The sequence below is a fragment of the Nicotiana sylvestris genome, chromosome 7, assembly GCF_000393655.2.
Source record: "Nicotiana sylvestris chromosome 7, ASM39365v2, whole genome shotgun sequence".
NCBI classification, from domain to species: domain Eukaryota; kingdom Viridiplantae; phylum Streptophyta; class Magnoliopsida; order Solanales; family Solanaceae; genus Nicotiana; species Nicotiana sylvestris.
The window spans coordinates 53,645,089-53,717,177 of NC_091063.1; the positions used below are offsets into that span (position 1 = coordinate 53,645,089).

The following is a 72,089-nucleotide window of genomic DNA, read 5'->3' on the forward strand; positions in this document are numbered from 1 at the left end:
TTGAAACTGAATCGATAATATAATAAACTGAAAGTAATTGGGAGTCAAAGATAATCTAAAGATATGCTTACCTACTTATACTAACTCAACTCTCTCAGTATAGTAAGTAAAATAGTTGTCCGACCTTATAAGACTCGGTATGTGTAACTGCTCTGCCGTAGTAGGCTTGCTCATAGGCGCTCGATGTTGATACCCAATTTTGCCTTCATATTTTTTTAAACAGTATATATACTTTTAAAACATTATTTTTGCATTATTATTTAATTTACAAAATTTATGCAACCATTTTCTATAATATTTCATAATTTTGAAGCTTTAAAATTGATTTTCTTGTATTTAAATTACTTGAATAATTTTTATTTACTCCTTCAAATTATTTTGTGGTGACGTAGTTATCTAAAATTGTTGTTTGCATCTATAATATATGTTTCTAATAATTTTACATCATTTTATACAATTACGTTAGCATTTTCAAGTTATTTGCATAATTTTGCAGTAATAGCCTATACTCATATGGAAATAATCTCTATTTATGATTATTTGTGAGAAAATAGCATTTTATATTTTCATAATACCAAAATTATTATTTTTAAGCATTTCAGTTTATAAATAATATTTTTTACTTATTTATCAAACATTTTTATAAATTATTTTTGTTTATTTAAATAATAGCCTAGCTTTAAACTAATTTTGGACCAAATTGGCCCAATATTGTTAGCCCAACCCCTGACCCAAGACGAAATGACCCCCTTAGTTATATCCCGCTTGGTAACCCGTTTTTTTGACCCGCCCCGTCCGTTTTAAATACTAGCCATTGATCTCTTAAGATCAATGGCCCTCATTCACCCCCTATTTTAATTAACCTAACCCGCCCCAAACCCTATCATTTCCTCTGAGACGCCACCTTTGAATCCTCTATTCTCCTTTCCTCAGAAACCCTAGCCGCCCTCTTGAATTTCTCCAAATCCTTCTGAACCATGGATTCTTTCCATGATTTCCTTGCCTTTTTTGTGTTATCTCGTTATTTTCTACAAGACCATGGTATCACCTAGTACTTGCCTAAACATGGCAAGTACTATCTCTTAGAATCTGGCCATTCAACTTCAATCTCTTGAATCTGGACGATATTTCATCCATATGCATCATGACCAGGCTATATGGGTCCGAATAGCCAAGATTTCTGGCCAATCTCTGATTTCTGTCAACTAGGGTTTACCTAATTTTTTCCCTAACCCAATTTTTATTGATTATGCATGTTATTACTTCCTTATTTATGTTTGATTTTACAGTGTTTCCTTGTTTACTTGATCAATTTCTATCACTGTATAAACCCCTCCCCATACCCCTTTGAGGACAGACCTTAATCGCTAGATTTTCACTAAAAAACATTGGAGTTATCACTTTACTATTCTCTTGTTCTACACCTTGGTTCTTGGTCGGCCGAAAGCCAAGGCTACTAAGATTCAATTATTCAATCTTTTCTTGGTGCGAGCATTGCCCGGAGTTCCTTTGAAGACCTTGGGAACTTTGACGCATTAAGATTTTGGGTTCTTGTGGAATTTTGTTCTTTATTGTTGTCCGTTTAACTGGTAAGTCACCTGACTTTTGCAATTTCGTTTTTATGTGTCTATGATTTGCTTATATTCTCACTTCTGAAATTCATGACTTAATGTGTTTCTGGGCTACTTTTGTATACAACTCTGTTAGTTCTTCACTCATTTTAAGTCTCTTTAGCATTTAATTTTACCTAATGTTACCAGTTCTGAAACATGCTTATACCTAATTTGAACAATTAAATTCTTTTATGTCCGTTTAGCCAATGTGTACTAGGCTACTTCTATGTGTGACCTTGTCAGCTTTACACTTGTTTGAACCTCTTTAGTATTTAATTTTACCTAAAAACTATCAATTCTGTTATTTGAATGTGCTTCATCTGAATAATTTGAACCTTCTTTAGTTAATTAGTCTACTGGTCAATACCTGAACGCCTACGTTTGCTATTTGACATGCGTTTACTTTCCCACTCTGATTTGAATCTCTACTATGATAGTCTTGCATATGTAATGTGTTCTAACCTGTGTTAAGACCTTTTTTATCAGCTATGATCTGCTTCCCTGATAGTGTGTCTCACAACATATCCCTGTTTTGCTTAGTCCTATATCCTTAGTAATTGTTTGAAACCTTTAGAATAGCCACCTTCGTTTGTGTTTCCATACCTTGTTTGACACTTTTCTTCTTTATGATACAAGTTAACAAGGTTGTCTTGTGACATTGTGATGAATCCTTAGCATAATGGGGACCTTTAGGCTTCAAACCTCTAAGTCAGTACCTTACTTAAACTTGTTTAGTACTATGCACCTGTGTATGATAAGTGTTGAACCTGCTTATGATTATGTGACTGCCTATGTGTTATTTTGCTAAGTGTTGCTTCTGAATCTTGCTGAACCTGCTTCTAAGTCTTGTGACCTGTTTGATTAGTTGCTCTGTGTTCTCAACTTTGCTATGTCTACTTTAAGCTATAAGTGTATTTCTTCAAATTCTGTCCCTTAACCATTGTCCACTCTTTCTCATTTGTTACCTATGATACTCTAAACCTATCATTCTTGGCCGGTTGAAAGCCAAGTCCACCACGATTCTTACTACTGACCTCTCTAGTGTGAGCACTGCTCGGGGTCCATTTGAGACCCTTGTGAACTCTGACATACTAGGATTTAGGGTCTTTTAGCCACTCTCTCTGCAACTAAGATCTGAACTATCTCTGACACTCAATTATTTCTTCCTACTATCTACTGAATATGTAAACTAGTTAGTTTAAGTGATTCAATGTCTGGGTAATATGGTCAATCTATGTTTGTGTGATTTGGCTTGAGTTCTTCAATGGGTTCTAGGTTGTCTGATGAATATGGTTCCTTGTTGAAAATCTGGGTATGCCTCGTGAGAATTGTTGAATGCTCAAGCATTGCTGGGTGTTTCCTTTTTGGGCCTGCCATGGGCCTATTGTCATTATTTGTACAATATTTGTAATCATATTCATTACTAGGCCTGTAATAACTTTTGTAATAAACAATTGGGGTGTTAGTGAAATTGGAGAAACATGTATACTTAATATTTGCATGCAAGGGTAGAAAACATGCCTGTAGGATTCAATGATTTACTTGCTATTTATGCCATTCAATCTCTATGTGCACTGTAGAAATCATGTTATTAGGAGAAACACACACTCACACTACTCATCTACTAGCAAAACATGAGTTCAAATGCTTCAATCATTCCTACTGCTACGTGTCACTAGAAAACTTGCCTATAGGAAACAAATACCACTGAACTTTCTTTCAATTTGCACAACTGCAGCACATCCACTAGAAATCATACCTATAAGATTTTAGTTATCCCATTTCCTATTGTATCATAATTCTCACTTCGAAAACATGTCTATAGGGGGCTAAGCATAATCAAATTGGTTCCAATCGCCCATTGTTAGAGATCCTTCTTATAGGGTATTACTACTCGCCTTAAAATTGTTGATGTTGAAATTCTCATATGGTGTTCACTGTTTATTCGTGCCACTATTAGAGGGAATGAGTAATTCTGGGCTTCTCCCAATAGATTTCACTGACCCTTAGTGCGTAAATCACTTAGACATAACATCTATATGTTTAATAACTGGGAACATGTAATCTCAATAATCAGCATGTAACAACTGTATAATCTTGTCTATGAGCAGCCCCTTGCATATGAAACTGCATGTATGTTTTAATTCAAAGTCACATAGAAATCATGTCGATAGGGCTTAAGCTTCTTAATTCTAAAACTGCCTAACATGAAAACCTGTTTCGCGTGCATTTGTTGCTTAAGTGTGGAGGCTAACTTGAGCCCTTAGCTGCCCATATTTGAAGTCCAATGTGTTTTTGTATGTCACCTAGTTTTAACATTTTTTGAGCAGCCTAGGTAAGGTCTAGAACTACCCAAATAGAGGTCCAATGCCTCCTGGATCTTAAGTATGCGAGGGGTAGTGCATGCATAGAGCATGACTTAGAATTGAACTAGAGCACTTCTAGGTAAAATCCTTTAACATAGTAATCGGGTAACATGAGATAATAGTTTGTGCCCGCTGAATAATATAAGCAACTCCCTACCTCAAGGGAGTTGCAAAGTATTATTTATGTTGGACGAGGTGATCCTTTAGGCTAAAAAACTTAGGACCCCCCTCCTTTATATGTTGTTATTAAATCTAAATAGTTGTATCCCTATATTCATACTAAGATATGTACTAATCGTGTTATAATATTTGACCTTATATTACCTTTGCTTATTTGATCACTTAGTCTAATTGTAATCCACATAATCTTAAGTTCGACGGGGACCTACAGTTGTGGACCTCGAAGAGTGCCTAACACCTCAAATTTGAGCCCTTATCCGATCTTTGGTAGCGTTGACTAGTCAACAGAGTTACCTGCATAATAGGTGCCCTAACGCACCTTAAAAATTGTTAGGTGGCGACTCTTCTCTTTTAGCACTATATCTCCCATTCAAAGGAGTTGTCACGACGTCGAAACCCACTTTCGTGAGAACACGGGGCGTGGCAGCAAGTCGACTCTGCTGGGGATATACTTAGGCTCTTACCATAATGAACTTGGCTTATGTGGATTATTTTCTTTGTTATAAAACGCACATTCCTTTTCATCTTTATTTGTTAAATTTTACTATTACATGCACACCCCTTTACCTACTCACCTTTATTCGTTTAAATCTGTTATAACGTGCACATCCTTTCCCTTCTCCACCTTTATTTGCTTAAATTTGGTATAACATGGATATCCTTTTCCTATTCACCCTTATTTGCTATAACTGCTCTTTATTTGCTTAAAGAATGCTATATCATGCCTCTCCCATCCCTACTCCCTTGTTTGCTTTATTACATACTCGCATATATTCCACGAACTAACTAGTCAACCTCTGCCTCTCAGATAGCTTTCTTTTCCAACACTTCTATGTGGAGATGGATGTAATAATTATATGATTGATAGTTTAAGTTTACTATTTGCAGTTTTCCAAAGTCTCAAATTTAGGGCTTCTTCTTTTGTCTTTTTTTTTTATATTTTTTTATGTTTTACCTTAATACTTTATTTACCGCTTTTACATATTTATCATGCAAATACTTGACAATGTGTTATTATCACTACATAAAGCATGCTCCACATAATACTCCACTCGTGCCAATTATCAACATAGCTGCACTTGATAAGTTTTCATGCTCTTCCAAAATTACCCTTTTTAAATCGAAAAGGCTTATTTGCGGTAGACTAGTTCATCAGCGGTGCAGTCGAAGGTCCTGTGTCTTTTCCTCTCAAGTTGTCCACTTGAGAGTACCAGTCTAGGCCATTATAGAAACCTTGCTCCGATATTAAATGTACATGCATCATGTTAAGCCTAGTACAGGTTAGAACATTGTTAACGTGATAGCCCGCTAAGATAAGCCTAGTCCAAAGTCCGACAGTATTTCCACAATCCCAATGGACACCATCATGTTATGTGCATTACTTGGAGAAAATATGCCAATATATTGATCGTTATTATGTGAATAGTCGAATCTAGAGGGGAAAGGGCTAACCTTGTTTGTTTGTAGAAAATGAAGCCCAAAGTCCCCAGGTTCGACATGGTCCAAAATATCCCACCTCTGCTACTTGATTAGTTGAAAAATCTTGCGCCTAGAAACAAGAATCATATGAGAAGGGTCCTTGGTAATTTTCCGTCCTTGCTAGACATCTGGCCAAATAGAGCATTGATTGAGACCACTACCATGTTCTGGGATGAGAAAAGGGCCATCTTCCGCTTTGACGACATGGAAATTACTCCTCTCCTAGAATAAATAAGAGGCTTCGCTAAGATGTCATGGGATAGTCCAGGGTTATAGTGCCAGAGAAACGCACCTCTCACGACTTTCTAAAAATTCTAGGTTTCAAGAAAAATGATGAGTTGTTTTGTTTGAAGAAGTCATACATCCCATTTGAATTCTTTTATAAGCATTACGGGCATAGTAAGTCATATCGTCTTCATCATGAGGAACTCGCCAATACTTCTTTGGGTTGGACGCTGAGTTTATGTATTCATCGCCTGCTTCTTGGGGTTGTTGATATTTTCAATGAAAGGGGGAAGGATCCATACTTGTCTAGCCATAGTCGCCAGAACTTTGATGGAATGAATTGAGGGACAGACTTATACTATCATCCTCATGATTTTAGCTGAATATACCGTGTCTAGGTCGGTGTAAGCAAGGATTCAGGCACTTCGAAGGATGTAATTTGTTATTGCAAGTTTGGTTATTGGAACATTTTCAAAGGGGATAGTATCGCTAAGAGCTTCTGTGTCGACCATTAAACGATACATAGCCTACCATCACCTAAAGAAAATGACATTTATCCCAGACAAGTTTGCACAACCTGGGAATGCTGTGATTTGGGTGTGTTTTTTCAGTAATCTGATAGAAGAGCATGTACATTGGATGTTTGAATAATTTCCTAGTAGTGAGTTCATCATCAAGTCAAGAGAGACTACCCATTTGGTACTGATCGGATTGAGGGAATCTATCTTTATGCTCCTATAAGGGTAATGAGACAAGCGGGAAGAAAACAGGTTATACCTCGGGTTTCTAACATGGTCCAATACAAAACAGATTTTAAAGGGGACTTTATTCTATTCAAGTTCGAGGCACATCATTTGGGAATCAGAAAGTCATTATGGAAAAGGATACTATTGAGCCAGACATGCATCATGCCGGCCATATGTACTTCTACCCATCGTGGTTAGTGGATGATATAGAAGGAGATGTCAAGCCAGGAATTAACCTGAAAAACAGGATCATAGATGACGTTGTTGAAGCACAAGTCAAATATAGGAGGTTATGCAAGAGGGTCTTCGAGTCTGAAGCTAGGCATCTGGAACAACACAAAGTGGATATGAAAGCAATCAATGAATGGAGAGAAATTGCCACTAAATCAATAGAGAGAATGGAATATTTGGAGCAAGGGTTGATAGAGCTTGAGGGAAAGATGAGGAAGAGGCTTTCAGATTGTCAGAACACGGATGACAATGAAGGAGGGCATCTAGCAAAAGCTTACCTATTATTGGATATGCGTGACCTGGGGAACCTGATTGATGGAGTCAAGAGAGCCAAACATGGGGAAGGTCTTTCTGGGACCAAGTAGATTAGGAAATGGTGTTCTTTACCGCTTTCTATATTAGTTTTAGATTTCAATTGTAATAAGGCAAATGTCATTAGTAACTTTCTTATTATTGCCATTTTAGTAAGGATTTGATTCATTTTCGCATTAATGAAATGACGCAAATATTGGCATCAATTTTCTCCAAGTCGATGTGTCGCTTAGGCCTGCCTCAGGCACAAAATTAGAACGCGAATTTATTACATAATTTTGCAAATATGTTTGATATTGCAAGCATTCTATCAATATCCCTTACTGACTTGGTTACTTTTTATTTTTCTTTCTTTTGATTATTCCCTTTCCCCAAGGTTGGTTCGTGCATACTGGGATCATCCGCATATCACACTAGATCTAGAGGTCCTCCACCTGCTCTTCCACAAAGTGATCCTAAAATCAGAAGCAAAGGGAAATGAAAGATGGACGATTTAAGCGGTATCAGAAAAGACAATGCAGAAAACGTTGAAACTTCGGATGGTCGAAGTACTCCAACATAGAACGAATTAGTCCTATGCATGGAATCGAAAATACTGGAGCTACAAGGAGAACTTGAGCATGTACAGAACTAGGCAAACCTTTCCCTCACCTTAAACATCCCTGATATCAACCAACAAAACCCAAACGCCCAAAACCCGGCACCTCCCCAAAACGCACAGAACCAAAATCCACCGCCGAACCCTCCCGCACCACATCAGTATACCACACCTCCTCAAAACCATAACCCTCCACAAGTACCTACTCCTCCACAAGACCATCACTATCCAACTCAATACCCACAAACTACCACTTACCACACTCCTCAGAATGCACCGTAACCTACTCCTGATCCCCAAAACTCAACCAATGACCACCATTATGCCCATATTCTTAGAGTCCACCAAAACAATCCCATATATGTGGAAACTTTACCCCACACCCCACAACAAACCCTATATATACCAAAATCCACCGAGAAGGACCTGCTCATCAAGAACATGGCGGAAGAACTCAAGTAGCTCACTGGCAGAGTTTAGAGTGTCGAAGGTGGAAAAGGTATTGAAGGTTTGAATTATGAGGATTTGTGCATTCAACCAGATGCAGAACTACCAGAGGGTTACAAACCTCCAAGTTCGAAATATTCGATGGAACTGGTGATCCGAAAGTGCATCTAAGAACATACTATGACAAACTTGTAGGAGTTGGCAAAGATAAACGAATTTGTATGAAGCTATTCATGAGGAGCCTCACAGGAGATGCTTTGTCTTGGTACATCAGTCAAAACCCAAAGAAGTAGGTTAATTGGGTGAGCACGATGTCAGACTTCATGGGTCGATTCAAGTTCAACACAGAAAACACACAAGACATTTTCTACATTCAAAATCTCAAGAAAAAACCAACGAAAATCTTCCGCGAGTATGATACTCGATGGAGCTCTGAAGCTGCAAAAGTAAGGCCAGCACTTGAAGAAGAACAAAAGAATAAATTCTTTGTCAGAGCTCAAGACCCACAATACTATGAAAGGCTAATAGTTATTGAATACCATAAATTCTCTGACATCATCAAGCTGGGAGAAAGAATAAAAGAAGGGATCAAGAGCGGAATGGTGACAAATTTCGAAGTACTCCAGGCCACAAATAAAGATTTGCAGTCATGAAGTATCTCCAAGAAGAAAGAAGTGGGTGCAGTAATGGTACCCCAAGGTCCAAAGTCTCCCCTTGCGTACCAAACACCTCCACCCATATACCAGCCTTCACCCCTCAAATACCAACAACCTGCTACCACCTACCACACTTATAACACCCAACCACATATTACTACTCACTACCACCAGCCCGCCCAAAATTACCAAAACCAAGACCAAATTTCGACAGCAGACCACCCAGACAATACACTCCAATTGCTGAACCCATAGACCAACTATATGAGATACTGAAGGCTTCCAGTTACTTCACTCCCATTCCCTTTGTTGCTATGGAAAACTCTTCTCATTGGATTAACCCAAACAAGACATGTGTCTATCACTCAGGCATGAAGGATCATACCATTGATGAGTGTCTCACACTGAAGGTGTTAGAAACTATGCGTCCACCACACTGTATAGAGAACCGGGTTCTCTACGAGTTTCCACAGAAGATACTAATGAACCGAACTGGATAGCGATCTGGTCCTATATCAGTTCTCATAGTGCTACCTATTGAACCAGTATGTAAATGATACACTAGATAAGTTCCCACTATATAAAGAACCAGATTCTCTATAAGTTCCCACTGTAAGTAAGAGACTGTAAAACCAACCAGTTTAGGGAATCGGGTTCTCTAATTGTTCCTACAGTAGCTCGATAGTAAGTAAAGAACATAAATGATTTTTACATAGAAAAATCCCAACTCAAGGGGACAAAAACCACGACCTACACTTGTAGGCTTTCAACTTACTAACTTGTAAACACCTATTATAAGCCACTTTGTAATACCTCTATTACAAAAGCTTCAACTCAACTAACTTGTGGCACTCTCACCACAAGACACTTTGTGACTCTCTAGTCACAAATACTTTGACTAACTTGTGATACTCTCACCACAAGCCACTTTGTCACTCACTAGTGACAAAGACTTTAAACACTCTAACTTGTAATAACCCTATTACAAGCCACATTGTAATAACTCTATTACAAAGGCTTTACAACTCAACTAACTCTAGCCAAGACACAAACTTGGAGGGTTTGTGATTTTGGGATTCCTAAAAACAACTTCTAAGAAAGCAAGATAGGAGTTACAATGAAGAACAATTAACAAAGACTCAACAAACCTAAGGACTTAAGATATCTTCAATCTTGGATCTGGTCCTTGAGGTTGCAGCAGCTTTGTTCTTGAAAGAGGTTGTTCTGGGAATTGAGTGGATATTTTCTTTTTTGATTTTGCAAGTCTTAAAGAAGTCTTATGCCTTGCACCAGGTTTATACAACAAAAGACATCACAATGGTGATGTCAAATCTTGATTAGTACATACCTTTTCCCAATGGGAAGTGACTGCTGCATTGTCTGCTGAACTATTGCGTGTACAGTTGCAGGCAGTCACTTTCTGCGGTTGCTTTCCAGCTGTATAGTTGACTGATACTTTTGTCAGGTGAACACCAAGGTATTAGGTCCCTAATCTAGTTCCTGTGAATTTAAAAATACACTTCCCAGATTATCTTGAGTCGATTAACTTGAATGATTGTACCAGACATGCTTCAGGTCCTTTATCTGGTTCTCTAATAAAGTAAGTTATTTTATCTTCCTTGATTGTATTTATACTTGTGTGACATCACTTACAATGATGTAAGCAAGGTAGGTAAAAAGCCTTCCAAAGAAAGTTGACTGCTGTACTGTTCCTGTACAATAACGTGTGCATGAAGCAACTTTCATACTGGAGATTTGACTTCATACAGTCTTCTCGGGAACTGGTAGGGACCTGTTCCCTAAGTTGTTCCTTATACTCTTCCTCACATGAGTCATTGCTATCAGCTTTGAGTACCAGGTTCTTTTCTTTCATTTATTCTCTTTTTTCACTGTCTATCTTCCTCTTTATCTCGTAGGTCTTTAGATTTCCAACCAGCTCTTCTATGGTCAGCTCCTGCAAGTCCTTTGATTCAGTAATAACATTCACCTTGCTTTCCCAAAGGTTGGATCCTAACCTGGAACTTTGTGATCTCAAGGTCTTGTAAAATTTGTATTCCTTATCTGGTTCTGAATGGTAAGTTTGTTAGATCATTAAAACATAAAGTAAAGTACTTGTGCCCAAGGTACTTATAACCTATCAATTTCCCCCTTTTTTGATGACGATAAACTTAGAATTGATATTCCGTCTGAGAGCCAGATCTCCATATGGTTCCCCCTACGAATCAACCATATTCTCTATGAAAATCGAACCTAAGGTGCCGATCACAGCTGGTTCTTCAAGACTATTTGGCAAATCATCAAAACTCAAAGTTACATAACTTATCAATTTCCCCCTTTTGATGATGACAAACCCAAAATTAATATTCCTCTTGAGAACTAGATTCCTCACATGTTTCCTGCGGATCAGACCTATAATCAACATTTTATCAGCAACGTTCCCTCTGCGAAGCAGATCTATCTCTTGAGACTTCAGAACCAGATTCCTCATATGTTTCCCTGCATTATCAGCAACGTTCCCCTTGGGAAGCAGATCTATCTTTCATGCACAACACAACATATCAATTCGATTGTGTTCCTCCCATGTTGACACCTATATAACTTCCCCCTTTTGGAATCATCAAAAAGAATAACAGAAGAAGTATTACCAAAAAGAAGTTCAGCAACATTAACTCAGGCCACTTGGGCAACACAACATAAACAATAATAAGAACAACAAGTGAATGTCAATGCACAACATAGAGTGACTGCCCATAGTGAAGTAATGATAATAAAAGCACAGTTGCTTCAACAATACATAATATGACAATTTAAACAACTGAAGTACCAATGTCATCAAATATAAGGATTAAAAGAGGATAAGAATTCAAGGGAATTTGGAAGGAGTGAAAGACATGGATTACTCGACAAGAGGAAAAGTAAGGGGCTAAGGCTTTGATGAGCTTGTCCATTCGTTCATTTACTCTCCTTTGATCAATGATCATCTGCTCCCTTAGTTCCTCCACCTGTTTTCTCATTCTTCCATTCTCACCCTTCAACTTAGCATTCTATTCTGCCAGGGGTCCTCAAGGACCAGGTTCCCAACCTAATGAGTAGGTTGAACCATCAATCAGATCACCAAGACTCTCCCCAAGATTCGTCTCATCAATAACAAACGCAGTCCCATGCACATATAGCATCATAGTATCACATAAAACATAGAAGTTTGTTACTTCTTCTTCAGAAACATTTGGACTTGGAGGAACAATGAGGTGATTCTAGTTTTGGAACTCATCACTCTGCCTGACAGCACTCTTTCAGACTTCAAAGTCTTCTCCTTCCAAACCTAATGGCTCAACCTTTTGGTTCTGTAAGGAACCAGGTTCCTTACTTACACTACCCTTTCTATCCCTGAGCAGCCATGTCTCCCTTTTCATCTTCTCAATCTGTTTACCCTTATTATTTGCTGCATCTTTCTCTGCCAACCCCCCATTTTTTTCTTTTTTTTTTAAATTCTTTCTCACAAGAAAAGATTTCATTTCATTCTCTCTTCCACAATCACATCAATAGCTCACACCACTTCACCATCAATTAGCCTACTTTTAATCAATCATTTTTACTGATCGAAAGTTCATTTATAAACAGAACTCAAGGAGAAAAAGATCATCATTAAAATTAACTTCATGAGAAGGACTTGAGAGATCAGGTCCCTTATTTAGTCATCACATTCACCAATTTCTCCATTCTTCAACATTTCTACGAATCCAACCGCAACTTCAACCTCACATTCTAGAATATTAAATCTACCCTGTTCCCTTTCAGTTACACTTTCATCAAAATCTACCAAAGACCTTTTGGGGTTTTGATTATGATGGAGTTAGGTTTTTGGAAAGTGAGAGAGTTGGGTTCACTTTTGGCATATTTAGAAAAAAGGATTATTTTGAGACAAGGTTGAATATGGTTTTGAAGAAAAGAATAGGTTTTATTTGGATGTAAGATAGAGAAGTGCCTTTTTGGGGGTAATGGGTCAGTGCAGAAAAGGTTTAACATTTTGGATTTCAAAAGGTAGGAGGAGAGGAAGGAGAAAGGCAGAAATAAATTAATGACATGACACTTCAGCAGCTTAAAAAGGCATATAAGTATTGGAGAGACTACTAACCTGAGTTACAGGAACCAGGTTCCTTGACGGTTTTTTGAAAATTTTAAGCAAAGACTCCTAGATGTCCCTTTTACTTGTTTTGTCCTGAGACTGCCATATGTGTATACCTGTAACAGTATAGATTTGAGTTAGATGTCGCCGAAAAACACTTTTTAGCATTGTACATTTCCTTCTTAACATAGCCAATCATCGAGGGACCAGGTCCTTAGTTGAGCTTGATCAACCCCAACTCCAGACGATTTCTTTCAAAAAGTTCCCTACTCAGCGCCTTGGTGAAGATGTCTGCTACATGATCCTTCATCTTCCAGAATTTCATACAAATCAAAACCATTTCAACATTGACCCTGAGAAAGGCAGCTGCAACATATTCTACTTCAGCTGTTGAGAGAGCTACTGAGTTTTATTTCCTTGTACCCCATGAGATAAAACATGATCTGAGGAAATGAGCCATTCCAGATGTGCTTTTCCTGTTCACCAGATAGCCTGCATAATTCGCGTTAGCATAACCAATCAAGTTAGAGTTATAAACCGAGGGATAGTAGAGAACTAGGTCCTACATCCCTTTGAGATATCTAGGATTCTCTTGGCAGCTTTCAGATGAGATTTCTTTGGATTGGATTGAAACCCAGCGCACAGACCCACACTAAAAATAATATCTGATCTGCTACAGAAGTGACCCTATGATACCTCTATACATGGTCTGAATTATAGAGGAACCAGGTTCATCCAGTCTAGACAAGTAGCTATGGCGATGGGAGTGTCAATGATTTTGATGTCTCCATGTCAAATCTCTTCAACAGCTTCTTGTTTCACTTGTACATCTAAGAAGAAATTTAGTTCCCCCATCGTACTCATTTCTAACTCACTTCCCATGAGTTATGCACATTCTTCACATTGGGAGTCAATTGTTGCTTCAAAGATGATTCCATCAACATAGATCTGCACAATGAGTAGGCTCCTTCCTGATTTCTTTCACACTAAGCAAGGGGAGCTTGGCTTCCATAAAAGTTCTGTCAGTAGCTCGTGGAACCAGGTTCCACATACTGTTCCTCTCAAGTTGATGAAGCTTTTCTTGTATAGTTGTAATCCTGTCAGCATCTTCCACTGCTTCCTTGATATTCCTAGGCTTTATTTGAGAGAGAAAGGCTGAGAAGGCAAGTGAGTTTCTTGTCTTTGATCTGGTTTGAGTTTCTTAGTAGCTGGAGTTCCATGTACAACATCCACAACTCTGTTTTCTGCTTTAGATATTGTGATTGAGGGACCAGATTACTCTATGTCGGCTGGCATCTCTTCTTCAGTTCTGAGGAACAAGGTCTATGTAAATCTGAAGTAATCATCCATACTGATGAGAATATGTACCTCTTTCCTCCTTTACTTGGCATCCTCATAGGTCCACATAGATACATATGGAGGATATCAAGTGGCCTTGAGATACTAACTTCCTTTTGGGGCTTGAAAAAGGATCTGACTTGCATTCCTTTTACACATGCATCACACACCATGTGATCCTTGAAGCTTGATTTGAGCAAACCATGAACCAGGTCCTTCTTGACTAATTTGTTCAACAACGTGAAATTTGCATGACCCAGCCTTCTGTGCCATAGTTCAACATTATCATTAACAACACTCAGACAGCCAAGATCCTCTTGTCACAGATTTGGGAAATACCCAGCAAAATCTCTTAGAGAACTAGGTACTCTACTGTTCAATGGAATCATACTGTTCCCGATCCTTCCATCTCCCAGAATGTATCCCTTCTTGCCATTTTCAAAGGATGCACTCCCTCCTTGCAGGGCCTTCAGTGAAAGGAAATCATTTGTTCTTCCAGCCATAAGCTTCGAGCAGTCGCTATCCATATACCAATGTTGACTGCTCCCTTTTACTGTTCCCTGCACACTTAAGTCAATGATTTGACTTAGGAACCCAAGCCAACTTGGTCCCTTATAATGATAGAACGGGAAGATCAAAATTCTTTTTGCCCATGCCGGCAGCACATATTTTCTTTTTAGGGAACCGGGTTCCTCATTAGTACGCCTCTTTTCAAAAAAAACTTTGTTTTTCTGCAAAATGAGTTTTAACTTTACAAGAGTCTTTGCAATGACTAGTTTGACCATAGTGAGTGCACAACCTATTATCAGCCACAATTACATACTTCCTATGAGGATTATAGGAGGTTTTAGCCTTTAGGAACCCAATGCCTTGCCTGTTTCCACCATTAATCCTGTATATAGACATTATCACATCAGAGGACCGGGTCTATTTTAGTAACTTATCAAGATCATTTTTAACCCTTTTTAAATCCTCCTGAAGTTGTCTATTCTTTTCAAGCTCTGCAACAAGACTTGTTTTAATTTTCTTAAACTCACTCTCAAGCTCAAGTTGAGCCTTTCTAACCACTTCCTCTCCCTTAGTGTTGTCCATCCATTTTTTTGTTTGTTTTTTTCAATAAGTTGTGTTCTCTAGTTACTTATTCCATTTGTTCCCTTAAATCTTCAAAGGAAACTACCATATCACCGTTCTTGCTCCATAGCTGCAATTTTCTCTACTAGAGTATTCTTCTCTTTGCTAAGGTTCTTTATGGTTTTCTTCAAGTCAACAACCACTACCATCAACTCACCTCTAGATTGTTCAGCATCTCCTGGCTCTATGATTAGGGTATAATTATCATTAACAAAACTATAATATGTATCAATTAGAACGTTTGCTAATGACCTCAATTTCTTTGAAGAGTAGGACTTCAGATTTCGCTGAACATTCCTAAAATTTACCACATCATTATCATCCTCTTCATCCTCATCGGACTCAGCCATCAATGCAAACAATGAATCATCTTCATTTTGTATTGCCATCATGGAGTTGCTTCCTGCATCTGGTTCCTCTTCTGATTCACTAGAGGAGTCTCCCCATGCAGCAAGAGCTTGCTTCACAATATTGTTAGTTGCACTTTTTTGGCTGAATCGTTTGTCAGGAACAAAGTTCCTTTTTGCTACTTTGTTAGAGTTGTGTTTATGATGCTCTTGTTTCAGAAATGGGTAGTCTTTGATGAAGTGTACAGGTTTTTCACACTTATAACAACAATCATTTCCTTTGAAATTCCTGTTGGAACTTCCTTTCTTTGGGATCCCATCATTTTTGCGACCCATCTTCTGAAATCTTTGTGGTCTATTGGTTGATTGACTTTCCTCAAAGTTTGGTGGAGCATACATGTAGATCCTTTCTAGGTGTTAACCTTTTAGAAAGAACCTGCTCTAATACCACTTGTTAGAAACTATACGTCCACCAGACTGTATAGAGAACCAGGTTCTCTACGAGTTTCCATTTAAGATACTAATGAACCGAACTGTATATCGATCTGGTCCTATATCAGTTCCCACAGTGCTACCTACTGAACCAGTATATAAATGAGACACTGGATAAGTTCCCATTGTACAGAGAACCTAATTATCTATAAGTTCCCACTATAAGCAAGAGACTATAAAACCAACTAGTTTAGGGAATCAGGTTCTCTAATTGTTCCTACAGTAGCTCGGTAGTAAGTAAAAACCATAGAGGATTTTTACGTGGAAAAATCCAACTCAAGGGGACAAAAACCATGACTTACATTTGTAGGCTTTCAACTTCACTAACTTGTAAACACCTATTACAAGCCACTTTGTAATACCTCTAACAAAGAATTCAACTCAACTAACTTGTGGCACTCTCACCACAAGCCACTTTGTGACTCTCTAGTTAAAAGACATTGACTAACTTGTGATACTCTCACCACAAGACACTTTGTCACTCTCTAATGACAAAGACTTTAAACACTCTAACTTGTAATAACTCTATTACAAGCCACTTTGTAATAACTCTATTACAAAGACTTTACAACTCGACTAACTCTAGCCAAGACACAACCTTGGAGGGTTTGTGATTTTGGGTTTCCTAAAAATAGTTTCTAAGAAAGCAAGATAGGAGTTACAATGAAGAACAATTAACAAAGACTCAACAAACCTAAGGACTTAAGATATCTTCAATCTTGGATCCGATCCTTGAGGTTGCAGCAGCTTTGTTCTTGAGAGAGGTTGTTCTGAGAGTTGAGAAGATTCTTTCTTTTCTGATTTTGCAAGTCTTGAAGAAGTCTTGTGCCTTGCACCAGGTTTATACAACAAAAAACATCACAATGGTGATGTCAAATCTTGATTAGTACATGCATTTTCCCAATGGGAAGTGACTGTTGCACTGTCTGCTGAACTGTTGTGTGTACAGTTGCAGGCAGTCACTTTCTGCAATTGCTTTCCAGCTGTATAGTTGACTTATACTTTTGTCAGGTGAACATCAAAGTATCAGGTCCCTAATCTAGTTCCTGTGAATTTAAAGATACACTACCCAGATTATCTTGAGTCGATTAACTTGAATGATTGTACCAGGCATGCTTCAGGTCCTTTATCTGGTTCTCCCATGAAGTAAGTTATTTTACCTTCCTTGATTGTATTTATACTTGTGTGACATCACTTACAATGATGTAAGCAAGGTAGGTAAAAAACCTTCTACAGAAAGTTGATTGTTGTACTGTTCATGTACAATTGCGTGTGCAGACAACAACTTTCCTGCTGGAGAGTTTACTTCATACAGTCTCCTTGGGAACTGGTAGGGACCTATTACCTAAGCTATTCCTTACACTCTTCCTCACTTGAGTCATTGCTATCAGCTTTGAGTACCAGGTTCTTTTCTTTCTTTGATTTTCTTCTTTCATTGTCTATCTTCCTCTTCATCTCGTAGGTTTTCAGATTTCCAACCAACTCTTCTATGGTCAGCTCTTGCAAGTCCTTTGATTCACTTAATAATATTCACCTTGCTTTCCCAAAGGCTGGATCCCAACCTGGAACTTTGTGATCTCAAGGTCTTGTAAATTTATATTCCTTATCTGGTTCTGAATGGTAAATTTTTTAGATCATCTTAACATAAAGTAAATTACTTGTGCCCAAGGTACTTGTAACCTATCAGAAGGACAAGATCCAGACATTAATCGACAATAAAGTCATACAGGCAAAGGAGGCTGCACTTAATGTTTGTAACAATCCTCTCCCAGATCACTGAGGTGAGGGAGTAAATGTGATAGAGACCAATGAAGAATGGGATCCAGAAGGGTCAACTGGACTCATTCGGGAGGGGGATGATCCTAAAATATCTCCAGTCACCCTCATGCTCATTGTGGTACAAACCCAGGCACCAATAGAAGTTGAGGTAACAGTATCAGCACTGTTTGAAGTTGAGGTTGCCACACCCTTCACCATGATGGTAGCACCTACGCCATCTTATAAGTCTGATGTTTTACCATGGGATTATGTTGCTAAAGCAAGAAGGAAAGGAAAGCGAAAATGGAAGAAATAGGTGCATCACAAGGCATGACTAGAACTGGTAGGGTTTATACACCCGAGCACTTGGGAAGAACAATCAAAGAAGCTGCATTTAAGCTTCCTGCCATTGAGACTGGCCCTGATGACCTTTGGAGGAAAGTGCAAGCGAAAGAATACTCTATGGTTGACCATTTGAACAAAACTCCTGCTCAGATATCCATTTTATCACTACTACAAAACTCCAAAACTCACAGAAATGCCTTTATGAAGGTTCTAAGTAAAGCCTATGTACCGACCAACATCACTAGTGGGGAAATGGTCAACATGGTCGGGCAGGTATTGGAAAGCCACAAAATCACTTTTCATGAAGACGAACTGCCACCGGAAGGACTAAGTCACAACAGGATACTACATATCACAGTGCAATTTGAGGACAAATTAATTGACAGGGTCCTGATAGATTGGGGTTCGAGTCTCAACATATGTCCACTGACTACTCTAAAGAGGCTGGGTAAAGGCCTGCATGAGATACGAGCAGGAATCATGAATGTGAAGGAGTTTGATGGATCTTAGAGGACCATAATTGGAGAAATTAACCTCAACCTACAGATGGGACCAACCTAGTTTGATGTTGAGTTTCAAGTGCTGGATATATCTGCTACCTACAATCTATTATTGGGATGACCCTGGATACACATCGTTGGGGCCGTACCTTCTGCTCTGCATCAAGCTGTAAAGTTTGAATGGAACCATTAGGAGGTGATCATCCACAGAGACGTGAGTAATCCTATCTATACAAATCAGACTGTTCCAGTCATCAAGAACAAGAGGAAGCAGGGCGTAGAAACATACCACTGCATTAAGTGCATCAACGCAATTGAAAAGGGCAAATGGTGGAGCAATAAGATAGAAAACATATTTCTATGGACAGGGTATGAGCCTGACAAGGGTCTCGGCAATAATCTCCAAGGGATCACCAAACCGGTACAACTGAAGCATCATGGCATAATCTTTGGTCTTAGGTACGAATACACTTGGCAAGAGTACCATGATTGGTCGCCGCCATGGCGTGGTCCTTATTATCCGTTGGAACAACCAGAACCACATTTGCGCCAAACATTTCATCAAGCTAACATGATGTGGGGGTCTGAAGAAGATGAAGCCTTATATTGCATAAGGAAGCTATATCTAGATGATAAAGACATGGATTACAGTGCGATAGTTGAGAAGGGGGAGGAGGAAGACCTTACTATTCAGACCGTGGAGAAAGGAGTTGTTCTCAATGGACTACTACACCATCATGGGCCCGTCGAGTTCCTAGGTAGCCTGGCAATTAGCATCAATTATTTTAAAGCAATTTTATAAGCATCTAAGACATTTTTAGTATTTTGTTTTGAACGTATTTTTTTTAAATAAGTGCTCGACTCATCAAGCCGTACTTGTTTGACTTTTTCAAGATTTATTTAATGCATTGCTATTTCTAGTATTTATTATTATTCTTTACATTTTTTCTCTACAACATTATTATTACCTATCTCGATGAACATACGATTGTGACATGTAACAAGACAATGCAACATAAGGATAATGATTTAAAGGATTTGGAAGATGATATAATACCTGAGGAAATTATCAGAGAAGTGGAAAACTTTGAAAACAAGCCTAAGTCTAATTTAAACGAGAACAAGATAGTTAACTTAGGTGATTCCGAAACAGCCAAGGAAACACGTATAAGCATTCACCTATCACCATCAGAGAAGGAAGAATATGTCAAATTCCTGAAAGAGTATGAGGATATCTTTGCATGGTCCTATGATGATATGACGGGTTTGAGCACATCCATAGTGGATCACAAGTTACCTACCAATCCCATGTGTCCACCTGTAAAATAAAAGCTCAGAAAATTCAAGCCGGATATGAGTTTGAAGATAAAACTGAACTACGCTTGACTTGATTCCCGTTTAAGAGGGGATACGTAGGCATCCCTGTGGGTTCGGTCAAATCTTAATAAGATCTTCATTTTCCCCATAAAAAAAAACTGGGGCAAGAACGCAAGCTCAACCAACTTCGTCATATGCAAAATAGCTGAAAGTACTGTCAGAAGTATTGCATTACTGTCAAAAGTATTGCATTTAAACTGGGGCAGAATTTTGAGGGGAGGTCGTAATGTCTCTAAAATGTGTCACAGTCACTGATTCATCTAAATTATTTGATATCGCATACTACAATATTTCAAACAACTATATTTATCAAACGCATGCATATTTTCCAAAAAAATTGTTTCTATGACAGCCAAATGTTACCCAGGGTAACTCAAACATGATCTCCAGACAGGAGCAGAGGCAAAGAAATAAGACAAAAGCATGAGCCAACCTTCCCCCACAAAACACACAATTTTTCTTCGGATGCAGGCACAATAAGACAACGATATCCATAGATACATCAAGTCACCACCTTCAAGACAACAAATTATCTTGTGCAAACATCTCTAGCTAAGAAATACTTTACTTTCTCACTATCACTCATCATTTTGTTGCATGAGGCTAAGCATTGCCTCCTTCTTTGCATGAGATTAAGCATTGTCTTCCTTATTTGCATGATACTAAGCATTGTCTCCCTTATTTGCATGAGACTAAGCATTGTCTCCTCTTCCTACATAAGGCTAAGCATTATCTCCCTAATTGCATAAGGCTAAACACTATTTTTCTTTGCATCGAGACTAAGCATTGTCTCCTATTCCTACATGAGTCTAAGCATCGCCTCCCTAATTGCATAAAGCTGAGCACTGCTTTTCCTTGCATCGAGACTAAGCATTGTCTCCTCTTTTGCATGAGGCTAAGCACTACCTCCCATATTTGCATGAGGCTAAGCACTTCCTCCCTTATTTGCATGAGACTAAACATTGTCTCCTCTTCTTGCGTGAGGCTAAGCATTGCCTCCTTTATTTACATGAGACTAAGCATTATCCCCTCTTCTTGCGTGAGGCTAAACATTGCCTCCTTTATTTACATGAGACTAAGCATTGTCTCCTCTTATCTTATAAGGATAAGCACTAGATCCTTAATTGCCTAAGACTAAGCATTGTTGTGTCCTTGCATAAGATCAAATACTATATCCATTACGCTATTTAAGACCTAGCACTATCCTATGTTCACATAGGGCTAAGCACTGCCCTCATCTTACACAAGACTAAGCCTTGCTTGTCTCATTTTCACATATCACCAAACATCATATCTTTGCATTTCATGGGCTGAAATATTGTCATTTTGTCCAAAGGCATCATAGTCCGAAGGCATCATCCTCACAATTGGGAGACACTATTCCATGGCCTGAGGACCTCTCAAATTGCACATCATTATTCAAAGGCGCATAGTCCAAAGGCACCATCCTCATGGCCCGAGGAAATCATTTCATGGCATGCAAATCCCTTATCACACGCTTCATAGCCCCAGACATCATGATCTAAGGATATCATTCTCACCGTCCGGAGACAACCTTCATGGTTCAAAGGGAATTTGCATCATGTTTAAATTCTCTCAATAATCCATATATATTTACAGGCATCGTATTTTAGGTTTAGCAGGTAATCTAGGAAGTAATCGTTCTTCAAATGGGAGCAATCTTCGCTCCGGTTTCCATTCACATCCTTCTATTTGTTTCAAACATAACCGACCACCATCAATTATCTACATTTTACTCTATGACTGTTCAGATATATGGTTTGTGATACATCCATAACATTTTAAATTCACATTCATGACCCCGCATAAATTCATTCGATATTATCCTACCCAAAAGAACTCTTTCCGAAACATTCGACCATTCTTATAACAACTCCAACAGTTTCGTTCACTGTTGGATCCAGAACTACACACGACCTGATTTCCGTAACACCAGGGATATGTAGGCAACTCAGGAACCAGGGTTCGTCCCTCATTTTTCAAATCATATCATTCCTTAATCAATTCGGCCAAAATTGATCATCGTTTTCTTTACTCGACAACTCTTTCATCATTCCCGGGTAAAGATGGGCATCTGTTGATACCCAATTTTGCCCTCATATTTTTTCAAATAATATATATACTTTCAAAACATTATTTTTGCATCATTATTTAATTTACAAAATTTATGCAAGCATTTTCTATAATTTTTCATAATTTTAAAGCTTTAAAATTGATTTTTTTGTATTTAAATTACTTGAATAATTATTAATTACTCCTTCAAACTATTTTGTGATGACCTAGTTACCCAAATTATTGTTTGCATCTATAATATATATTTCAAATATTTTTACCTCATTTTATACAGTTACGTTAGCATTTTCAAGCTATTTGCATAATTTTGCAGTAATAGCCCATACTCATACAAAAATGCTCTCTATTTATGATTATTTGTGTCAAAATAGCATTTTACATTTTTATAATATTTACTTATTATTTTTAAGCATTCCAGTGTATTTAAATAATATCCTAGCTTTAAACTAATTTTGGATCAAATTAGCCCAATATTCTTAGCCCAACCCCAGGCCCAAGACCAAACGACCCCCTTAATTATAACCCGGTCGGCGACCTATTTTTATGACCTGCCCCATCCGTTTTAAATCCTAGCTATTGAGATCTTAAGATCAATGACCCTCATTCACTCCCCTGTTTTAATTAACCTAACTAGCCCCAAACCCAATCATTTCCTTTCAGATGCTGCCTTTGAATCCTTTCTTCCCCTTTCCTCAGAAACCCTAGCTGCCCTCTCGAATTTCTTAAAATTCTTCTCAACCATGGATTCTTTCCATGATTTCCTTGCCTTTTGTGTGTTATCTCGTTATTTTCTACAAGACCATGGTATCACCTAGTACTTGCCTAAATATGGCAAGTACTATCTCTCAAAATCTGGCCATTCAACTTCAATCACTTGAATCTGGAAGATATTTCATCCATATACATCATGGCCAGGATATATGGGTCCGATTAGCCAAGATTTCCAGCCAATCTCCGATTTATGTCAACTAGGGTTTACCTAATTTTTTCACTAACCCGATTTTTATTGATTCTGCATGTTTTTACTTCCTTATTTATGTTTAATTTTACAGTGTTTCCTTGTTTACTTGATCAATTTCTGTCACTATATAAACCCCTCCCTATTCCCCTTTGAGAACAGACCTTAATCGCTAGATTTTTACTAAAAAATTGGAGTTATCACTTTACTGTTCTCTTGTTCTACACCTTGATTCTTGGCCGGCTGAAAGCCAAGGCCACTGAGATTCGATTATTCAACCTTTTCTTGGTGTGAGCATTGCCTGGGGTTCCTTTGAAGCCCTTGGGAACTTTGATGCATTAAGATTCTGGGTTCTTGTGGAATATTGTTCTTTATTGTTGTCCATTTAACTGGTAAGTCACTTGACTTTTGCAATTTTGTTTTTATGTGTCTATGATTTGCATATATTCTGACTTCTAAAATTCATAGCTTAATGTGTTTCTGAGCTACTTTTGTGTGTGGCTCTGTTAGTTCTTCACTCGTTTTAAGTCTCTTTAGCATTTAATTTACCTTAATGTTGCCAGTTCTGAAACATGCTTATGCCTAATTTGAATAATTTAAATTCTCTTAAGTCCATTTAGCCAATATGTGTTGGTCTACTTCTATGTGTGACCTTGTCAGCTTTACACTTGTTTAAACCTCTTTAGTATTTAATTTTACCTAAAAGCTATTTAATTTTGTTATTTGAATATGCTTCAATCTGAATAATTTGGACCTTCTTTAGTTAATTAGTCTACTGGTCAATACCTGAACGCCTACGTTTGCTATTTGACATGAGTTTACTTTCCCACTCTGTTCTGAATCTCTGCAATGATAGTCTTGCATATGTAATGTGTTCTAATCTGTGTTAAGACCTCTTTTATCAACTATGATCTATTTCCCTAATAGTGTGTCTCACAGCATATCCCTGTTTTGCTTAGTCCTATACCCTTAGTAACTGTTTGAAACCTTTAGAATAGCCACCTTCGTTTGTGTTTCCATACCTTGTTTGACACTTTTCAGCTTTATGATACAAGTTAACAAGGCTATCTTATGACATTGTGATGAATCCTTAGCATAATGGGGACCTTTAGGCTTCAAACCTCTAAGTCAGTACCTTACTTAAACTTGTTTAGTACCTTACTACTGACCTCCCTAGTGTGAGCACTGCTCGGGGTCCATTTGAGACCCTTGTGAACTCTGACACACTAGTATTTAGGGTCTTTTAGCCACTCTCTCTACAATTGAGATCTGAGCTATCTCTGCCATACAATTCTTTCTTCCTACTATCTACTGAATATGTAAACTGGTTGGTTTAAGTGACTCAATGTCTGGGTAATATGGTTAATATATGGTTGTGTGATTTGGCTTGAGTTCTTCTATGGATTCTAGGTTGTGCTGATGAATATGGTTCCCTGTTGAAAATCTGGGTATGCTACGTGAGAATTGTTGAAGGCCCAAGTATTGTTGGGTGTTTCCTTTTTGGGCCTGCCATGGGCCTATTGTCATTATTTGTATAATATTTGTAATCATATTCATTACTGGGCCTGTAATAACTTTGTAATAAATGGGTATACTTAATGTTTGCATGCAAGGGTAGAAAACATGCTTATATGATTCAATTATTTACTTGTTATATATGCCATTCAATCTCTATGTGCACTGTTGATGGGTTTCCAATGTCTTAGCTTTATGTTTTGATGATCTAACAAACTTACTGTCAAAAAACCAGATAAGGAACCTGATACACTTGGTACACATTGCTAATCAACGGACTCCAGCTAATGTGAACTACTACAATTTCAGAAGACAGAGAATCAACACAGGGACCTGATACCCTTGTGTTTCCCTGACAACAGTGCAAAGTCAACTGTGTACAGTTGGAAAGTGACTGCCTACACTGTACATAGAAATAGTGCAGCACAGTTCTGCAGTCACTTGTCCTTTGACCAACCAAGTGATTTCATCATTCAAGTGATGTCATCCAAGTTGTATTAACTAGAGTATTATAACAAAACATCACTTGAGCACTTGAGAATTCATTCCAAGCATTCAAGCAATTTGACATTCGAGCATTCAATTCTCAAGTGCATCAAGAACAAAGTTTAACACTACTACAGACCAGTTCCTAAATCTAGTATCTTGTTGTCCTTAATTGAGTTGTAACTTTGTAATTGTTCTTCATTGTAATTCCTTTGCTTCTCTAGAAGCGTTGCTTAGGAACTCTTTGTAAAACCATGAATCCTTAATGTTTCTGTCGTGACTAGAGTTAGTCATGAGTTGAAGTCTTTGTAATAGGTGTATTACAAAGTGTCCTGTAGTAGGTGTATTACAAGTTAGTGAGGGATTAAGAGTTTAATTCCTAGATTGCATAGGGTGTGTCACACCTCCTTTTTCCGCCACCGCGGGGGGCGTAGGGAGTTTTTCCAATTAAAGGACAGTCGAAACGGGATTTGTTTATTTATTTCAGAGTCGCCACTTGGGAGATTTAGGGTGTCCCAAGTCACCAATTTAATCCCGAATCGAGGAAAATATTCGACTTTCCAAATGAAGTCTGCGAACCAGAAATTCTAAGTAAGGAATTCTGTTGACCCGAGGGAAGGTGTTAGGCACCCCCGAATCCCGTGGTTCTAGCACGGTCGCTTAAACTGTTGTAATGGCTAAAATATCTGATTTTAATACATGTTCAAAAACTATAGTGCAATTTTAACTTTTAACCGCTTTTATTGTTATTATTATTATTTTTACAAGAATGTGAACATTGTTTAAAACATGTCTTTGGATTACGTCACATGAAATGCACCCGCAATCCGGAACACATTTTATTCAATGTTTTGGGATTTGGATTTGGGTCGCAAAAATGCGCACCCGTGTTTAAGAATGTATTATTATTAACATCGTGCCTAAAGCGATTAACGTATTATTATTTATGGGTAAGACCGTGGAATTCACTAAACAGTCCATCCCGAATTCTAAATACTCAATTAAACATTTATTGAGGGCCCCTCAATTGGTGCATTTTATTGGGCGAGGCTCATATCATTTATTCTTAAAAGACAATCCTAAAATGCCTACATTATTTTCTATTAAATCTGTCTCTACAAAATAAAATAAAAAAAATGTCTTAATTTATTTACATGCTGAAATTAACCAATAATATTTACTCTAAACAATATTTCTACCAAGTTCCTACTAGATGGCCTATTCGTTTGATTTTTGACTCGACGAAGTTACTACACCATTTATTTATTTAGGCAATATATGCAGATAGTTCAACTGTTAAGCTATCGTCGAATGTTCCACTATGTGTATTAAATAGCTACATGATTCTGATTTTTTGCAAGCTAAATAATTTGTACATACAAATAAAAATCAGAATATAATTAAAGCTAATTCAGAATTTCAACTCTTCATTTTTCGTATTCATGCTTCATATTCGGATTACAATAACCAGCTTTTCAGTTGTGTACCTGATATTGGAAGCAAAAGAAAATGAAGATGAGAATCAGCAGCAGTAATAACAGTACAACACAGCAACAACAGCCCAGCAACAGTAACAACCCAATAACAGACCGGTGGAGTAGTAATCCCAAAACAAATGCTTCCAACTTTTATGAAACAACAACAATTAATGCTGATTTCAGACAATGAAAGAAAGCAGAAGATTTTTTTAGTTTTTTTTTATTTGAAAGTTTGAATATTTTTCGGAATTTTTCTCTCTCTTAAATATTCAGCTCTTTTTTTCTCTCTCTTATTTTCTTTCTGTTCTTCTCTATATTCAAATTAGTTCCTCTATCTGTATTTTTTCTCTCTGTCTGTTCTTCTGTCTGTGTTCAAGACTTCCTATATATAATCCCAACCCATAAATCTTTTAATCAATTAAAATCAACCCATTTTCTCTACCAAACCCATTATCTTCCCACTCATCCCCATTACATTAAATAAATATATCACACCACCTCATTATATTTTGTCCCCTATGCCTAACATAAACAAATACAAGATTCCCCCACACTAAAATTTGTCTTGCCCCCCCTTTATATTAAATAACTATATCACAACCCACCCCATTTCATTTTATCCCCCATGCTTTATATAAACAATTGCAAAATGTACAATTCCTAAACTACCCCTCCGACCTTATTGCAAATTACTATTTTACCCCCGAACGTACTACAAATTACCAAACTACCCCATCAGCTATAACAATCAATTAATCAAACTTAACCAAAATATAGACAATATGATCAATTTCTAACAATGTTTAAACAACAAATCACATGAACATGATTTCTTCAATATTTCAACAACAAATCACATGAACATGATTTCTTCAACATTTCAACAACAAATCACATGAACACAAATTGAACAACAAAGAACAACTAAAATTTGATTGAACAATATTTTAGCAACAAACAATCCTATTTTCGGATTCAACAACAACAACAAACAAGTATATTTAGATTTCTAAATTCAATCATATTGAACTTAAAATTAACTCTAACAATATTACAACCAACAATTCCTATATTAAACTTAGACAAGATTATGAGACAAATTCAAGAAATAATCACAAATGATAAACAAGAAATCAAACTATACAAATTTCGGATTCAAGATCATCCAAACAAAGTATGAACATGAATGAATCTATTTTTTAAAACAACAAACATGACGGATTTAAATGACTCAAACAACATTAATAATTTCTGGAAAATATATAACAACATGAAACAAATTGAAGAAATAATCAATTAAATTTCAATTTGAATCTAACAAATATTAAACTAACAAATATTTATCTAAACAATAATACAAACATGAAATAAACATGAAAAAAACAACTAATTAAACTTTCATTTGAAATCTGAAAATTAATTTAACAAAGCACATGAACATGAACAAAACCAAAAATCAAATATCTACCGATTTTAGATTCGAGAAATATCAAAACGAAACACGGACAAAAAATAAAACTCAAAACCAACTAACCAGAGATGAATCAACGACGAACTCGATTGTAAACAAAACTCGAACCAAGATTGACTGCTAACGATCTAGCGGATCTTGACTTCAACGACAAACCCATCTTCCTTTTTAATCTTGACGAACTCAAAACGACAAACGACGACCTTGACGGATTGATCTTGAAGAATGATGAGACAACAACAGCATTTGGACGCCCCACTATGTGTGTGTGTGTGTTGTCATTCATGGTTGGAGGTCACAGACTAGGTAGTAGTCATGGACTGGCTTGGAGTAATGACAAAGAAAACGAAGACGAGGAAGCAACAAGGATGGAGTGGGGCTCGACGCAGCAACAATGGACTGGTTTGGGATCGTTCATGGTGGTTTTATGGAGGCGATGAAGTAGAAGCTCGCTGGAAGTCGACTGGGCAGTGTCGACGTTCATGGAACGAGGGAGAAGATGATGGGGGTTTGACAGTGGTGGGGGCAGTGGGGTTTTCGCCATTGGAGGGAAGCCATGGCGGCTTGGGACGAAGAGACGGAGCAGCAGCAATGGCAGAGCTGGACGTGAGGCTACTCCAGTGATCGTGAGGATGTAAGCGCAGCTCCAGTGGTCACTTGGTTTTGACGACGAGGCGGGGTTGTTGGTTGTCGAAGATGAAGCAGCGACGGGGTTGGAGAAGGTTGCTGGTTCGGTCGAGTTCGGAGGTCGTTTGGTTGAAACAGAAGCAGCAGTGACATGGACATCGAGGACGGGAGTGGTCGTCGACAAAGAAGGGGTTAGCCATGGAGGTGAAGGGTTGAGGGCAGCCATGGCTGATGCTTTGGAGTTTTGGAGGAGAACAAGCAACAGTGGGGGGGGGGGATGGCTTTTTTTAGTTTTTTAGGGTTTTTGTCTTGTTTTTCTTTTTTTCTTTGTTTTGTGTTAGGACAAAAATGAAGAAGGGGTGTTGGGTTAATGGAGCGGGTTGACCCAGTTCGAAATGGACTGGGTCGTTTGGGAAGATTGGGCCATTTTTTGGGCCTGTGGCTTGAAATCGAAGAAGAGGCCTAATTCCGACTTTCTTTATATTTTCGCTCTCTTTTCTTCTTTTATTTCTCTAAAACTAAATTATAAAAATACTTAAACTATTATTAAGAACTAAATTAAGTTATAAAAGCGCAAATTAACTCCCAATAATAATTAACGCACAATTAAGTAATAATTAAGCATAAAATTGTATATTTGGACATTAAATGCTAAAAATGCAAATGATGCCTATTTTTGTAATTTTTATTTTTTTGTAAAACAAACTTAATTACTAACAATTGTAGAATTAAATCCTACATGCAAAATGCGACATATTTTTGTATTTTTATTAATTTAACAAATAAACATGCACAGACAAATACAAATAATTATTCAAAAATATCACAAAATATCACAAAATTGCACACCAAGGAAAATCATTTTATTTTTGAATTTTTTGGGAGTAATTCTCATATAGGGCAAAAATCACGTGCTTACAGGGTGTAATCTAAAAGTTGCTCATAGTGAAGTTGAAATCCTACCAGTGTAGGTCGTGGTTTTTTATCCCCTTGAGCAGGGATTTTTCCACGTAAGACTCCCTTTCTTACTTACTTACTGTTTCATTAGCGTTCTAAGTGGAAACTCATAAGAAGACATGGTCTCTCTATAGTTTGATAGACTCATATAAACTATCATTTGGTATCAGAGAGGGTTCCTCCTATTAGGCTAACACCTAGGAAGGATCCTTATAGCTGCTCCACCAAATTTTGAAGAAGGTCAGTCTACGTAAAGACCACTCAGGTCCAATGGGCAATATTATGGGTGGTGGAAGATAAGAATGCATGATTTTATAATGGCTAAAGATTCTGAGTTGTGGGATGTTATATGTGATGGTCCTTATGTCCTAACAAAGAATGTCGGAGATCTTCCATTGACGACGCCAAAGACTAGAAAAGAATACACCGATGCAAATAGGAAAGCTGTGGAAAAAAAATTATGCCAAGAAAATTTTGGTGTGTGGTATAGGACCTGATGAATACAATAAGATCTCAGCTTGTCAATCCGCCAAGTAGATATGGGAAGCTGGACAAACAATACATGAGGGAACCACTCAAGTAAAGCAATCTAAGATTGATATGCTTACCACCGAGCATGAGCTCTTTAGGATGAAAGACGATGAATCTATTCAAGGCATGCACACAAGATTCACTTCCATCATAAATAAGTTACAATCACTTGGTGAATTCATTCTCAGGAACAAGCTCGTGAGGAAAATTCTTAGTATCTTGCCTAGTTCATGGGAGAGTAAAGTGAATGCTATTACTGAAGCAAAGGACTTGCAGAAGCTGACCATAGATGAGCTAGTTGGAAATCTGAAAACCTACGAAATGAAGAGGAAGATAGATAGTGAAAGAATAGAACCAAAGAAGGAAAAAAACCTGGTACTCAAAGCTGAAAGAAATGACTCAAGTGAGGAGGACAGTGACATGGCTTACTTCACCAAAAGATTTCAGAAGATGGTCAGAAGAAATGAAGGAATACCAAAGAATTATGACCTCAATCATAAATGTGGAAAGCCAGGGCATTTCATCAAAGATTGCCCTCTCATGAAACAAGAACACTTCAAATACAACCCTGATAAAGCAGCAAAGAGGAACCTAGTTCCTGACAAACACTTCAAAAGGAAGAGATCTGCTGACAATGTTGTGAAGCAAGCTCTTGCAGCATAGGGAGATTCTTCCAGTGAGTCTGAGAAGAAACAGATGTACGTGATAGTTCCATGATGGCAATTGAAAGTGAAGAAAATGAATATGATTCAATATTTGCTTTGATGGCTCAATCAGACGATGATGAAGATGATGACAATGATGAGGTAAACTTCAGGGATGTTCAGAGAAATCTGAAATCCTACTCCCCTAAGAAACTCATGTCATTAGCAAATGTAATTGATGCCTATTATAGTCTTGTAGATGATAAAGATGCCTTGACCATAGAACTAGGAGAAGCTGAACAAACCAGAGATGATTTGGTAGTGTATGTAGTTGATCTAAAGGAAACCATAAGCAATCTGGAAAATGAAAAAGTGGCTATAACTGAAAAAATTGTTAGTGTAGAACATGAAAGAGATGATTTGGTGGTTGTAGCTATTGACTTAAAGGAAACCATTGAGAATTTCAGTAAAGAAAAAGAGGCCTTAGTGGAGAAAGTGAATGTTATTGAGCAGGAGAGAGATGACCTTTTAGTAGTGATTATAGATTTAAGAAAAAAAATAGATGAACTTGGAGCTGAGTGTAGGCCTGGAAACTCTGAAAAAAAGAAAGAGATAGCTAGTGAGGCACACATTAAGCTTGAAAGAGAGTTAATTGTTGTGCGAACTAGTATGTGTGCTGAACTTGAGAAAAATAGGCAGTTCCAAGCAGAACTGGAAAGAGTAAAGAATGATCTTGAGAAGTCCCTTAAATGGACCTAGTCCTCGGAAGCTATTACTGCCATGTATGTTAATAATGGTGGTAACAGGCAGGGAATAGGGTTTAAAAAGGAAATAACTCCTTATAACCCTCACATCAAATATGATACTGTACCCGATAATTGGCTGTGTACCCACTATGGGAACAATGAGTATTTCAAAGAAAACTGCAAAGCTAGAGTTCAGTCTCTGTAGAAAAACAAAGTTTTTGCTGAGAGAGTAACTACTGAAAAGGGACCAGGTGCCACTCATAAAAAATGCACGTTACCTGAATGGACCAAAAAAGCACTTATTCATCTTTTTACTTATTACAAGGGACCCAAACTTGCTTGGGTTCCTAAATCTAACCAATGATATTCTTGTGCAGGGAACAGTGAGAGGAAGTAGTTAGCAATGGTTCATGGATAATGGATGCTCAAAGCACATGACTGGAAATACTATGAACTTTATTTCACTAAAAGCCCTGCAATGAGGGAGTGTATCCTTTGGAAATGGGAAAAAGGGATACATTCTTGGTGTTGGAAAAATTGGAAAGTCACTCACTCACTTAATTGATAATGTGTACTACGTCAATGGCCTTAAGTATAGTTTCTTGAGTGTCTCTCAAATATGTTATAAAGGAAATAAGGTGGAGTTCTTGTCAAAAAAATGCACAGTTACTAATCTAGTAATGGGTGAAGTGGTACTGGTGGCCAAAAGACACAAGAACGTCTACGTTGCTGATTTTGAATCCCTATAAAGTGGTGATCTGAGTTGCTTGAAAGCGGTTGATGATGATGCTGGACTGTGGCACAGAAGACTGGGGCATGCAAGCTTTTCTCTACTGAATAAGCTAGTTCAAAAGGACCTGGTTCGTGATTTGCCCAAATCAAAGTTCATGGAGCACAAAGTTTGTGATACCTGCAACAGAGGAAAGCATGTGAAATCTTCATTTAAGCCAAAGAAGTATGTCAGCACCTCGAAACTACTTGATCTCCTTCACATGGATCTATGTGGTCCTATGAGAGTGCAAAGCAGAGGAGGAAAAAGATACATTTTTGTGATAGTTGATGACTATTCCAAATTCACTTGGACCCTGTTCCTCAAAACAAAAGATGAAACTTTTGAAGTTTTTGTAGCATTTGTAAAGAAAATTCAAGTGAAGATGGATTCAAAAGTAGCTTGCATAAGATCAGATCATGGGACAAAATTTGACAATGCCAAGTTTGATGATTTTTGCAACGAGAATGGCATTACCCATAACTTTTCCGCCCCCAGAACTCCAACAACAAAATAGAGTTGTGGAAAGGAAGAATAGAACTCTTGAAGAAATGGCAAGGATAATGCTGATCGATAGTGGAATTGCGAAGAAATTCTGGGCTGAAGCTGTTAACACTGTCTGCTACTTGGTGAACAGGTGCATGATCAGGTCTCTCTTGAACAAAACTCCCTATGAGTTGATGAATGGAAGGTAGCCCAAGATGACTCACTTAAGAAAATTTCGGTGCAAATACTATGTTCTCAACAACGGAAAAGATCAGCTTGGAAAATTCAACACCAAGAGCGACGAAGGAATCTTCCTGGGATATTCCTCTCAAAGTAAAGCCTACAAAGTCTACAATCAGAGAACTCAGTGTATAGAGGAGAGTGTTCATGTAATCTTTGACGAGTCCTATCTTTCTTGTGAGAAAAGTAACAAGCGTGATCAAGATGAAGAGCCCTTGCTAGTTCCAGGTGAAATCATAAATATGGCAAATGGAAAGCCAGACATGATGAGTTAGGAAAAGGAGCCAAGTAAAAACAATGCAGTTTCTTCAACTGGAGAGGAACCGGGTACCACAATCATAACCACTGAAGCTGTAGAAAGAGTGGTTGATGCAGTGCAAATACTCCACAGGTAGTTGAGAGAAGAATGCAAGGGAACCGAGTAGATCTACCCAACTCCTCTACGAATGAGCCTCAAAATGCCCAACTAGAAACACAAAAGCTCTCATCCTCTTGACAACATAATTACCCCTCTAGATTCAGGAGTGCAAACCAGATCAAAAGCCAGAAATTCACTCACCTTCTCAGCCTTTCTTTCCCAAATAGAACCCAAAAACATCAAGGAAGCCTTAAAGGATGCAGACTGGATTACAGCCATGCAAGATGAGTTGCATCAGTTCGAAACGAACAATGTATGGCACATGGTACCTAGACCCTCAGATCGAACCATGATAGGAACCAGGTGGGTATTCAGGAATAAGCTTGATGAACATGGAAACATTACAAGGAACAAGGCTAGGCTAGTGGTTAAAGGTTACAATCAGGAGGAAGGAATTGATTATGATGAGACATTTGCTCCGGTTTCCCACATGGAAGCCATCAGAATCTTAATTGCCTTTGCATCACATATGAAATTCACTCTGTTCCAAATGGATGTCAAAAGTATGTTTTTGAATGGATTTCTTAAGGAAGAAGTCTATGTAAAGAAACCCCCAGGTTTTGAGTGTCATGAACACCCTGAATACGTGTTTAAATTGGACAAGGCATTGTATGGGTTGAAGCATGCTCCTCGAGCTTGGTATGAAAGGCTGTCAAAGTTTCTCTTAGATAATGGCTTTACAAGAGGAAAAATTGACAACACCCTATTCCTAAAGAAACGGGGGAGGAACCTGCTCATTGTTCAGGTATATGTTGATGATATCATTTTTGGGGAAACAACTGATTCATTATGTGAAGAATTTGCAAAACTCATGGGAAGTGAGTTTGAAATGAGCATGATGGGTAAGTTTAATTTCTTCTTGGGTCTTCAAGTGAAGCAGTCCATAAAGGGTATATTCATCTGCCAGTAGAAATACATCAAGGAGCTCTTGAAAAGATTTGATATGGAAGCATCAAAGGTGATAGACACTCTCATTGCCATTGCCACTCGACTGGACATGGATGAATCTGGGTCTTCTGTGAATCAAACCATGTATAGAGGCATTATTGGGTCTCTTCTCTACCTCACTGCCAGCAGAACTGATGTTGTTTTTAGTGTGGGCCTATGTGCAAGGTTTCAGTCAAATCCTAAGGAATCTCATCTAAAGGCTGCCAAAAGAATTTTGAGATATCTTAATGGAACACAAGACCTGGTCCTGTACTACCCCTCAGGTGACAATTTTAATATTATTGGGTATGTTGATGTTGACTGTCTAGGTTATCTTGTAGACAGGAAAAGTACTTCTGGAATGGCTCACTTTCTAGGATCATGTCTCATCTCATGAGGCACAAGGAAGCAAAACTCAGTGGCTCTTTCAAAAGCTGAAGCAGAATATGTAGTTGTAGCTTCTTGTTGTGCTCAACTCTTGTGGATCAAACAACAATTGGAAGATTTTGGTGTGTACACTGACTATGTGCCTCTTCTATGTGATAATACCAGTGCACTCAACATGGCCAAGAACCCTATTCAACACAAAAGAACAAAGCACATTGATGTGAGACAATATTTTTTTAGAGATAATGTGGAAAAAAGGTATATCTATATGAAGTTTTGCAGCACAGAAGACCAAATTACGGACGTCCTCACCAAAGCCCTGAGCAGAGAAGACTTTGAGAGAAACAGGCTGGCACTTGGGCTAATAAAGGCTAATTGAGTACCTGATTCCTACCATATGGCTATAAAAATCACATACAGGTAAAATTAGCTAAAATGTTTTCGGGCCAAGTCTAACTCACTTCTATACTGTTATAGGTAGACACACATAATGATTATAGAAGTTGCTAAGGCAATGCATGAGCGGTAAAAGAAGGTTGAGCATTTTTTAAAGACTGGTCAGGAACCTGGTTCTTGTGCCACAGGTACAGTCATGTTCATTTTGTCATACATATCTTAGAAAGGTGCAAAAATCAAGTGCCATGTCATCCACCTTTTCAGACCCTGTTGTCACGTCTTTTCATTACAAATCCCTTCATCTCCCTCTGAAACGTTGCAACTCCCCACACACTACCACTGTTTCAGAACCGGTTTCTCTCCCTCTCTCCCTCATAATTATCTTCTCTCATTAAAACCATCTCTTCTTCTTGAACGATCATACTCCTCTCATCAGACCTTCTCCAAAATTCTCAATTATATCTCTGCAATGGCTGAAAATCACCCGATAATCCCTTCTTTAGTTGAGATCACCCCAGAGAAAACCCTTGATTCTTCTGTCCCTGATGAACCCTCTGTCACCATTCCAGTCTCAACCACTGAAAACACCTCCAAACCAGATTTCCATACACCTTCCAGTTCTCATGCGACTATCTTAGATCTCTCTCTCACTCCAAATGATGAGAACTTAGAAATCCCCAAATTCGATAAGCCTTCATCTCTATCGACTGAGATTCTCATCAACCAAAGCAAGGGTGGAGAACACGGTAAAGTTCCAAAGATTGTAGAGGTTTCAGAGGTTAGTGTTGATTAATCTTCAGTTGTTCTTGCTTCTAAGTTTGTGGTAACTATGGAGTCTCTAGAGGAAGAGACCGCCACAAACATACTGGTTGTATCTGCAGATGGAATACTGCATGAGGTAATCTCTGGTGTGCTCAAGTCTTAGAGGGATGGGACACATGGGTTAGTGGAAGAAGGAGTTGTGGTGTTTTTTGAAAACTCTGCACCAATAGACACTACAGGGACTTCTCGTGAAGGACCTGACCCCTCTCCAGAGGAAATAGGTCAAGGATCCTCGTCCCAGGTTAGTTATACCCCTACTCCCTCTCCACACTTCACTGTTGAGCCCTTGGAAATTGTGGTTCCCGAGATGAGGTCTAGTGATGAGGAAGATCAAGATAATATTGCTCTGGATGCTTTTATTGTCAAGAGAAGGGCAGTAATCACTCATGAGTGCTCTACTAAGCGACCTACTACTAGGTTGCAAGCAAAATAGGCTTATGAGTCTGCCCTACAAAAGAGCAAAAGGAGCAGTAAGAAGAAAAATAAGAGGCCAGTGAAAATTGGAGAAGTAGTATGTGACAAGGACGTTCCTGTGGTGGAAGTTGATGAGGAAGCAACAGAGGAACCTAGTTCCTTGGTTAAAAGGTCCTAGAAGAAGAAGCAATCTCTTTCACAGGAAGGTATTTCTACTCCAAGTTTAAGATCAGTGAAAAGTGTTGGAAAGATGAAAGAAGTAGTGAGTGACCAGTCATTATCTGATGAGGATGTGTTGGAAAAGTCAAGTGGAAAAGGCAAATCGAGTGTAAAGTCTAGAAAGAGAAAGGTGGAAATTGTGAGGGAACCTGGTTCTTCAAAGAAAGTGAAGTGTAAGAGTCTGTCCGCTAATGAACGACTGAGATACCAAAAGGTCTTGTGGGGTCGAACTTTTGACCCAGCAATTTCTAACATGGCCGGCATGAGACAAGTAATTGAGATGGTCGAGTTTCAGCAGTGGGGACATCTGTTCACAATGGATGCGCCCAAGGTTTATGAGGATGAGATCCAAAGCTTCTATGTCGACCTCTTTCCTGTTGACACTAACCATATTTGTGCTTTAGTTAATAGGGTGGACATTGCATTTGATGTTGCTCTGCTTGGGGATATTCTTAAAGTCCCTGATGTTGGTACGTCTTCTATGAAAGATGTGTGTGGGTCAAACTTCAGAAATGCTATTGTGAAGGACGATGCAAACCAGAAGGGGGAACAAGTTTACAAGAAAGCCTTGCTCCTCGTTTATCAGTTATTGTTTGAGCTGGTGAACAAGGTTCTTCTACCCCGTGCTGAGAGGAGGTCCATTACTTCCAAATCCGACTTGTATATTATGGAGGCACGTGGATTTATAGTTGTAAACTTGACTACCATCATGATTGAGCATATGAAGAAGATGGCGACTTTCAAGGATGGAAACCATGGTCTTCCATATGGGTTTCTTCTTATGCACATTTTAAAGTTCTTCAAAGTCCCATTGGGACAGTGCAAGGTAGGGACTAAGAAGCAGACCTTCTCTCAAACAACTTTGGAGGAATGTGAGTGTATCAAAAAGAATGGAGGGGTAGGTAGTACTTTGACAATCTCTTAGCTCATCAATGCTCAAAATAGTGCAACTGAGGAGATTCGAAAGTTGAAGGCGCGGAACGCTATCTTGGAAGGCCAGCAGGCCCAAGGGGCCCTAGGGTCAAACGAGGAAATAGCTCATTTGACCAAATAAAATGTTGATCTCGGGGCACAAGTGGAGAACCTGAAGTAGAAACTGCTCACCGAGCAAATGTCGGCGAATGCCCGAATAGATCTAGTTCTCAACACCCTTGATGCAACTTCCAAGCTCTCTACTCCTAGTGTCCCTTAGGCAGTGCTTTCAGTGACCAGTTTCTGGATTTTATGTTCTTGTTTTAATGACTATAGCAGTTATTTTTGTTTCTTTTTGTGATATGGATGGGATGTACTTGTACTTCTCCCGCTGAAAATAGTCCAATCTTTGCCTTTGCTATATAGCAAAGGCATATGTTTTATAAAAAACTATCCTATTTTGATGTTTAATGCTTATGTTTCTCTGTTTCTCTTTTCTATCATGTTGTGTGCACATATGTGGCATGAGTCAGCTAGCCTAGACTTCTTTACGTTGATTGCTTGCTTGTGTATTTTTAAGGATGCTAAAAGGGGGAAGTATAATTGAAACAGAGATCTGATTAAGGGGGAAGCATAGAGTCATAGGGAGCTTGTGTAATTCCTGTTGCTTCATTTGGTTAATTTTTCTCTAAACATGGGTTATCAATTTCTAAGTTTGGAAGTATAATTGAAACATGGATCTGATTAAGGGGGAAGCATAGAGTCAAGGGGAACTTGTGTAGTTCCTATTGCTTCATCTGGTTAATTTTTTTCTAAACGTGGGTTATCAATTTCTAAGTAAGTCATCATCAAAAGGGGGGAAATTGATGGGTTTCCAATGTCTTAGCTTTATGTTTGAATGATCTAACAAACTTACTGTCAAAGAATCAGATAAGGAGCCTGACACACTTGGTACACATTGCTAATAAACGGACTCCAGCTAATGTGAACTGCTACAACTTTAGAAGATAGAGAATCAACATAGGGACATGATACCCTTGTGTTTCCCTGACAGCAGTACGAAATCAACTGTGTACTACTAGAAAGTGACTGCCTGCACTATACACACAAACAGTGCAACACAGTTCTGTAGTCACTTGTCCATTGGCCAACCAAGTGATTACATCATTCAAGTGATGTCATACAAGTTGTATTAACTAGGGTATTACAACAAAACATCACTTGAACACTTGAGAATTCATTCCAAGCATTCAAGCAATCTGATATTCGACCATTCAATTCTCAAGTGCATCAAGAACAAAGTTTAACACTACTACGGACCAGTTCCTAAATATAGTATCTTGTTGTCCTTAGTTGAGTTGTAACTTTGTGATTGTTCTTCATTGTAATTCCTACTTTGCTTCTCTAGAAGCGTTGCTTAGGAACCCCTTGTAAAACCATAAACCCTTTGTGTTTGTGTCGTGACTAGAGTTAGTCATGAGTTGAAGTCTTTGTAATAGGTGTATTGCAAAGTGTCTTGTAATAGGTGTATTATAAGTTAGTGAGGGATTAAGAGTTTAATTCCTAGATTGCATAGGTTGTAATCTAAAAGTTGCTCATAGTGAAGTTGAAATCCTACCAGTGTAGGTCGTGATTTTTTATCCCCTTGGGCAGGGATATTTCCACGTAAAACTCCCTGTCTTACTTACTTACTGTTTCATTAGCGTTCTAAGTGGAAACTCATAAGAGGACCTGGTCTCTCTATAGTTTGGTGGACTCATATAAACTATCAACTGTAGAAATCATGTCATTAGGAGAAGCACACACTCACACTACTTGTCTATTAGTAAAACATGAGTTCGAATCCTTCAATCATTCCCATTGCTACGTGTTACTAGAAAATTTTCCTATAGGAAACAAATACCACTGAACTTTCTTTCAATTCGCACAACTACAACACATTCACTAGAAATCATGCCTATAAGATTTTAATTATCCCTTTTTCTATTGTATCATAATTCTCACTTAGAAATCATGTCTATAGAGGGCTAAGCAAAATAAAATCATGCCTTAAAATTGTTTATGTTGAATTTCTTAGACGCCGTTTACTGCTTATTCATGCCACTATCAGAGGGCATGAGTAATTTTGGGATTTTCCCAATATTTTTAGTGACCCTTAGTACGTAAATCACTTAGACACAATATCTATAGGTTTAATAACTGGGAACCTGTAATCTCAATAATCAGCATGTAACAACTGCAAAATCTTGTCTATGAGTAGTGCCTTGCATCTGAAACTGCATGTATGTTTTAATTCAAAGTCACATAAAAATCAAGTTTATATGGCTTAAGGTTCTTAATTCTGAAACTACCTAACATGAAAACCTGTTTCGCGTGCATTTGTTGCTTAAGTGTAGAGGCTAACTTGACCTCTTAGCTGCCCATATTTGAAGTCAAATGTGTTTTGTATGTCACCTAGTTTTAAAAATTTATGAGCAGCCTAGGTAAGGTCTAGAACTACCCAAATAGAGGTCCAATGCCTTCTGGATCGTAAATATGGGATGGATAGTGAACACATAGAGCATGACTTAGAATTTAATTAGAGCACTTCTAGGTAAAAAACTTTAACATAGTAATCAGGTAGCAGGAGATGATAGTCTGTGCCCACTGAATAATATGAGTAACTCTCTACCTCAAGGGAGTTGAGAAGTATTATTTATGTTGCACAGGTTGATCCTTTAGGCTAAAAAACTTAGAAACCCCTCCTTTATATATTGCTATTAAATCTAAATAGTTGTATCCCTATATTCATACTAAGATCTGTACTAATCGTGTTATAATTTTTGACCTTTATATTCCCTTTGCTTATTTGATCACTTAGTCTAATTGTAATTCACATAATCTTAAGTTCGGCCTGGACCTATAGTTGTGGACCTCGAAGAGTGCCTAACACCTTCTCTTTTAGGTAATTTGAGCCCTTACCCGATCTTTGGTGGCGTTGACTAGTCAAACAGAGTTACATGCATAATAGGTGCCCTAACGCACCTTAAAAATTGTTAGGTGGCTACTCTTCTCCTTTAGCACTCAATCTCACATTCAAAGGATTTGTCACGACGTAGAAACCCACTTTTGCGAGAAAACGGGGCGCGACAACATGACGACTCTGCTGGGGATATACTTAGGCTCTTACCATAATGAACTTGGCTTATGTGGATTATTTTCTTTGTTATAAAACACACATTCATTTTCATCTTTATTTGTTAAATTATGCTATTACATGCACACCTCTTTCCCTATTCACTCTTATTTGTTTAAATCTGTTATAACGTGCACAACCCTTCCCTTCTCCACCTTTATTTGCTTAAATTTGTTATAACATGCACATCCTTTTCCTATTCACCCTTATTTGCTATAACTGCTCTTTATTTGTTTAAAGACTGCTATATCATGCCTCTCCCGTCCCTACTCCCTTGTTTGCTTTATTACATTCTGGCATATATTCCACGAACTAACTTCTTCTTGTGTCTTTCTTTTATATTTTTAATGTTTTACCTTAATACTGTATTTATCGCTTTTACATATTTATCATGCAAATACTTGACTATATGTTATTATCTCTGCATAAAGAATGCTCCACATCATACTCCACTCGTGTCAATTGTCAACATAGCGGCGCTTGATGAGTTTCAAAATTATCCTTTTTAAATCAAAAAGGCTTATTTGCGGTAGACTACTCGATCAGTGGTGCTGTCGACGGTTCCGTGCCTTTTCCTCTCAAGTTGTCCACTTGAGAGTACCAGTCTAGGCCATTCTCAAAACCTTACACCGATATTAAATGTACCTGCATCATGTTAAGCCTAGTACAGGTTAGAACGTTGTTACCGTGATAGCTTGGTAAGATAAGCCTAGTCCAAAGTCTGACGGGATTTCCACAATCCCAATGGACACCATCATGATATGTGCATTACTTGGAGAAAATATGCCAATATGTTGATTGTTATTGTGTGAATAGTCAAATCTAGAGGGGGAAAGGACTAACCTTATTTGTTTGCAGAAAATAAAGCACGAAGTCCTCATGTTTGGCATGGTCCAAAATATCCCTCCTCTGCTACTTGATTGGTGGAAAAATCTCATGCCTAGCGACAAGAATCGTGTGAGAAGGGTCCTTGGTAATTTGCCGTCCATGATAACATCCGACCAAATAGAGCATTGATTGAGACCGCTACCATGTTCTGGGATAAGAAAAGACGTCTTCCGCTTTAGCGACATAGAAATGGCTCCTCTCCTAGAAGAAATAGGAGGCTTCGCTAAGTTGCTATGGGATAGTCCAGGGTTATTAGTGCCACATAATCGCACCCCCGCGATTTTCTAAAAATGCTAGGTTTTAAGAAAAATGATGAGTTTCTTTGTTTGAAAAAGTCATACATCCCATTTGAATTCCTTTATAAGCGTTACGAGCATAGTAAGTCATACTGTCTTCATCATGAGGAACTCGCCATTACTTCTTTGGGTTGGATACACCGCGGAGTTTATGTATTCATCGTCAGCTTCTTGGGGTTGTGGATATTTCCAATGAAAGGGAGAAGGATCCATAGTCGTCTAGCCATGGTCTCCAGAACTTTGATGGAAATCATCGAGGGATAGACTTATACTATCATCCCCATGATCTTAGCTGAAATGTACAATGCTCTAGATCGGTGCAAAGAGGGATTCAGGCGCTTCGAAGGATGTAATCTATTATTGCAAGTTTGGTTATTGGAACATTTTCAAAGGGGAGAATATCGCCAAGAGCTTCTGCGTCGACAACTAAACGACTATATAGCCTACCATCACCCAAAGAAAATGACATTTATCCCAAACAGGTTTCACAACCTGGAAATGCTGTGAATTGGGTGCGTTTCTTTAGCAATCTGACAGACGAGTAGGTACATTGGATATTTGAATGGTTTCCTAGTAGTGAGTTCATCATCAAGTCAAGAAAGACTACCCATTGGGTACTGATCGGATTGAGGGGAATCTATCCTTATGCTCCTATAAGGGTAATGAGACAAGCGGTCAAATGCTCTTGGATTGCGAGTATGGGACAGGTAGTGCATGCATAGAGCACGACTTAGAATTTAATTAGAGCGCGTCTAGGTAAAAAACTTTAACATAGTAATTTAGTAGCAGGAGATGATAGTCTGTGCCCGCTGAATAATATGAGTAATTCCCTACTTCAAGGGAGTTGTGTAGTATTATTTATGTTGCACGGGGTGATCCTTTAGGCTAAAAAACTTAGGACCCCTATCCTTTATATGTTTCTATTTAAATCTAAATAGTTGTATCCCTATTTTCTTACTAAGATCTATACTACTCAAGTTATAATTTTTGACCTTTATATTCCCTTTGCTTATTTGATCACTTAGTCTAATTGCAATCCACATAATCTTAAGTTATGCCGGGACCCACAGTTGTGGACCTCGAAGAGTGCCTAACACCTTCTCTTTGAGGTAATTTGAGCCCTTACCTGATCTTTGGTGCCGTTGACTAGTCAAACAGAGTTACCTGCATAATAGGTGCCCTAACACACCTTAAAAATCATTAGGTGGTGACTCTTCTCCTTTAACACTCTATCTCCCATCCAAAGGAGTTGTCACGACGTCGAAACCCGCTTTCGCGAGAAAACGGGGCGCGACACTAGGCCATACTATGCTCTATATATTGGCCATTATGGGCTCGCTCATAGGCGCTCGGCCAAAGTAGGCTCGATATATAACTTACCATCTGATCAGAGGTTGCCCAATAGGGGCTTGCCCATCGATTATAGCTCGATGGTGGTGAAAATACTATAATATTATATATATATATATATATATATATACCCTCTGCTCTCTTAACTGAAAGAATACAATACTTAACTAAATATAAAGTCCCGATAAGGGGGGAATATTGTAACTTATGAAACTATGATAAGGTACATAAGTTCAGGAATACGAACTTCTCTTTATGCCTCATTATCAAACTCATGTAGTTACGTGATCATGCCAAAATAAAAGAAAGGTTTAGCCTTAACATACCTTAACCTAGTTGAGTCCTTAATAGCTTCCAAGCAACTCTTCAAACAACTCAACTCAGTCTACCATAGCATAAGGAGATTCAAAATCAATGTTGAGTAAAGGCTAAGTCCGTAACTTAAGCTAGTAGCTCATTTTATGTAAATTTTGGGTAGCATCTCCCTTGTAACAAGGGCCTCCTACAATACCATATACTAACAACAACAACAACCGAGCAATACAATAAGAACAATATCAACAATAGGGTACAAAATATTTCATTAACAATACGTCAACATATCACAACGAGCGGCAAGCTCGGATTGAATCCCTTCAGCACCCTTCAACCTCATTATCACCCCTTAGAGACTTTTTAAATTAACTTAACATTATCAATAACATGATAATGAAGTCATTCATCAATGATTACATCCTTATACCATATATTTATAACAAAGGAAATAATCCACAACTCCAACTATCTTCAATTAGTAACTTTATTTACTAGTTCATGTCTAGTACATCCATTTAACTTAATAAACATCAAGATAAACTTAAGCACATGCAATAGCATATTAAAAATACATCTTAAAGTAGCTTCAAGTCGAAATCCAATTTATATTTAGCGTACAACAACCCTCAATGTCAATACAACACCATAGAAGTGACTTAAACTAATCAAAGTATTATATTGTAGTTTATCATCCTAACAACTTAACCAACATACAAGAAAGATTAAGCACAATTAGTAGTCTATTATACTCACCTTAGGCATTATCAAAAACTTGAAATTTCAGCCAAACACAGCCCACAACTATCCTCAATGAGAACACAACCTCAAAGATGTATTGTTCTTCACTAGAACTAACTTTAGATGTTGAAATATGGTGTAATCCATTTACAAGACTTGAAATAACCTAGGTTTGATATGAAAACCTTGGGAGAGTATTTTAAAGAACCTAAACCACTTAAAACAACCTTCAAAATGAGCTGGAACCAACAAAATTCAGCAATAACCAGAAGAACAAGAAACTTACTAGTGCAGCGGGATTCCCAACACTTGATTTGTGTTGTTTGCCGTTTGTTTGGGTCTTGGATCTTGAGAGAACCTTGAGAGAGTGTTTTTAGGTGTCCAGGGTCTGAAGATACTGAAACATAATGAGTTAAAATGGGGTTGAGGCGTCTTAAATATATCAATATATCTCAACCGCCATTGTGGGTCCCATAGAGAGATGCTTGGCGCAGTCTCGCAAAACAACGAATATCTTTCTACTCCAATATTGTATCGACAAATGATTTAATGTGTTAGAAACTATACTCATAGATATTAGATTTGGTGGGTAGATCACCCCATAATTAGAAGTAAATTTGGAGAATATCACATCTATATTTGACCTAATTTTCAGCACATTTATGAATGAAACTTGTGATGACCTTTGCGAACGTTGTTCCACAACTTGCTTGACTTAAAAACATAGCACATGACTATTATATGACTAAAATAACCTCCTTATCTTGTTAATAACTCTAGACTCATCATAAAAGTACATGTTATAATATTCCCAACTTGTCGACATTCGACGAAACTTATTTTCTTCAATTTGTTTAGCTTCTTAGCCTTTCAACTCTCTTGGTACTTGATATCCTTGATCTTAAAGATTGGTAATCTCCACGGGAATATGATTAACTTACTTTATGTACTCTCAAAGATGATCTCATTTCTGAGCTTCCATCAATTGACTTACGAATACTCTTTCATACGAAGATATGGGGTGTACCACCATTTTTCTCAAAGTTTCGATTTTTTTTCATTTTAGCCTATGGTTTGCACCCCAACTCTATTATGTACTTATTTTGTGTCTAATTCATGATCCTACCTTTTCAAACAATTATCAAAACTCCTAAACTCTAATAATCCTATATTACAATTATCTAACTATTCTACAAAAGCAAAAAAAGGTTAGAAGTAGTTCTGAGTTATAGTCGTCAGGTTGACTCCGTCGCTTAGGCTCATTTGATCACGATGCTAGAGGATTGCTTGTCAAATCCTCCAACAAGGTACGGTTTCAAACTGTGCACATTCACCTTAAAGCTTTTATTCCCTTCCTCATCCTATATTTTAATGGAACCATACGGTGAGACGTGTTTCACCACATACGGACATGTTCATCTTGACTTGAATTTTTCAGGGAACAACCTAAGTCTACTATTGTATAGCAAAACTTTGTCCCCTTCATGAAACTCCTTTGGCTTAATCAAACGATCATTCTACCTCTGTCTTTTCCTTAACAATTTGCGTATTTTCATATATATATCCAGTCTAAACTCCTCAATTCGTTCATCTGTGCCAACATGTGTTCACCTGCAAAACTATCTTAATTGACCAATAAGATTTATGTTCTATCTCAACTGGTAGGTAACATGATTTTCCATACACTAATTTGAAGGGTAAAGTCCCTATGGTTATTTTGAAAGCAGTTATGTATGCTCATAGATCTTCATCCAACTTTAAAGACCTATCCTTACGAGAAGCACTAACCATTTTTCAAGAATTCATTTAAGTTCACGGTTAGCTGCTTCGACTTGCCTACTAGTTTAGACATGGTACGGGGTTCTTGTTTTGTGTGTGACTCCATACTTGGACAACAATTCACCAAACTGCTTGTTCAAAAAGTGTGACCCATTGTCACTGATAATCACTCGAGGTGTCCCAAAACGGGTAAAGATATTCTTTTGTAAGAACTCACATACCACTCGAGCATCATAGGTCTTAGTAGGGATTACTTCGACCCATTTAGAGATGTAGTCAATGGCTACTAGGATATACTCATAAGAATGGGATGATGGGAATGGACACATAAAATCAATGACCCAAATGTCAAAAATTTCACATACCAGAATGGAGTTGAGAGGCATTTGATCCCTCTTACTAATATTACTCTGCCCTTTGACACTTGTCACATAAAAGTACATAGGCCCATTCGTCTTTGTACAAAGTAGGCCAATAGAAATTGGCTTCCATGACCTTTGCTGCAGTGTGATTTCCACCATAGTGTCCTCCAGCTACTACATCATGGCAATGAGACAAAATACTTACCATCTCTCCTTCATGCACACATCTTTGAATCACACCATCTACACACAGTTTAAACAAGATCATTAAAAAATAACTTTTTACCTCACCTTGAAATTTCATTCTTTGATCAAGAGAGAGGTCACGAGGAAACCATCCACTAGACAAAAAGTTAGCTACATCAGCATACCAAGGTGGCCTTTCGGAGACTGCGGCAATGGAAAAAATTTGCTCATCAGGGATCTTGTCACGACCCCAATTTTCCTCCGTAGGATGTCATGACGGCATCTAGTCTTTACGACTAGGTAAGCCTAATACTTACTCAATTAATTGTTGGAAGCTAACAAAACATTTACAACATGAAATAACATCCCAAAACTGGTAGTACAAGTCATAAGCTCTACTGAGTTTACTAGTATAATCTTCTAAGTACAACTGTTCCGGAAAAGAAATAAACAGTACAAGTACAATATCAAAAGGTGATTCTGAGGCCTATGAACGGGATGCCATGTTTACCTTGACTCTCCACAGCAAACCCGAACAGCTAGCTAGTGATAAACCAACTCTGAAATAGCTGGATGTGCATAAAAATGTACAGAAAGTGTAGCATGAGTACACCACAGTAATACCCAGTAAGTATCAAGGCTAACCTCGGTGGACTAGTGAAGAGAAATAGTCAAGACACCCACTGGACTAAACAACCTAAAGAAGTATAAATGTAGAACTAACGGGGAACAATATCAATATAAAGCTAGGCATGATGGCAATAGTAATACAATGCTTGTATGTAACCCAACTGGTCGTTTTGAGCTTGTGCACTTTGCTCGTTAGTTCTCGAGCATGACTAGCCCTGTGTGATGCATTATGACTTATGTGAATAGTTGGTTTTGGTTTTTCAGGGTAACTGGAATGAATTTGGAAGAACAGTCCTCAGTTTGAAGTTTAAAATTTGAAGGGTTTGACCATGATTTGACTTATTAATATATGATCTCGGATCAAAATTTTTATGATTTGGTTAGCTCCGTTAGTGATTTGGGACTTACAAGCGTGATCGGAATGAGTTTTGGAAGTCCGAAGTAGATTTAGGCTTGAATTAGCGAAATTGCATTTTTGGCGATTTCCGGGTGATAAGTGAGATTTTGATATAGGGGTCGGAATAGAATTCCAAGAGTTTCAGTAGTTCCGTTGTGTTAGTTGGGATGTGTGTGCAAAATTTCAGGTCATTTGGACATGGTTTGGTTGTGTTTTGATCAAAAGCGTAATTTAGAAGATTTTGGAATTTTTAGGCTTGAATCCGATGCGAATTGGGTGTTTTGATGTTGTTTTGAGCATTCAGAAGGTTGAAACAAGTTCGAATGAGGTTATGGGATATGTCGTCATATTTGGTTGAGGTCCCGGGGCCTCGGGTGAGTTTCGGGTGGTCAATCGGACCATTTCATGTTGTGAAAAATTGCAGAATCCCTGTTGTTGGTGTTGCAGGTTTTTGAACTTCGCGTTCGCGATACATGTCCCGCGTTCGCGAAGAGTTAAGGTGTGAGGCTATGGAGTTGGCCTTCGAGTTCACGAAGATAGTTCCACGATTGCGAAGGTGTGTGGTCTCTGGTCATCGCATTCGCGACTCTCCTGTCACGTTCGCATAGAGAAGGGGATAGTTGGGTCCCCAATGCTTTTGTTCTACGCGTTTGCGACCGGTTGAGTTTGTTGTGCTTCACTTTCGCGAGAAGGTTATTGCATTCATGTAGAAGGAATTTTGCTCTGTGAAGCAGTGTGCTTTGCGAACCCGAGGGTTATGTCGCGTTCGTGATGAAGAAATGCCTGGGCAGTCAGATTATATTTTGGAAACGAGGGTTTAAGTCCAATTTCATAAAAACCATTGGAGAGCACGGGAGAAGGTGGAATTTGAAGAGATTTTCAGTGGAGCTATTGGGGTAAGTATTCTTCACTCATATTTGGTTTAATTCCATGATTTGGTCTTGAATTTCATCATTTAATTTGAGAAATTAGAGTGAAAATTAGGGAAAAATGGAAGAAAAGTTTGAGATTTCTTTTGGGGATTTGAATAGGCAATTGAGGTCGGATTTTGATGAATTTGATATGGGTAGACTCGTGAGAGAATGAGGATTTTATTGATGTAATTTTTATCGGATTCTGAGATATGGGCCCGGGGGCCGGGTTTGAGCAATTTCGGGATTTTTTTTATATAAATTGGATATTTTTGAGTGGGCTTTGTTCCCTTAGCATATTTTAATGGTTATGTACTGATTGTGGCTAGATTTTGAGCATCCAGAGGTCTATTCGTGAGGGCAAAGGCATCGCAGGCTAGTGTTTGGACCGGATCGAGGTGAGTAATGATTGTAAATGATGTTCTGAGAGTATGAAACCCCGGACTGCACATTGTTGTACTATGTTGAGATGACGCACACGCTAGATGACGAGCGTGGGGTCGTGTACTATTGGGGATTATGACTTAGTCCATCTCGAATGACTGTTTTACTGCGTATTTGATTGAAAACTATTTGCTATCATCATGTTTTGGGCTGAATGCCATATTTGGGCCTCGTGCCAACTATTTGAATCCTTCGGTGATTTTTATTGACATTTCCTCACTGTTTTGACTTTAAACTTGTACTCAGTCATACTATATTCTACTATTTTTAAAACTCAACCATGTTTACTCTGCTTTAACACTTGAAATGATATTTTAAATAATATTTTGGGTTGAGAATCATGTTTACAGTTGCTCGAGTGGCTTATGTGATTTTGACTAAGCAAAGTCGAGGGCCCGTGTTGTGAGGATACTTTTGGGTCGGGCTGCACGCCGCAGTGGTGATACACTGATTATGATTATGAGGCCGAGGGCCTGAGTTTTGTACGTCACGAGGTGGCTTGTTGATATGAGGTCGAGAGCCAAGTGATGATGCCACGAGATGACTTGATATGGTGCTTAGGCCGTAAGGAGTCCCTCTAGGAGTCTGCACATCCCCAGTGAGTGCGGGTACCCATTGTGATGTGAGATGTAGCCCGAGGGGCTGGCATTGTTCTGCGATGTTGCCCAAGGGGCGAATTTGTTGATATTGTGCCCTCGGGGAAAACCTTTATGTGTTTATTTTCCTTAATTGCCTGTCATTTACCGGTTTAATTGTTCAAAAAGTCATTCATGAAGTTTAATTGTGCTAAATCACTTTCACATATCTTATACTGATTTTACTGCTTCATTATAGTCTGCAAATGTGCTTTACGTGATTTCCTGCTTTCAGTCTTTATTTATGTTATTACTCACTGAGTTGGAGTACTCACTTTACTTCTCGCACCCCACGTGCAGATTCAGGCACATCTGGTCCCGCTCCCGAGTGCTGATCATTTCTAGCTCAGGCGGATCCGAGGAGTCTCTAGGTAGCTATTGGTTCTCGCAGCCCGCAACTCTTCCCTATCTTTATTTCTTCATGTTCTTAGTTTCTGTATTAAACTCTGTAGTTTTCTCTAAGTATTCTGAATTATTTAGATGCTCATGACTAGTGACACCACGGTATCGGGCTGTGTTGGGTTGTATTCCGCACATTATACTATTACCTACTTAAACTCTGGATTATTTTATCATGCTTTAGACTTGAATATTATTTTTTAATTTTTAAATACTGAAATGGGAAGTATCGGCTGGCCTTGTCTTCATGAGAGGCGCCATCACGACCGGGTCCGGGTTTAGGATTGTGACAAGTTGGTAACAGAGCCTAGGTTACATAGGTCTCACGAGTCATGAGCAGGTTTAGTAGAGTCTCGCGGATTGGTACGGAGACATCTATACTTATCCTCAGAAGGCTGCAAAACCTTTAGGAAAAACTTCACATTCTTGAATTCTTATTGAACGTCCTTGATTCAGCTTGAAAAGTAACTCTTTGAATTCCTTCCACGCATTTGTATGCGCGCATGAGCGCTCAATATCAGACGTGCATCAATGGCTTGTGATTTCCCCGATCGAGGGGCGAGATGTGATCTCTGTATGTTGATGTTGGGCCAGCCTGGATGATTTGGCGCTGGAATTTTGCCTATAGCTTGAGCCCGGAGCTGTTGATTGCGTGAGCACATGCTTCTGGATCTACATGTTCTGTTTTGTCCCTATTAAGGGGAGTAATGACTAGATAGCTACGTGATGAGCATGTTATGACTATGAGGTGTATTCATAAGGGTCTACTGGAGGATGGAAGAACTATTAGGTACTTGATTTTCATCTTGATTTGAGGTATAGCCCCGAGTTATGGGAGTGTGAAGAATCTTTTCATGTTTTCTAGTTGGGAGTGAAGTAAATTCCATGTTGCAAAATGAGTTCAACTCAGGAAGATCAAGTGATTGTGTAAATGTCTATGACGATGGAAGGGTATAAGGAGATGCTAGTTGAGGCGAAGCAGGTGGGTTATCTCCTGCGGATTGTTCTGAAGTTTGCGTGATCTTTTATGTCATTTATTGGAAGATCTTTGTTACCAGTGGAAGATATGTGTTGCAATTTGAATTTGGGCCGCCTAGGAGAGTGGGCTTGACTGTTACGAGAGTGAATGCGAGATGTACAGAAGATTTAAAGTACCAGATGGTCTGTATTTCACAAGCTTACGAAGGATTGAGTTTAATCTCACTTTGGTATTATGACAGTAATAGAGTATATGTATTATACGTTATTGTGTGTTTTTGATATATGACTTTGAGCCAAGTGGGGTAGTCTATATTGATTAGGTGATTGCACGGTTATGTGCTACGTTTGTTCCAATTGAGGCGTGCTGGTGGATCAATTATCACTTACAAAGATTGAGACCGAGGATGGCTCGAGCAAAGGAAAATTTTGACAAATGTTATGTTATGTTTCATAGGTGTATGAGAATCATAGAGTATTTTGAGTGGTTATTGGTAAAGGATGCTCGGTGCATAGGGCAGGAGGTTGCTTGGTTGCATTAAGGTGAGGTTACATTCCGCGGTGTCGGAGTGCTAATGAGGCACGGGTTGTTCAGTTCATTTGATCAGGCTAATTGTAGTTTGAGTAGAGTGGATGGCTCTAGATAATGGTTCTAATGCGTTCAAGGTTTTACTTGTAATAATTGGAGATTTTCAAGTGTATAATTTGGCTAGAAACTGAGGTTTGCATTGGAGGCTGCCAAGATTTATGTCATTTCTATATCAATTAGGGGATTCTATATATCAGGTTTAGGAAGGTAATGGTTCCAGATTCGTAGGAAGTCTCTTCGGGGTAGGTATTTTGAATGTGGTGCTTTTGGAAATATTTAAGAGAGTACTTAGCGGCTTATGAGCCTTAGACGGTGTGATTTTTTGCTTGGGTCTCATGTGGTAAGTATGGGTTGAGGAATTGTGGTGCTACAGCAAGAGGGAATATCAAGTTGAAGGTAAATCAGAAGGAAACTCGGATATATGGGGTAGCTTGGTAGTAGGTCGGATCGGTATGGTAAGGATATGATTAGCTCTTTGGATGCTTATGAGGTAATGAGTTATACAGGCATTTCACGGCAATGCTCTTGGGTTTAAGTGGCCTGCGTAGCGTGGTTGAGTCAGAAGGATTCGATCCTGATGGTTTAGTGTTGTGCGAGTGGAATTCAGAGAGTTTTTGATGGTTTCTACCACGTTTACAGATGCATATTTTCTACGAGTGTGAGAAGCATGGGAGGTGTAGTGATTTTCTTCTAAATGGGATCAATGGAAAGTTCTTGGTTGGTTGAGTACATAGCTGCTTGTGGCTCGGAAGGGATATGAAGTTCTCATGGTTACCCTCGGACGGTATGGTTTATGCGATATGTGGTGTAGGCTTGAGATTTGCATGTGTACGGTCTTAGTTCAGTTCTGAAAGGACGATCATAATATCCTTAGGCAGCGATAGCTTCAGATAATTTGAGAAATGAGCTTCAGATAATTAGGAAAATAATGTTATTGATTGGTGTGGCTTGACGAGGGTATACGTTTCAGATAAAGGCAATGTGATTAAGTTGATGGTACTTTGGTAGTATTGTAGCACTCTCTTGTCAGATCGACTGCTAATATTCGAGTTTGCTTGGTGGAACAGAAGAATTTTAGAGTATCTCTCATGGAATGATTGAGTATTAGAGGTGTGGTATGTATTCGAACGGCGGAATTGGGATTTAGGTATGGTGATTTGTGTGCTATATGGAGTTGGAGACTGGGAGTTCTCATATTCAGGCTATGTTATGGTTGTAGGTCGCGTGTATCGGCACTGTTTAGTGACTATCGGGGTTTGGAGACCCGGGTGGATCTTTTGTTACTTCGTATGTTAGATTTTGGATGTGATATTGGGTATGCACTGGTTTTCTCAACGTTGTGTCATTCTAGGCAATTGCGCTAAGGCGACAATGTTGGCTATGATGGGAATGCCACAGATTGAGTGGCGAGATTCGACGGATTTCATATTCTAGTAGTGTGGTTTTATATTTCGAAAACCTAGCGGATGGCTAGGAAGGATAGTCCATCTTATTTGGGCTTTCGTGATGGATGTTAGTGCAGAGACTCCTACCATTGATTCAGGTCCGATGGTAAGGGACTTTTTCGGATGTGTTCTTATGGCCGGGCATGTCGCTAGGCAAGGTTGTTGATTTCGGTATTGATTTGATGTCGGGCACCGTATCGTATGGCACCGGCAGAGTTAAAGGAGTTGAAGGAGCAGCTTCTGGGTTTCTTTGATAAGGGATTCGTTGGTAGGCCAATGCGGATGTGTGTTTTAACTTGAGTCAACTTGGTTGGCTCCGAGTTGTATTGCTGAGAGATGTGTGATTTGATTGTTATCGAGCCTATTAGTGTTCTAAGGAGATCTATGAGTTACCTTTCCATGTTGCGAGGCATTGGGATTTGTTGGTTATAGGCACATGTAGTGCGGTGTTTTTGGGATCTCTCAGTGGAACTCGAGCGGGAGGAGTATTGGATATTGCTCTGCGGATGGCATATCGGTTATGTCCTTTCGGGTTTGTGTGGTGTTATGTATTTGCTTCACCATGGTTATGATGATTTTCTTTGGTTCTAGGCATCAATTGTGCGTGGTCGTCAATTTTGAGCAGAGTGACTTAAAGTATTTCATGTGGACCAGTGTTTGGGTAGGGTCGCGCATTGCAGTGAAGTTATGTGGAGGTATGACCTTGCGGGTTAGATTCATGTGTTTTGTTTCTATGATGTGAGACGGGTTCTCAGCCTTGTGTTGTGGTGGTACTGGTGAGCTTGCGGTACAACTCTCTCATTTGAGTCATTCTTCATGATTTGAGTATGTTCGAATTGTTGCTTATCGGTGTGCGGATTGCACAAGTTGTGGCTTTAGATGGTATGGATATGTCATGTCACCAGAGTAGTTGTGTTGGATTAGATGTGATCGTTGAGATCTAGAATGAATACAAACGTATTCAGGTTCAGCGTGTTGGAAGGATAATATCTAGGTTCGACTCAGAAATTTGCCATGGTCTTTGCCAAAGGAGAAGTAGGCTTCATGAATGGTTGATCTGAGAAATGGTTATGGCTTACTATGTGTTTCATTTATCATTGGCAGTATATGAAAGGTTGGGAAGAGACTTTAGTGGTAAGAGGTTTCCTATCGGTATTCGGTTGTTGTATGCAGCTGCTGTGATTAGAAGTTATCGCTACAAGTGTTTGAGTTATGTGGTATATCATGTAATTGCACCTGAGGTTGCAGGTATGGGTTATCACAGCTTGTTCGGGCTTATTCGGAGTATAGATATGAGATTCTAATCTTGTGGATGATTTTGGAAGTGGAAATATGGTTCTAAGGTTTATGGGCTAGGTTGGATTGTGAAATTTCAGTTGCATTGTGTTATCGGACCTATATGAGATATGGTGATGTGGGATGACCCCCGTGTATGTGCATGGTAAGGTTATTCAGCGAGTGGTTGGCTTTTGGAACAACTCTAGGCACATTCGAGGACGAACGTATGTTTAAGTGAAGGAGGATGTAATGACCCGACCGGTCGTTTTGAGCTTGTGCACTTTGCTCACCAGTTCTTGGGCATGACTAGCCCTGTTTGATGCATTATGACTTATGTGAATCATTGGTTTTGGTTTTTTAGGGTAACCGGAATGAATTTGGAAGAACAGTCCTCAGTTTGAAGTTTAAAATTTAAAGGGCTTGACCAAGATTTGACTTGTTAGTATATGATCTCGGATCGAAATTTTTATGATTTGGTTAGCTTCGTTGGGTAATTTGGGATTTAGGAGCGTGATCGGAATGAGTTTTGGAAGTCCGGAGTAGATTTAGGCTTGAATTGGCGAAATTGGATTTTTGGCAATTTCCGGTTGATAAGTGAGATTTTGATATAGGGGTCGGAATGGAATTCCGAGAGTTGCAGTAGTTCCGTTATGTCATTTAGGATGTATGTGTAAAATTTCATGTCATTCGGACGTGGTTTGGTTGGGTTTTTTATCAAAAGCGTAATTTAGAAGATTTTGGTATTCTTAGGCTTGAATCCGATGCGAATTGGGTGTTTTGATGTTGTTTTGGGCGTTCTAAAGTTTGGAATAAGTTTGAATGAGATTATGGGATATGGTTGCATGTTTTGGTTAAGGTCCCGAGGGCCTCAGGCGAGTTTCGGGTGGTCAATTGGACCATTTCATGTTGTGAAAAATTGCAGAATCCCTGCTATTGGTGTTGTAAGTTTTTGACCTTCGCATTCGCGATGAATGTCCCGCGTTCACGAAGGGTTAAGGTGTGAGGCTATGGAGTTGGCCTTAGCATTCGCGAAGATGGTTCCGCGATCGCGAAGGTTTGTGGTCTCTGGGCATCGCGTTCGCGAGTCTCTTGTCGCGTTCGCATAGAGGAAGGGGGATAGCTGGGTCCCCAATGCTTTAGTTCTACGCGTTCGAGTAGTAGAGGTCGCGTTCGCGACCTGTTGAGTTTGATGTGCTTTGTGTTCGCAAGAAGTTTATCGCATTTGCATAGAAGGAATTTTGCTCTGTGAAGTAGTGTGCTTAGCGAACGCGAGGGTTATGTCGCGTTCGCGATGAAGAAATGCCTGGGCAGTCAAATTATATTTTGAAAACGAAGGTTTAAGTCCAAATTCATAAAAACCATTGGAGAGCTCGGGAGAAGGTGGAATTTGAGGAGATTTTCAATGGAGCTATTGGGGTAAGTATTCTTCACTCATATTTGGTTTAATTCCATGATTTGGTCTTGAATTTCATCATTTAATTTGAGAAATTAGAGTGAAAATTGGGGAAAATGGAAGAAAAGTTTGAGATTTCTTTTGGGGATTTGAATGGGCAATTGAGGTCCGATTTTGATAAATTTGATATGGGTAGACTCGTGAGAGAATGAGGATTTTATTGATGTGTTTTTTATCAGATTCTGAGACGTGGGCCCGGGGCCTGGGTTTGAGCAATTTCGGAATTTTTGATGTAAATTGGATATTTTCGAGTGGACTTTGTTCCCTTAGCATATTTTAATGGTTATGTACTGATTGTGGCTAAATTTGGAGCATCCGGAGGTTAATTTGTGAGGGAAAAGGCATCGCAGGCTAGAGTTTGGACCGGATCGAGGTGAGTAATGATTGTAAATGATGTTCTGAGGGTATGAAGCCCCGGACTGCACATAGTTGTACTATGTTGAGGTGACGCACACGCTAGATGACGAGTGTGGGGTCGTGCACTGTTGGGGATTGTGACTTAGTCCATCCCAAATGGCTGTTTTACTGCGTATTTGATTGAAAACTATTTGCTATCGTCATGTTTTCGGTTGAATGCCATATTTGGGTCTCGTTCCAATTATTTGAACCCTTCGGGGATTTTTATTGACATTTCCTCACTATTTTGAATTTAAACTTGTACTCAGTCATGCTATATTCTACTGTTTTCAAAACTCAGCCATGTTTACTCTACTTTAACACTTGAAATGATATTTTAAATAATATTTTGGGTTGAGCATCATGTTTTACTGTTTCCCGAGTGGCTTATGTGATTTTGACTGAGTAAGGCCGAGGGCCCGTGTTGTGAGGATACTTTTGGGTCGGGCTGCACGCCGCAGCGGTGATACACTGATTATTATTATGAGGCTGAGGGCCTGAGTTTTGTACGCCGCGAGGTGGCTTGTTGATATGAGGCGAGAGTTAGTGATGATGCCACGAGATGGCTTGATATTGCGCTTGGGCCATAAGGGGCCCCTCCAGGAGTCTGCACAACCCCAGTGAGCGCGGGTACCCATTGTGATATGAGATGTAGCCCGAGGGGTTGGTATTGTTCTGAGATGTTGCTCGAGGGGCGGATTTGTTGATAATGTGCCCGAGAGGTAAACTTTTATGTGTTTATTTTCCTTAATTGTCTGTCATTTACCTGTTTAATTGTTCAAAAAGTCTTTCATGAAGTTTAATTGCGTTAAATGACTTTCACATATCTTATACTAATTTCATTGCTTCATTATAGTCTGCAAATGTGCTTTATGTGATTTCTTGCTTTCAGTCTTTATTTATGGTTATTATTTACTGAGTTGGAGTATTCAATTTACTCCCTGCACCCCATGTGCAGATTCAGGCACATATGGTCCCGCTCCCGAGTGCTAATCATTTCCTGCTGAGGCGGATCTGAGGAGTCTCTAGGTAGCTGTCGGCGTTCGCAGCCCGGAGCTCTTCCCTATCTTTATTTCTTCATGTTCTTAGCTTCTGTATTAAACTCTGTAGTTTTCTCTGAGTATTCCGGATTGTTTAGATGCTCATGACTAGTGACACCCCGGTATCGGGTTGTGTTGGGTTGTATTCCGCACATTATACTATTACCTGCTTAAACTCTGGATTATTTTATCATGCTTTAGACTTGAATATTATTGTTTAACTGTTAAATACTAAAATGGGAAGTGTCGGTTGGCCTTGTCTTTACGAGAGGCGCTATCACAACTGGGTCCGGGTTTAGGGTCGTGACATTGTAATAGGAACTAAAAGCAACAATTAGCAACGAGACACAATAGGTGATAACACTGTAGAGTTAGCTGAACATAGTTTAAATCCAGTGAAACCAAATAAAGAAAAAATAGGTAACAATTTAATAAGAACAACCGCTTTTATACCAGGTTTATCCAAGAATTTCCACGAGGTATCAAACCTAAAAATCACAAATTACGAGTCCCATTCATGAGCCCTAATAACTTGGCATCTTGTGCCCATATTACAACTTATAATCGCACGGACGACTCACGTTCCAAGAGGGTGACAATATCTAATATTCGCACGGACTACTCATGTGCCAACAATAACAATGATTCATGACTGCACGGACAACTCACGTGCTAACAAGATAACTCTCACACAGAAGGCAAGTATACGAGAATTTGTGTAAATGTTCAATAGACATCGAGGGTAATCTTATCAAACCAATAGGGGTGATTAATTACATGTATGTTTGTGCAAGTGTTCTATCACAATTCAAGTCAACAAGCAAGAGTAGAGACAATGAATGTCACATAAGAAGCGATCACCACAAAATGTACAAGGTAAAACTCACACAAGGTAGGCATACCACTTGACAAATATCAACAATAACAATGCCCCCAGGCCATTACAATTCATCACAAATCATTCCCCGGCATAGCCCACCTTGTCTCGCCACATGCACAATTATAAAGTAAATGCTCGTCTTGTCTCGCCGAACGCATATAATAATGCCCCCACATTGTCTCGTCACATGAAAACCCACATATATAGCCCGCCTTGTCATGCCGCATGTACAAATATCAATAATAACAACAACACGGACAACTCACGTGCGAACACCCCAACAATCCTCTCAACAATACCACGTGTGCCAAACATAACAACACAATAAAATGACTACCACAACCTATGCCCATATGCTACAACATTTCCTCAAAACACTTTCAATAGCATAACCATACATAGCCATCGGCTCAACAACATCGAGTACAACATCAACAACAACTATAACACGAGAATACGACAAGTAAATCAACAAAAGAACTCCAAAACACAAAGAAGCAAAGGAATGAGCTCACAAAGAAAGACACATCAACGAATAATGGTCTCAACAAGAATAGCTCAACAAGAGAAAGACAATATGTAACAATGATTCCACAAAGGATAAGTCAACAATGAAAAGGGATAACAAAACTTCATTTAAGGTTGAGCAAGTACAGAAGAAGTAACAACAAATTCAATTAAGGATAAGCAATTTCGGAAAAGATAATAATAACTTCAATTAAGAATAAGTAATTATGGAAAAGATAATAATAACTTAAATTAAGTATAAACAATTGCGGAAAAGATAGCATGCAATAAAAGAGGCATCAACTTCAATTAAGGCACAAAAGAGTTCAATTAGCAACAGGGTAAAACATGAATCAATTAATTTCAAATAAGGCACGTAAGGGTAAATTTAGTAAATTGAGGACTTAACATGATAAAACAACTTCATAACTAATGAATATAAGAACCTAAGGGCCCTAAATAGTCAAATTTCCGCAATTAAGATGAGTATGTACTCGTCACCTCACGTACATGGCCTTCCCATGACACAATTAACACAAATGACTTAAATACTAAAGGGTTGTTCCCCCACACGAAGTTAGGCAAGATACTTACCTCAAAAAAGCTAGACTGATAATCTAAAATGACTTTCTCGAGTGAAACAACCTCTAGACGGCTCAAATCTAGCAAAAATAACTTCAAATGATAAATAAAACTCATAGGAAATAATTTCGAATAATAAAGCTTCGATTTTTAATTAAATTTAAAAAGTCAACCCCGGGCCTGCACCTCGGAACCCGATAAAATTTGCAAAACCCAAAAATCCATTTCGATACGAGTCCAACCATACCAAAATTATCAAATTCCGATACCAAATCGCCCTTCAAATCCTCATTTTACATTTTGAAAGATTTTTACAAAATTTCCCATTTTCTTTCATTCAATTCACTATTTTAATGATGAAAACAATTATAGAATCATGAAATATAATCAATTTCGGATAAGGAATACTTAGCTCAATCAAACACGTGAAGAACCCTTCAAACATAGCCCAATTTTGAGGTCTTGAACTCAAAATATGAAGAAAATGGCCAAACCCTCGACTTATAACCATTCTGCCCAGAATTGCATTTGCGGACAGTTATTTCGCACCTGCAATCACGCTTTTGCAAGCAAAATCTCGCATCTGCGGCCCTCACTTAGCAGCCCATTCTTCGCACATGCGAGCTACCCATCGCACCTCCGATGCCGTAGAAGTGGACTACCAACTGGAGCCTTAAACTCGCATCTGCGATGGGCTCTCCGCAGATGCAGCCACACACTTGCTTTCTCTATTATGCAGAAGTGGAAATCCTACCCAGGCCCAATATCGCAGAAGCGACAAACACTTTACAGAAGCGGCTCCGCACCTATGCTCCAGAAATGCGCAGGTGCGACACATCCGAGCCACTTGGGACCCCGTCCGAATATACCAACAAGTCCTATAACATAGCACAGACCTATGCGAGGCTACAAATCACATCAAACAATGCTGAAACTACAAAATCACACCACAGATCAAACTTATGAATTTTTAAATCTTCTAACATCTAAAACTCATGCCGAAATGTATCACATCAACCCGGAATGACGTCGAATTTTGCATGCAAGCCCCAAATAAATCTCAAAATTGCAATTTGTGCCTGATATCAACCAAGTCAACTCCCGGTCAAACCTCTCAACCTTCAAAAACTTCAACTTTCTAATTTTTCGCCAAAATGCTTCAAAATATCCTACAGACCTCCAAACCTAAATACAGACCCACACCTAAGTCCAAAATCACCATACGAAGCCGTTGGAATCATCAAAATACCACATTGGATTCGTCTACATTAAAGTCAAACTTTGATCAACTCTAACTGCTTAAGATTCTAAAACAAGAATCCTTCTTCCAAATGGATCCTGAATCATCCGAAAATCAAACTCGACCACACACACGAGTCATACCACATAATATGAAGTTGTGCAAGACCTTAAACCACCAAAAATAATGTTAATTCTCAAAATGACCGGTCGGGTCGTTACACAACTTTTCCTTTATTTCAATTGTTTCAACAAGAGGTCTTTCAAGTCAAAATAGATGATCTGTGACTTGATTTTTTGTGCCCTTCCTATCTTTGATCTCCAAGTCAAACTCTTGGAGCAACAGCACCCTCCGCATCAGACGCGACTTGGTCTCCTTCTTACTCAACAAGTATTTGAAGCTGAGTGATCAGTGTGTACAATCACTTTACTCCCCACCAGATATGATCTAAACTTGTCAAAAGCAAAGACCATAGCAAAGAACTCTTTCTCAATATTGGCATAGTTGACTTGAGCATCATTCAACGTCCTTCTTGCATAGTAGATGGGCCTAAACATATTATCTTTTCTTTGCCCCAGAACTACCCCTACGGCCACATCACTAGCATTACACATTATTTTAAATGGCTGGCTCCAATCAGGTATCACCATAATAGGAGCACTCATAAGATTTTTTTTGATAGCATCCTAGGAAGCTCAACTCTATTCAAAGATAAGGATGAAGCTTTAGAATCTCAAAGAGGGCCTTTAACAAGATCTCAAGTTAAAAGGTTGCAAAACAAGGTCATTGGACATTCCAAGAATGACTTGGTTTTGAATTCCTAGTATTTTCCTTTTCCTAAGGTAGTTGGACTTGTTGTCCAAAGTAGTTTAAAACTTTATTTTATTGTTTTTTAGCCTTAATTTTGTAACCCCTCCTACCTATATAAGGGGTGTCTTTTTTGTTTTTAGACTGAGATTATTATAGACCATATCAATTAAAATTGTGAGATTTTTTCCTGCACTCTTGTGTGTAGCTACTCTTGGATTTATTCTTTAACCTTCAAGACTCAACTTAAGGTGGTAAGATGAACTCTTCAAAATCTTATATCACTTCTAGGTATTCAAGAAAGGTGATAAGTTTAAGTTTATTGTTGTTCTTGTTATTCTAAAGGGTTGGGTTTCACAATCTATCTCTTATTTTTAATTTTCTATCAAAGGTGATTAGTTCTTCATTAGCTAATTATTGTTGTTAGGATTCAATTTTAAGAATAAACTTCTTGAATTCAAAAAACTCTTTCTTGAATTCAGTCTATCTTTCATTTTTGTCTTCTTTTTCGTGTCTTTACCTTCCTTTAGCTTGAACTCGTTTCTTGATTTTCTTTAGTAGTTCTTAGACCCATATTGTATTGTTATCAAGTGGTATCAGAGCATAAGCAAATCAAGATTTCAATCTTGATAGTCTTGGGAGGTTCTTGAGCGGGAAAAAACAAAAACTAGCCAAAAAAAATATTATTGCTCATTATTATTATTAGAATTTAAGTATTATCTGTTTTCCAAGTCAAGAAAGGAAATAAGAAGAGGGGATCCTAGTTCTTGAAGATTAAGGTAACTTATTTCCTTAGTCTTGTGGGCTTTGGGTTTCCTAAATTCTTTCCTTTTCTTTTTCTAATTCCTATTCTTACTAGGTTTGGCCCTTTACTTTTCTTTTTTAACTCATATTCTTATTACTAAGGGTTGTGACTAGTAAGATTTATTAATAAATCTAAAGATTAACAACCAAGAGTTGCTTTGAGTGAATAAAGGCAAGAGAGGTGAGAACATTAGAGGGGAAAAGTCAAATTTAAAAGATACATATTTCTTCTAATCTATGTCAAGATGTCTCAAACAGGTATTTATATTGAAAGAAGGCGATCTACGACTCAACAACTTGAAAAGTCAAACCTACATTATAAAGAATGGAAGGAAGACAATTGTGAAGTTATTTTTCAAACAAAAGCTAAAGTTATGTCTATGATTTGTGCCCTTAGAATTGACAAAGAGTTTGGCTATAACTCAATTAGCACTTATATGGTTGAGAAATTGAACTTGCCTTGTCTTGAGCATATTGAACCCTACATGTTGAGAGGAGTAAAGGTAGATAAAAGAGTATTATTACTATTCTCTATTGAAAGGCATGAGGATATGATCTAGTGTGATGTGATTTTCATGAATAATTATCATATATTATTGGGAAAGCCATGGTATGTCTGCAGAAGAGCTTCATATATCATGGAAAAAATAGATACTCTTTTGAGGTTAACAGGAAGAAACTCATTCTTGGCCTTTGACTCCCTCACAAATTTGTAAAGATGAAAAGATAGTTAAAGAGAATATGGAAAAATATGATAGAGAGAAAAATGAGAGGAGTAATCGAGTGCATGTTAACATCCAAAGAGAGGAAAAAGGAGAGGTTGTGTTGAGTAAAGGGAGTGGGATGTTAAGGGAGGAAAAGGGTGAGCTTAAGAGAAAAGAAAAGAGAAAAGGCCATGAGATAGAAAAAGGCAGTGAGGTAGAGAGAGAGAGAGAGAGAAAAGAAGGTTTGAGTGAAGAAAAATAAGAAAAGTTTGGTGAGAGAGAAGAGGATAAGGGTGAGGGAAAAGTTCGATTTGTGATAAAACCCAAAGAGAGTGTAAGCAAGAAAAAAATTTCTTTACTTCCCAACCCATTAACTCTTTCTTGTTTTAGTTCTTATGCTTTTGTGCAGCCATCTATTGAAAGACCTTTTGAAAGGGGAGATGAGGCGTAAGAGATGGTGGCAAAGAATCTAATTGGATTCCAACATGAATTTGGCAAAATCAATTCTTATTGGATGGTGGAAGATAAAAGCTTGGTTAAATTCTTTGTTATTGAATCTTTTGACTACTTTGATTCTAATTTACAGATTTAACATAGATTTCCCTAAAGCCATTGCTAAGCTGGAATCATTACATAAAATAATACAAGATGATGTTGTTCCATTACTAAATAAGTTCAAGTATGGTATGTATAATTGGTTTATTCGCATTCTTGACTTTTCTGGAACACCTAAGGTATTTTTGAAAGTAATGAACTATACTCTTATTTTTTATGTTGGTGACTTTCTAATTTTTGTGAATGATGATATTTTGATGCATATCAAGTCATTAACTGTAATATCTAAGTTCAAGTGCAAGCGTAATTTGCTTCCTTTTGAAATTGAGTATGAAATAGATGATTATGAATTCCAACTTGATAGAAAGAGGCATGAAATTTATGAGAAGAGGATTGCGAATGATTTAAATATTTCTTCTTCTCTTACTCAAATGTCCAGTGAGCTTTCATGTGATAAATTGCTACAACATGATTTTTGTTATGTGATGGGGAGTCATTCTTTAAGTCATGTTGATTGTGAGCTTGTAAAAGTGTTTGCTACTAGTAAAAAGGATATGCATGATTATTGTGATGCTTGTGATCAAGTACTCTTTCATGAAGCTATCTATGACTCTTTCTGTGACAGTTTAAGCAATTGTTTAGAATCCATTGATATTGTGAATATTATTGGAGAAAGTTATAATCATGAGCTTGAATGTACTGAAATTTTTACTTTAGAATTTATGGTTATTCTAACATTTCAAAAAATTTATGCCCTTCTTTGAATCACTTACATGTAGAAGAATTTGTGGGATTTATAATTGATACATGGATATATCATAAAAGTGTGTTATTTGATACATGTGGCAAAGATACTTGTGTTAAATGGATGCATGACCAATATTTTGTAATTTCTTTGGCATGCACATGTTTGGACTACCTTATTGACAAGATTGCATTGCAAATTTCATTACATAGTGCATCTAAGAGAGGATTTTATTGGATAAATCTAAGTATGCATAAATTTTATTGGGATGATGGTGTCCATATGCTTTATAAGGGAGTATTTACATCTATTAGACTTAATTAGGTTAAGTGGATACATAGTCGCTATCTTAGTTTAATCCTACCATTTTTTTCATATTTGTGGATGTCATTTATTAGTGTGTGTCTTATTTTTCTTGCAAGGTCAAAATTCGAGGATGAATTTTCTTCAAGAAGAGGGGAATGATAGCATCCTAGGAATCTCAACTATATTCAAGGATAAGGATGAAGCTTTATAATCTCAAAGAGAGCTTTTAATAAGATCTCAAGCTAAAAGGTTACAAAACAAGGTCGTTGGACTTCAGGAGCGAATAAAGAAATTGTTAGTTTGGAGGAAGAGGTTAAGGATAAAGGATATGAGTAGTCTAGGTATTATAATTATTTTATGGTCCAAATTCATGTCCAAAAAGAGGTGGATTAGATCTCAAGAGACATCCTCTGGAGAAGGTCCAAGTCAGGCCACTGTCGGACCTATTTGGCACCTAAAATGTGGTAAAAATAGCACGATCTAGCCAGTTTTTGGACTGGTCATTCAAAAATAGTCAATGTTTACCAAGTTAATAAAAAATAGCCACTATTTTGCCTTAACAGAGACCAGTCCAACATAATATACTGGAGTTCGGTGCACCTGTGTATGAACTTCCAGCATATTATGCTGGACCAATATACTTTGTTGACTCCAGTATAATATACTGGAGACTGGAGCATCGGTGATCCAAACTCCAGTATATTATGCTGGACCGGTATATTATACTGGAACTCCAGTATATTATGCTGGAGTATTTTTTCGGATTTTGAATAGTATTTTCATTCAGATTTATCTTTACATGAAAAGTGCCTAAATTTCTATTACTTTTGAAACTGGGCTATTTTTGAACGACCACTTGTAAATATGGCTATTTTTTAATTTCTCCCTAAAATGTGTCCAAACTTGCAGCCTAATAAGTCTTACATGAAGCTATATTTTTATAACATAAAAAGGACTTACTTGCTGCCCAAGAAAGGTTTATTAGGCGTGATATAAGTTGGTGCCAAGTTGCTTGCAAGTTGCCTTCAATATTTCCAAGATCCTATCCAAGATTGATTTGGGACTTTCAAGATCCTATCCTAGATTGGTTTTAAATTATTTCCATATATTTTGGAACTAAATTTATTGCTTTCCTAGTTAGTTAAGATTATGTTTTCCTTTTTCTAATATTGTTGGAATTACTTTCCAAGAATGACTTGGTTTTAACCTCCTAGTATTTTCCTTTTCCTAAGGTAGTTGAACTCTTTGTCCAAAGTAGTTTAGGACATTATTTCTTTATTTTTTTAGCCTTAATTTCGTGACCCATCCTACCTATATAAGGGATGTCTTCTTTGTTTTTAGACTGAGATTATTATAGACAATATCAATAAATATTGTGAGATTTTTTCTTGCACTCTTGTGTGTAGCTACTCTTGGATTTATTCTTCAACGTTCAAGACTCAACGTAAGGTGGTAAGATGAATTCTTCGAAATCTTAGATCACTTCTAGGTATTCAAGAAAGGTAATAAGTTTAGGCTTATTGTTTTTCTTGTTATTCTAAAGGGTCGGGATTCACAATCTATCTCTTGTTTTTAATTCTCTATCAAAGGCAATTAGTTCATCGTTAGCCAATTGTTGTTGTTAGGATTCAATTTCAAGAATAGACTTCTTGAATTCAAGAAACTCTTTCTTGAATCCAATCTTTCTTTAATTTTTTTTCTTCTTTTTCGTGTCTTTACCTTCTTTTAGCTTCCGCTTGTTTCTTGTTTTTCTTTAGTAGTTCTTGGAACCCTATTGTGTTGTTATCATTCTTTTATCAGTTCGAATGCTCTTAAGAACTCTACAGTGAAAACTAACTTGACATGCTTCGCTAGCAATATAGTCAACGGCTTGGTAATGCTGGAAAAGTTTTTAATGAATCTTCTATAGAACCCAGCATGTCCCATCAAACTCCTTATGCTCTTCACAGAAGTCGGTGGAGGTAGCCTCGCAATTATCAACCTTTGCTCTATCAACTTCAATGCCATATGTAGTCACTTTGTGACCCAAGACAATTCCCTCTTTCATGAAGTGGCACTTCTCCTAGTTAAAAACCAAATGAATGGTTTCGTGACGTTCAAGCACAAGCTCCAAATTCTTCAAGCAATCATCAAATTCATCACCAAAGAGGGTTAAATCATCCATGAATACCTCGAGACACTTCCCGTTTAGATCAGAGAATATAGATGCCATGCACCTCCGAAAAGTGGTCAGTGCATTACATAACCCAAATGGCATTCTCATGTAAACAAAAATACCTGACGGGAAGGTGAAGGTAGTCTTCTCAACATCTTCTGGGGAAATAGGTATCTGATTGTAGCTTGAGTACCCATCCAAGAAACAATAGCATCCATGTCCAGCAACTTTTTCGAGCATATAATCAATGAAGAGAAGTGGAAAGTGGTCTTTCCTTGTTGCATCATTTAGCCTTCTATAATCAATGCACATTCTCCACCTATTTACTGTTCTTGTGGGGATCAATTCATTGTCTTCATTATTCACCATTGTCATGCCCCTTTCTTAGGTACAACTAGCACTAGACTAATCTACTGGCTATCAGAGATAGGGAAAATCACTCCGGCATCTAGAAATTTGATGATCTCCTTGTGCACCACCTCCTCCAGATTTTTATTCAGCTTGCGTTGGGGCTGCACCACTAGCTTGCTATTTTCTTCTAGTAAAATTTTATGCATGCAAATGGCTGGACTGATTCCTTGATTATCAGCTATGGTCCAGCCAATGACCTTTTTATACTTTCTCATCAGCTCCCCTAGCTTTTGCTTATGTGTACCTGGCAAGTAAGCATAAATAATCACAGAAAAATGATTAGTTTCAAGAAAATCATATTTCCAGTGAGTAGGGAGGATTTTCAATTCCACAATAGACTTGGAAGCCTCCTTTTTTATTTCCTCCTCATCAACCACTTGATCCTCAGTATTAAGAGCTTTGGCCTCTTTCTTTATTTCGGGATCTTCATCCTCTATGGTTCTCGACCGAGAAATACACCTCTCTAAGGTATCGCCCACAAAATTGTCAAACTTGTATTTTTTGTCCAATTGCCCAACAACATCTATCTTGAAACTTAAGTAGGTAGATGCCTCATCACTAGGGTATTTCATCATCCTCTTCCTCTAGAATACCACTTTCTCATCCCCTACTCTAAGCATAAGTTTCCCCTCATAGATATCAAGGATAGCTCTTCATGTACATAAAAATAACCTTCCAAGAATTAGAGGCACCTCCTTGTTCACTTCCAAATCCATCACAATAAAGTTTACGGGGAACACAAACTTATCCACCCGTACTAAAATATCATAAATGATTCCTTAGTAAATTAGTTGTCTGGTCAGCTAGTTGCAGGGACACTAGTATTGATTTGATCACTCCAAGCTTACCTTCTAGTTTCCTGAACACAGACAATGATATCAGATTTATAGAAGCACCAGAATCACAAAGGGCCTTGTCGAATTTCTCACTCCCCAACGAGCATGGTATGGTGAAGCTTCCTGGGTCCCCACACTTTTGAGGAATATTATTTTGCAGTATGGCACTACAGTGGGCATTCAGCTTTATCACTATTGTCTCCTCTAATTTCCTCTTGCTAGACAATATTTACTTTAAGAACTTAGCATAAACAGGCATCTGAGTGAGTACCTCTATGAATTAAATGTTCACATAAAGTTGCTTGAGCATCTCCAAGAACCGCCCAAAACACTTGTCAAGCTTTCCCACTTCATCTTTTGAGGGAATGGCAGAGCTGGCATATGTCTACTTTCTTCAATCTCCTTTTGTACCCTATTACTCTAGAATTTCTACTTTTCGCTCTTTTTCTCTTCTAGTGTCTCAGTCTGATCATTCACCACCTTGGATCTAGCTTTCACCACTGGGTCAGCCAATATATTTTCCCACTTCTCAGGGATAGAGCTTTGATTGTTTCTTTTGGGTTCTTTTTAGTGTCAGAGGGTAGAGTCCCAGGAGCCCTCTCAGATAACAAATTTGCAATTTATCCCATTTGCCTTTCTAAATTCTGGATAGTCGTGCCCTTCTCCTAGATGGTTGTACCCTGAGTCTCAAATTTTTCATCTGATTTGCTGATGAACGCCTCTGCTGGTTCTAAAAACCTGGTGGTCTTTGACCCTGGATTGTGATGATCCAAAAGGTCATCTTCTATTTTAGAACTCGATTCCGTGTTTCGAGGCTTTAAAAACGTTATTTTATCTCTTCTCGATTTGCGCGCACAGTTCGGGTGTATATCTAGAAAGCTTTTATGTGAAAAATTGAGGATATAATAATTTTTTGCTTAAAAGGTGATTTTTTGTTGACTCCGGTTAACGTTTTAGGTAAATGGATCCGGACCCATATTTTGACGGTCCCGATGGGTTCGTAGAAAAATATGGGACCTGGGCGTATACCCAGAATCAAATTCTGAGGTCCCTAGCACGGGAAAAAAAATTGAAGAAAATTGAAAAGGCTGAAAATGTAATAATTTAAAGAATTTGATGTTATTGGTATCGGGTCTGTATTTTGATTCCGGAGCCCGGTACAGGTCCGTTATGATATTTATATCTTATTTGTGAAATTTGGTGAGAAACGGGACTGATTTGACGTGATTTGGACCTTTGGTTGAGAAAATAGAAGTTTTGAAACTTTCTTGAAAATTTCATGTAATTTGGTGCTAAATTCGTAGTTCTAGGTGCTATTTTGGAGATTTGATCGCTCAAGCAAGTTCATATGATGTGTTAAGACTTGTGTGTGTATTGGGTTTGGAGCCCCGAGGGCTCGGGTGAGTTTCGGATAGGCTACGGGATGTCTAGACTTAGAAAAACCTGGCATTGGATAGTTGCAAGTCTCGGATCTTGGAAGTGCGGCCGTGGTAGGAAATTTGCGGACCGCGGTAGAGGAACGCGGCCACGGTGGGAACTTTGCGAACCGCGGTGGATGTTTCGCGGTCACGCTTGGGACTTCGTGGACCGCGTAGTGAGGATCAGAGGGTGCTATATAAGCGGGACTTTTCATTCTTCAATTTTTCAAACCCTAAAATATAAGAGACGATTTTCCAAACACTTCTTCTTCCCCATATCATAAGTAAGTGATTCTTAACTCATTTCTTTCACTCTTTTACTTCTTTTTACAAGATTTTATTCTAGAATCTGGGATTTTCATTGTGGAATTGGTGATTTTGGGTAGAACTTAGGAATTTCGAAATTTGGGAATTTAGACCTCAAATTGAGGTCAGATTCCAAAACCAATTGTATATCTGGGCACGGGGGTCAATGCGTAATCAGGTTTTGGTCCAAATTTTGAGTTTGGACCAAGCGAGCCCGGGTGTTGACTTTTGTTGACTTCTTTCAAAAATGGCCTAAATTGAATTCATTACTATTGTGGGTAATACCTAAGGCTTAAATTGAATCGTTTAGTTAGTAATTTGCTAGATTCTATTAGTCCAAAGGCTTGTGAAAGGAAAGGCTGTGATTGAGCTTTGAGTGGCCCGCGGAGGCGAGGTAAGTGTTGAGTCTAACCCTAGCTTGAGGGATTAGGTATTATTTGCCTATTTGCTACATGTTTTAATGTTGAGTACAACGTATAGGTAAGGTGACGAGTACCTATATGTTGTTGGGTCATCGCATGTGAGTTAGTCTTATTCATGTAACTATTGTACTCGTTGATCGTATATTTCATGTTTAGACTCGTCATTCCCTGTGTTGAGCAACCCTTATCATGTTTTTAAAAAATTCGGTACTGTTTGAGTATTGACTCAGAGTTGAGGCTGGTATTGTGGTATTTAATGATTGAAGCAAGACTTGTTCTTGATATTTCTACCTCCCTGTTGTTATTGTTCATTGTTTTGGTAAGGGAGAGTGTTAAAGCACGAAGGGTAATGTCGTGCACTGTTTGTGAGTGAGTGATAATGCACGAAGAGTGATGTCGTGCCATATTATGTGAGTGATAATGCATGAAGGGTGATGTTGTGTCATATTCTGTGAGTGATAATTCACGAAGAGTGATATCGTGCCATGTTATGAGAGTGTTAATACACGAAGGGTGATGTCGTACCGTTTCTACTATTTCCTATGGTGAGAGTAAAAGCACGAAGGGTGATGTCGTGCACTTGTTTTGCGATGTTTATTACTTACGTTAATGCAAAGCATGTTATTTACTGCATTTCTTTAGTGTTACTATTTTCAGGATCTGATATTCCCCTAAGCATGTTTTCCCCTTCCCGTTATAATCTGCTTAGTTTCCATTCATTGTTATCTTCTCGTATATGATTTAACTGCTCTGGTTCATGTTATTGTCGTGTCCTATCCTCGTCACTACTTCGTCGAGGTTAGGCTTGGTACTTACCAGTACATGGGTCGGTTGTACTGATACTGCACTCTGCACTTTCTGTGCAGATTTTGGTACTGGACCGTGTTGATTAGAGTTGAGGTGCTGCCTTCAGTCCTACAGGAGACCCAAGGTAGATATGCCGGCGTTCGCAGACCCTGGATTCCCCTTCCAGTTATCCCAGTTTACTGTTTTTACTTTCATTCAAAGACAGTTGTATTTCCTTCCAGCCAGTAATTGTAGTGACTCTTAGAAGTTCGCAAATTGTGACACCAGTTTTTGGGTAGTCATGTACAAGTATTTGGGTATTTATAAACTTCCGCACTTTATTAATTTGTGATGTTTTAAATTAATGTAATCTAGTGAATTGCTTAACGGGTTAGCATATTTAATTTCCATATCTTGGCTTGCCTAGCAACTGAAAGGTTAGGCGCCATCACGATCCCAACGGTGGGAAATTTGGGTCGTGACAAGTTGGTACCAGAGCACTAGGTTACCTAGGTCTTACGATTCACAAACACATTTAGTAGAGTCTGAGGGATCAGTACGGAGACGTCTGTGCTTATCCCCTAGAGGCTACAAAGTTTTAGGAAACAATTTCACTTATATTCTTCTCTGTCGTGCGATTTGATCTCTTAGTGCTAATTGAACACTCTACTCTTGTTCTTTCACAGATGGCGAGAACATGTACCGCTTCATCGGCTAGTCAACAGCCTGAGCCCCCAGTAGCAGCTCCTACGAGGGGTAGAGGTCGAGGCCGAGGCCATGCTAGAGGCCGAGGTAGGGGCAGGGCTTAGCTTAGAGCTCGAGAAGCAGCACCAGCGGTGGAGCCTCAAGTAAAGATTGATGAGGAGGCTCCAGCCCAGACCATTCCAATAGGACCAGCTCAGGTCCCTGAGGGGTTCATAGCCACCCTAGTGCTTTAGGATGCTTTAGTACGTCTAGTGGGCCTTATGGAGAGTATAGCTCTGACCAACATGTTCCTTGTAGCACCAGCCGTCTCTCAGGTTGGGGGAGGAGCATATACTCCCGCTACCCACACTCCAGAGTAGATGGCTCCTCAGTTTCAAACTCCGACAGCTCAGCCAGTTGGAGTAGTTCAGCCCGCTATTGCGGCACAGGCCGCAGGTGGATCAATCATGCCTTCTGAGGCTTTGTTAAGGTT

At 38.4% G+C, this 72,089-nt stretch overlaps 2 protein-coding genes across 2 annotated transcripts; both read left to right on the forward strand.

The window, feature by feature from the left end:
* The first annotated feature begins 30,170 nt into the window (after positions 1-30,170).
* LOC138873142 (uncharacterized) lies at positions 30,171-31,047 on the forward strand. Its single transcript, XM_070151582.1, has 2 exons — positions 30,171-30,299; positions 30,391-31,047. The coding sequence occupies exons 1-2, from the start codon at positions 30,171-30,173 to the stop codon at positions 31,045-31,047; spliced, it is 786 nt and encodes a 261-aa protein (XP_070007683.1).
* Positions 31,048-31,100: 53 nt separating this feature from the next.
* LOC138873143 (uncharacterized) lies at positions 31,101-33,060 on the forward strand. Its single transcript, XM_070151583.1, has 2 exons — positions 31,101-31,768; positions 32,526-33,060. Exons 1-2 carry the CDS (start codon positions 31,101-31,103, stop codon positions 33,058-33,060), a joined length of 1,203 nt encoding a protein of 400 aa, XP_070007684.1.
* Positions 33,061-72,089: the final 39,029 nt, after the last annotated feature.

What these genes read in the sequence shown, in the direction of transcription:
- LOC138873142 (XM_070151582.1), top strand. Translation starts at nt 30,171, where the DNA reads ATGGCTAAAGATTCTGAGTTGTGGGATGTTATATGTGATGGTCCTTAT. An exon ending in CCGATGCAAATAGGAAAGCT is followed by an intron (nt 30,300 to 30,390) that starts GTGGAAAAAAAA and finishes TCCGCCAAGTAG; the next exon opens with ATATGGGAAGCTGGACAAAC.
- LOC138873143 (XM_070151583.1), top strand. Translation starts at nt 31,101, where the DNA reads ATGGCAATTGAAAGTGAAGAAAATGAATATGATTCAATATTTGCTTTG. An exon ending in GTAAAGAATGATCTTGAGAA is followed by an intron (nt 31,769 to 32,525) that starts GTCCCTTAAATG and finishes ATCCCTATAAAG; the next exon opens with TGGTGATCTGAGTTGCTTGA.